Raw genomic sequence first — 72,089 nt, forward strand, 5'->3', positions numbered from 1 at the left:
CATAATCTTGTAGTTCTGACAACAATACTAAGATATATATATATATACTGGTTCCATGCTATTTCACAATGCATTTTTTTTTTTTTAATTGTTCTCAAGATTTAGCCAATGTTGGTAAAATGGCAATATGCAGTTTTTTTTCAGAAGTTATAGCTGAAAGTTTTTTGGATTCTTCCATTGTTAGAGAGACAGAGGTGGGATACGAAGAGACAATTTCTTTTTCAGCAGAAGAATCAATGCCATGGGTGGGAGTATTTCCATGTTCTAGGGATTTTGGTATTCGTATTTTGGTGATTTCTTTTTTTTCTCTTTCTTTTTTTTTCCCCTCATGCACTTCAGTTAAACAGCTCATGAACCCTGGCCATAAACGTTTCTAGAAAAGTATTACAGAAATCAGTCACTCCATGAAATTGGTTAGAGAGCTATCCCAATGTAAAACTTCTGAAGAACAGAACAAAATGAGACAATGCTGGATTATTCCCAGATAATGACAAAGAAGAGAATCGATCTGCTAAAAGCCTGACTCACCATGGGCCATATCAGGATTAACAAAACAACATAGAATAGCATACAACACCCAGTATTTCCACAATGTTAAAAACACTTCACCAAAACAACAGCGTTTTTTGGTGGTTGTGTTTTTTTGTTTTTGTTGTTGTTTTTTGTTTGTTTTTGTGGGCTTTTTTGCAACAGAATATTTGGCACACATATTTTTCTACCAAAGCACATAAATATACCCAAAGGATGCCCCTGTCAACAATCATTACTACTGGCACACTGTACACAAAAATTGTTAAATAAAGTAATGATAATAAGGTGAAAGAGAACAAAAAGAACAATTATTAAATTCCTATTTAAAAAGGTGAGAAAAAAAAACCGAAAATGCTCCATATCAAGTAACTAGTAAGGTATACACAATAAAAACAACTGAGAAAAGGTTACAGGAAAACAGATGATTTAAATGTACTAAAACTAAAAAGGCTCAATGAAATATGAAGGCAGAAACCAAATGCACCAAGAAAAACAACAACAGAACAGATCAGAAAGGAGAAAACTGCAGATACTAGAGATATCATTTATAGATCTAAAACAAAAACAAAAAAAAACTAAACCCTTCAGTGTTCAATTCAAAACTGGGGGATGCAGGGGAAGAAAATGGTCACCAAAGTTACAAGAAATAAAGATGACACACCTGCACTTGAACTGCAACAACCTGAACACAAAGAATCCCTTCTACTTGCTATCAAATCACAAATATGAAACACTAAGAACACTGTATGACACGTGCATGATACTTTCATGCTGAACTAGCCGAACGAGAGAATCGACACTGGTGAGATGAAATATTTTTCGTGCATAGCTTTGACAGACAGCTTCTTGGAGAAATCAATCAGTACGAGATCCAAACGCCAGTTAAAACTATGGCTTCATGATGGATAGCGGCTGCTGCTTACAACATAGGAATCTTTTGCTGTTTGTACTCAGTTCAGTGACAGGCATGTTTAAAGCTTCAGTGCAGTGATGAAAAGACCCAAGTAATACGGTATTTAAATACTGAATATTACCAAAATAACCTAGCACACAAACTTGCCTGTTTAAACAAGTTATACAGTTTTACAATGAAGTGGTGTAAAAGGAGGTGTTTAAACAATAGTTCCGTTTGTCCTGCTCTGATATTTGATATGTTTATAAGGAACTGAGATAAAATATAGATACAGAACATAATTTTTATTAAGTCTGAAATGAAACAAAATCACCAGTAAAAGGATCCATTAGGCTACCTCCTGACAGATTTCAAAATACAGAGCGGCTATAGAAAACATGTCTCCTTTCACCAGTTTTCATGCTACATTCAAGCATTAAAATGAGAAATGAACGACAAATGTGATTACAAGAGTTACAACAATCTCAGAGACAAAGTGCTCAACTCAATACAAAAAGTTGGTAGTAAGCACCCAGTTTGCATACAATGTACATAACAAATAGCTGAAATACACTCTGAACTTTCTCAAACACATGGGGTTAGTGTTAAAATCATTACAATGTGACCTCCAAAAAAGTTGTTTTTATTGAGTAGGTAACTGGATATCAAAACAAAAACAAAAAAAGATAACAAACTCGTAAACAAAACAAAAAAGCCTGTACACAGCAAGCTTGCTGCAGTATGATCCAGAAACTGATAAACATTAGACCTACAAATCCCTAAAGTCCAGTACTTTCCCACCCCAAAAAAGCATGCACACATACACATGCACACACACATGCATGAACACAGGTTAAAACTGGATCTATGTGCTATCAGTAAATTCAAACTCAATCCATCACATGAAAGACTGTCTTGAACATTTTACAGAGGATTTAAAGGAACACCACCTCTTCACATCATCTTGCTGTGACAATATATGTGAATAAATAGATCAACATACCACTTTCAAAACAAAACAAAAAATGTTTAAAAGGAACAATGAACCCCGCCTCATAACACTTTCCAACAACAAAAGGCTGATTGCCTGAACCCCAAGTTTTCCTCTCTGCAACAAAACTCATTCTCTTTTGTGGACTAAACCAGACCATCAGCTATATTTAACATCAAACATCCTTTGGCCCCAACCGCTTTTCTTTTCATTCCTTCCAAACAAAATACACAACACATAACATATACGGCTGATGAACAAAACAATCAAAACATGTATTCTCTTTTAAGTAGATCTGTGCTCTTTTTTGTTTTGTTTTTTCAATGATGCACATACACTTTACACAAACAGTGCATACTGTGGTCAAGTATGTTCTTTGGTCTTGCACCAGATCCTAACAAGTCCAGAAGATTTTTTTTTTTTTTTTAGGGGGAGCTGGGGTGAAATCCTTTCGTATTCATGAAATAATACATCTGTCACAAGCATGCAGTTCAGCAAAGAGATACACACACCCTCAGAATAAGGTAAAAGATCAGAAGCATACGCTGCCTCCATGTCAAACAATAAAACTGGAAAAGAAGAAAGAAGTGCAACACTCCATACAAACTTTGCATCAGATGATGTACTGCCTTAAATAAAAAAATAAAAATATCATGCTTAACCATTGACACTTACTTCCTCATAGATTCTCTTCTATTTTCATTTTATATTCCTGGTAGTGGTAAGTTCACTCTAAAATGAAAAGGATTGGTTTTTATTTGTTTGTTTGTTTCTTTTTGTTATTGTTGTTTTTCAAGACTAAATATCTCTTAACTGAAAAGAATAAAAATGTGGGTGTAAACCAGACTTCAAGCTCTGCTCACAAGCACTCAAATTTCAGAAAACAGAGAATTTACATTCAATAGCACTGATTACCTGTCCATGTTTCACTCACAACTTAAATATTAATATGTCAGCCTTGTACATTTACAATTATAACCATCAGAACTGTGTTACCAATAAATGACTCTTTACAACTTGAAAATGATCAAATACATTGGCTGTATTCTCTGGAAGAAAGAAAGTATACCTGACAAAGGTACCTTAAAGTAGCTTATGGGGTGGATTGCTCACAACAATCCAGTATCAGTTTTAACGCTCAATTATTTGTTCACATAAAATTATATGTTTACCATCCACAGAACAGTTATGTACATGCACATAAAACAAGTACTTGTCTCATTTTCAACTTTTTTCTTTTTTGGGGAAGGGGTAAAGTAGGTATGGACAAGAGAAAGGGTGTGAAACTATATTAATGCAGTGAAACTGAAAGACACAAAATGAGACTGGAAACAAAATGAAAATGAAGCAAAATCACTACCAGGTACATTGATAAATACCAACTGAAATTTAAAAACCCAACACCATGTATTGACAGTGAGGCATGCTCTCTCTCTCTCTCTCACGCGCGCGCGCACACACACACACACACACACACACACACACACCCTGTAAGTATGTTAAAATGTTAAAATTAAAATAAAAAAGATCAAGTTCAAAATATTGACAGATTCTGTTGCCTTGATGGACAACCACAGTTTGTTTTGTCCAAACCTATTCTTCTCCAATGTCCAAACATTTTTTTCAAACTTAAGATCGACTGATATAAAAAGACAGAATTATGGGAAATAAACTGAAGAAGCCTGTACATTTGCATATACATACATTTTCCTTTTGATTAAACTGTATCTGTATTCTCTAAAACATACAGCAAAAGACGGAACTCCAGATTCAAGTTTCTCATTTTCTTCAAGATGGCAAACATATAAATTGATATTAAACAGGTAAACCACATCAAACCTGTACAGCTGTGTAGCAAAAAAAAAAAAAACTCTAATGCACCAAACAAACAAAACACAAACAAAGGGTAACATGCAAGCATGCCACTTGAAAGAAATGTGGCGGTTGTTTGACCCATGAATACATGGGATGCACCGGTCAGGCCTCAACCAGCTCAAATGCTTACGCTATACGATAATGACTGTGGCCTCCCCAACTGGATACCATCTGTTTGTTAAAGATGTTGCTTTGCTTATGCATTTTGTGTGTGAGCCTAAACTCTAAACAACACAACCATTCAAACTGGGTCTGAATATATATTATATAATATACAAGTATACTTTAAACAGACCAACCCCCTCACTTCTGTCCCATCAATCCCCCCCCCCCACCTCCCACAACCTCCTCCCCCACTTTCTGTTTTAATGAGATAGTAGGTACTGTTAACATAACCATACAAACCATGATTCTGACATAGCACACCAAACTGGAACATTGAAAAGCTGTGGCTGGGGGACTGCGGATTAAGGGAAAGAGGTGTAGAGAAGAAAAAAAAAGGTTAATAATAATATGCATGTTTAAGCTTACACACTACTATGGCAATCCTGGTCTCTGGTCTCTTCTTATCACACTTAGTATGGAAGCATAATTATTTGCGTGACTTATCATTTTCTCTTTTCTTTCTACTACAAAAAATAAATACAGCTCTTAGTGTGGATGCATATTCATCACCATTACTTTTTTCTTTTCTTTTTTCTGTTCCATGATTAATTACTTCTTTCATTTTCTTTTAACAAGCATGCAATAACTTGTAAATAGTGTTAACTGTATCCTTATTCCATGTTCTACCTAATTTCAACCCTACCCTCTAGTAAATTCTCGATAAACATATCTTTATTATTTCTAATAATATTACAGGTTCTTGAATTAAAAAAAATGTATATAAAAAAATCATACATGTACATGTGATAAAAAGTGATATATATAAGAACACTATGCTACATGGTTTGACCTTGGATGTTCAAAAGTTCACACACAAAAAAGCAGAAAAAAGTACATTTTCATTATGCTTGTGACTGGGTGAAAAACACTCGTGAAATCAATGTCACCTTCATCACAGAGAATTCTAGACTTTTCTGTCACTTTTAGCCCAAACAGGGCTGCAGACGCTGATTGAATGGTGCATGCATGTACTTGCTGTAAAGCTTTTTCTATTCAAATAAATCAGTGACCTCATCAATATAACCAAACAAAAAAAAATTTTATTTTTCTTTTACTAATGTTTCTTTCTCTTCTCTTTACCTCCTGACACTTCTCCCTGCCCCTCCCCATCAACCACTTCCATCCCAAGTCACTTCTCCCCCCCCCCCCACCCCCACCCCCTATACCCCCACCCATGCCCCTCAAATTATCCTTACTTAAGAAGTAAATCAAATAATTCCATGACCATTTCATTTTCTTTCAAAATTTCACAATATATTCAATAAGCTATGAACTAATTTACATCCATAAATGAAAGCTTAAAGACAGTTCACAAATATGACCATAAAAATGTTTTCAACAAAAGAGGAAGATCTGAACTTTAGGATTTCTAATAGGAACTATATCATCTACATGTGATGATAATTATGTCAGTGCTAGCCCAAATTGGGTTGCAGATACTGATCACAAATGTTCTGAAGAGAAATTAAATTAATTCAGTCATATCTACTAGTGGGTGGCTCAGTGGAACTTTTCTAAGATGAATTAGTTGTATCTTCTTGGTGGCTCAAAAGATATATACGTATATTCTAAAGATCATTAATTCAGTCATCCATTCTGGGTGGCTTATCACAAATGCATGAAAACACAAACGCTGAAACAGTGAAACAGCGGGTAAAACTGAAAACACGCACGCACGCATGCATGCATGCAGGCACACACACACACGCAAACACACAATCATCAATAATTATTTCATACAAAGAAAAACGCACAACTAGCCCACTGCATGTCATTCTTGTGCAAACTTAATTCTGGAGATACTTCATCCCAGGCAGTATCAAAACAATTTTCGACAGAGAAGCAGGACACAAACAAAACATAAAACTTGTTTCTGCATAACATAGCATTTCACTGCGTGATCGTTTACTTACTGAGCATTTTACGCAAGCTTGATGTAAGTTTCTTGCTTTTTTGAAACCGCATTGGTTTCAAAGATTATTGATCAGTTTTCCTATCACTGTAACAGTCTATAATATCAATCACTTGCTGAAAGGTTTTATATTTATTCGGGGTGGCTGGGTAGGTATTCTCCACCCGCCAAATTAAAATCTTATCTGACAGAGATAAATATGTGTAAATATTTTCGCTTTACCATTCCACTTACGCTCACATGCATGTGGACAAATACAACATATTTATTAAATAAATAATAACAATACTGAAGATCAAAACAGAAAGAGACATGTTAAAATGCTTTAATTTGGCTTTTCTTCCACTTCTGCCACTGAGTTTAGCCATCCCACACAAGGAAATATTTACCTCTTTAAGACCCTGCATGTATGTAGATCACATATGTATACAAATTCCAATATATATTTTTCTGCTTCAAACCCACATTAATCATTTAATGTCTTGTCTCAGCATCTATGACATGTTCACACATTCAAAATAAAATAAACAATATATCATTTTTTAAAGGAATTTCCCGAATTTTTGTTTTTATTCATGAGTATTTCATTTTTAAAGAAAACAACAAATAAAGTTAACTTCTTTTGCAATTTCTAAATCAATTATAAACGGTAAAAAAAAGTACAGGGAAAAACTGTCTCATCGTTTACCGCTGACCTTGGACCCCGATCATCAGTGAAATCAATTAACAGAAATCAATCAACACAGTCATGATCATACAAGATTACATCTACATGAGAGTGATTTGGTAGGTCTCAGACAAATCAAGTTTCCAGGCCAAGCAACAAGTAGTTCTTAGATACATACATTTCCAAAAGCTTTAACTGCAGTATTAACATAAGTCACTGAAAGCTTAGCACAGTTACAGAATCTATTTTGGATACACCTGATGAAGATATACATTTCCTTCTGCAAACTTCTCAACCAGAATCATGCTTAATCACGCAGTTGCCTCCCTTGGCAATTGTGACCTTGCACATAACAAATTGCGTACATTTCTAATGATGCAATTCAGAAATAAGTTTGACAGACGATAGTATTGAGTTTTCATGCGTTCAAAAACACGCTGAGAAATGGACATCATGGTTTAGTGCTGTGAGCTAAATCATACAAATACTTCAGAAATATGAAATGAATGAAGGAATGCAGGAGAAGTGGTTTTGGTGCTGTGCGTGAGTATGTATGTGCATGTGTGTGTGTGTGTGACAAACTGACCCAGGTACAAGCGCTTAGTGTGGGGTGGGTCAGGAATGAGTCAAAGGCAAAGTACAGTGCCAAACTGTCCAATGTGAGGAAGAGGGGTAGCCACCAATGACTCTGAAGCATTATTGCTTCTTGATATGTCTGAGGCCTGCCTTTGTGTACCAACAATATGTTGCTCTTAAATTAAAAAAAAAAAAGAAAAGAAAAAAAAGAAGTGATGTCCAGATTATCAACAGATACAGCCATGCTACATAAGACAAATGCAGCATCCAAATCTTTTCCAAAAACCAACACTTTTTTTTCCCCAACCAAACTTATAGTCATCAGGATAGCTGAACATCAATAACAACACAGACTCACTTTATAAAGTTTATATATTGTATACTCTCAAGTGAGCCAAGAAAGGGTTTTTCATCTGACAGGTGTCATCTGCAAGTTTTTCCCCAGGCACACACTTTCACAAAGCTTTGGACAGCACACCACGTTCAACTGCTGGCAGATGACACAATCACTTGCACCACAAAACCCTTGGGGATGTGTGCATCCTCGATGCGCAGTTTGTCGTTGAGCATCTTCCCACTGAAGAACCAGCGCTGGCGCTCTGGCTCTACCCCTTCCTTCTCCTGCAGTAGTCTTTTCACTTTGTGTACGGTGTCTGTGGTTCGAACCATCACTTTCAGGTCCTTGGACATGTGGGAGAGGCGAAGTTTGAGGGGCACTTCCACACCTGGAGAGACGCTGGCATCCGCATCACCCCCAGCTTCATTTTCGCTGCTGGCTTCAATGAGGTTGATGGGGGCACTGAGCACATACACAGGGAGCTGGTAGCGGTTCCCAAGCTCATCATAGCAGTCCATGAGAGTGCCTGTGGGGAACAGGTCCAGAGCATAAATGAGAAATTCAGCGGTAACATAATGACAGCGGTGGTATTGTGTATGAAAGAGAGAGCGAGAGGGAGAGAGAGAGAAAGAGAGAAAGTGTGTGTGTGTGCATAAAAGCAAGTTTATAGAAATTCTGGAAATATTGTAAAACTAAGGTTCTTCAACTTTGTGTAAAATATGCCATTTCAATGATGTGGACGTCTATACATGTACATTTATCTATCTATTATATGAAATATATATATACATATAATGATAATGATAATAGTAATAATAATGGATACTTATATAGCACACTATCCAGAAATCTGCTCTAGGTGCTTTACAAAAACACTTTTGTTTACATAACACATTGCATCAATGTTACATACACACCAAAATGTGACTAAAAAAAATACACAAACACACACACACATACACACAATGCATACATACATTTTTACACACATATATACACAGCATATATATATATATATATATATATATATATATATATATATATATGTGTGTGTGTGTGTGTGTGTGTGTGTGTAGCCGAGCGCTAAGCTGGCTTCACTGTTTACCACACAAGCTATAGCAGACGCCTTTTCCGCAACTAACATGACAGTCTTCAATGACTCACTCATAAGGCGCAACACAATTTCAAATTTTGAATGTGCGCCCCTACTAAACTGCTCCAACCATTTATTAAATTAAATGCACTAGTTGGGTCACGGTTAAGTATGTGTAATTAAATCTGTATATATCATTCATTGCCAGAATATATCTGATGTGCCTACACACACACTTTAATCAGTTAGAAGCACAGTTGACTTTGGTTTAATCATTCGTCAGTCAAAAGATTTCAACTGACGTTAAGCTTACGTGATTTTGTCTTCTCATCACATATAATGCTACAGTCTACAGTTCTGTATGTGACTGCTGTTGGAAACTAAAACCACTCTATTATAGTGTTTGGATGAGAACAGATCAGGCATTTAGAAATTACAAAGCCGATTTTCATTGTCGACACTTAACGACATTCACTCCACACCTAGCATTGCTTGACGGCTTTTTGACACACCATAGTTAATATCTCTTTCATCAGATCAGTAAAATACAAGTATTATATACTGACAGAATTGTCGCAATTCCATCTTTAAATCTATACCATTTGTGTTTGCCTACATTAAATTGATTTAATGCTGTTTGTAATTTTCAACGATGGACTTGTTAAAACTGACCCTTTTCACGTGACCAAAATTAAGATTATAAATTCAACTTGAACAATCAACACTTCATTTTATACTCATTAGAAAGTAGGCATTGAGCTCTTTCTTTTGTGACCTATCCGACGTAAATTGATAGCATTTAGAAATCTATCACTGAACACCTTGTAACAAACACAACTGTAATCAAATTTAGCCCAATCTGAGCCAATTTGCTTCGCAGCACACACGGGTGTCATTGCAGTTCACTTAAATTGCATGAATAGCCACACCAGGTGATGACTGGTCACTTTCCACCTGGCCAGTCACTGGCTAGAGCCTGCTCTCTCTCTCTCTCTCTCTCTCTACTGTGTTGCATACAGAGTGTGTGTTGCCACAACAGCGAGCATCATCGCCATATCGCTGTAAGTACTGTGTGTAAAATGTACTGATGACTCGTAAATTGTATTCTTTGACACAGTACTTGTGTTCATATGAGTATGTTGATACTGCCTTTGTTTAGTTTACTTGGTTCAGTTATTCACTTATTGCTTTGACATGTACTCACAGCTTGGCTATGATTGATCTAATTGCCATGTCGTCATATGCTCGTAGCAGTATTCCATTTCATTCTTTTCAACGTCACAGTCAGTGATGTCTCTGGACACTGATAGTCTGATAGTGAATGACGTGTTCTTTTTGATTCTTCATTTGCTGTCACTGATGAAGGTTAAGTTATTTATCCCACTTCGGCAGAAGAGATTTAAATGTAGAGCACAAGTTTAGCTATGTTGATATTTGGCTTTGATGCAACAAATTACTCGTGTTAGTTCATTCACCATTTAATGGTTAAGCAATGACAGTTCTTCCAATCTTTGTGTTGTGCACTGACTTGCTATTTGATCTCTCAGCCTGCCAGTATTTAATATCAAAGCCACTGATTCTATCTTTTCTACATACTGGTATCAGTTGTACTGCTACAGTGTGCTTAGTCAGGACTCTAAGATGTGCGTAGTATTTTGTTGTGGTGATTAAAAGATAGTGTTGATTTAATATCAGTTATTGATTAAAACCATCTGATATGTATCACAGTCAGAGTGAGTCTGTTAACTGTAATTTAGTGATTATGCTCTCTCCTATACGACTTACTCCAGCATAGTGCTACATAATAACTGATTCATTTGAGTCACTTTGACACAGTATGATCTTTACCTTAATCTATACTGTAAGAGTACTTTCAATGAATCAGCTTTGCTTTAACCACTTTATCTACACTGTTTATATGTATCAGAAATGTCATTTGATGTCACTGTTTGGTCTTCACACATATGCATTGTCTTATGTCATGTTGTTGCTTATTCCAAACTCAGTGGTAATCTTTCCATGCTTATTCCAAACTCAGTGGTAATCTTTCCATGCAACATGTACACATGTGCTTACTATCCACTTGCATTCCTGATGTTTTGTTGTTTGTGTCTTCCAGGCACTGTCTTCTTTATTCTTTATTCTCTTCTTTATTCTTCTTCTCTCCTTCTTTACTTAATATTGTAATAAAACGATAGAAAAACCCTTTTGTGACTGGCCTGCTATATGCCCCTGGCCTGCGCATGGATCTTTTCTATCCTTTATTACAGTAAATCATCAGTAATTCTTCTGTATTGTCCCCCTTTATATAATAAGCCAATCGGGTACACGGCTACATATATATATATATATATATATATATATATATAAAGAGAGAGAGAGAGTGTGTGTGTGTAGGTGTGTCTGTTTCACCACAACCATTCTCATCAATTGTTTAAAAAAAATTCCTGGTGCTGTAGTCTACAGCTGCTTACCATGGGGCAATGATATGCTGGCACCATCCACAATGGCTTGAGCTAAAGCATGGTCACCAGTTTCTAAAGCGTACGCTGCTGCCTTGAGTGCGTCCCAAATCTCTTTACGGCCCTCAAAGGCTGGAGCCGTGTCCCAGAATTCATCTCTTTTGCTGCGTAGTTGTCCTTCTGTCAGAGGGTGCTCACTCTTCCACTTTGGCTTCTCTGCTTTGAGTGGCTGATTTCTACCAATGGAAACTGCAATGACATTAAATCACATTCAGATTGTCCATTTCCTTTCTGAAAAAATGAAGTTGGATTTAAATATAACTGTGGATGCATGTAACATTACAGGTGCATCTTAATCACATTATGATTATGTGGAAGATGGTTCACTAGCTATGCATAAATGTAAATGTGCTTGTTATGTATGTCTGCATCTGTGTCTGTATGTGTCTTTGTGTGTGAGTGTTTACTTGTGTAGTGTGATGTGTGTGTAAACAATTGTGAGGTTATAAAACATGTGACAATGGAGGGGAGTGCAGGACTTGCAATTTCAATTCAATATCAATACAGTAGATTCACTCTTTATTATCATGTCTATGGGGTTTTTTGTTCTTCTTTTTTTCTTTTTTTTATGAAAAAATAAGTTAAATGATATTTATTTCACTTTTCTTTCTTTTAAGACTCATTTTAAGCAGGCAGTTAAAATAAAATCAAATTCTCCACAATGACACAGAGACAAGAAGAGTCTGAAACTAAATGCTGTTTTCAGAATGGCAACATTGTAATACTAAATACTAATACAGTAATAGGCAAACCGCTTGTACACAATGCAGAACGTGTGGTTGGCTCGACTAAGCACACAGAGCATGCACTAAGAGCCCCGGTATTCAAGTAGTTCAAGTGTGTACATAGGGAAGTGTTGGGTAGTGCATGTGTCATGTCTGAGTGTGCTTGTGTGTGTGTGTGTGTGTGAGTGTGTGTGAAACAAGTAACAAGGCTTTTTGAAAAACAAATGGCTAAACTGTGTCAAAATGATCCTATTCCAACAGGTAAATGATCCTATTCCAACAGGTAAAGAACAAGTAACTCATGTCCTCACTCACTCTCTCACCTAAAACACAATCTACATGTCTACTATGCAGAATGAACATCAAACACATTCAAACAAACACAGTGTGGACTTTCGGTGAACAAGGAAATGAGAGGGGATGTTGTACTGGATGCACTATACATTTTTTTTCCATTCTGATTCTCTCTTAATTACTTTCTGTCTCTCAGTCTTCTTCAGTTCCTCTCTTATTATAACATGAATACACAGACAAAAAAGAAAAAAAAGTTAAATGCTTCCAGTAAACAAATGATTAAATGAAATATTTAACCCCAACTTTTCACCTCTCTCTCTCTCTCTCTATCTCTCTCTCTCTCTCTCTCTCACTCTGTTGGTCTGTCTGAGTCTCTCATGCGTACCATTATATCTCAGACATTAATACTAAAAAAGTTGTATTAACCGTAAAGGTATAGCCTCTGGTTGATGATTCAACAAGAATTACAGTAATTAAGAAAGACTTGACAGTCAATCTAATGCATGAATTATTTGATAAAACTATTAAATAAAAGAAAAAAGAAAGTATAATCTACCACAATCATTTCAATTCTTGTAAGTTTCAGACATAGTCTTCTTTGATTAAATACAAAAACTTTTATTACACAGACTTTGTGTGCTTTTTTGCAATATCTTTAAATTCTGGATTCCATTAAAAAGCCATAAACTCCTCTCCAAAACTTTACACCCATGGATCAGACTTGCAAATCTCTTAGAATATTTGTATACCTGCTATTAACAATTACCGAGAACTGGCAGTTTGTGACTGCAATAATCTGAACTGAAAGAAAGATATTTGTCATCTGTTATATGTATATCTGGGGCAGTCAATGGTCAAATATTTCTGTCTTCAAATATTCTTTGTCAATATTTTTCATAAAGTTAAGATTTACCTTCAAAATAAGTCTTTAACCTGTTCCATGCCTGTAAGACATCTGCTGGCAACCTACAAAAAGCTTCCCCAGTGCCGGTAACTTGGACCTGGAGTCCACTGACATCCTGCATCTATTCAAATTTTCCTTCATAACATTATCATTGGAGTCTGATTCAATAAACATAAGCATACTGTGAGCAGTTAATTTGATGTGTCTGGATTATAAAAATACTTTTTTCAAATGACTTAATGAGTATATTACTATAAATCATATGTCAGGTGGAAGACTCCTTTCTTTTCAACTATGATTTGCAAACTGGACCACATGTTAATTGTTATGAACATGGATATTGGGGTTAGCATCATATGCAGAAAAAAGCACTCGAAACTTTGTAAAGCAAAGAAAGTGGTCCCAGTCGGCAAATTTACAGGCTGTGCAAATGATTATGGATAGGTGTTTGGCATGTTCGATGAAGATAAATCTCCTGTCTGATAATTTGTTTGACCACAAAGGAAATTACAACAGTGATGAAACTAGTTGACAGAACATTCAATGCTTGCTCAGTCCATCTATCCATTCAGACTGTATTTTTGAGCAGATGACAATGACTGACAGAGAGAACGGCAGTATACGTGCATAGTTTGGGAAGGAGGGGAGAGAGGGGGAATCAGACTATAGGTTGTATGCTAGTCAGAGGGTGTGGAAGGGGTTGTGGCTGTGAACATCAAAAAACCATTGCTGTCACTGATCAGATTACTGCCGCACTTTGGACTACAGCCAGTAATCCATGATTTTCATTAAACCCAGGTTTAAAACTATAACAAAAGTGCAAAAGAAAGGATATACCTGGTTTTATTTTATTTTATTTATTTACTGACTTGTTTACAAAGAAAGCTAATTGACATGCACAGTAGCATGGACTAAGTTGAGTGTTTTGAAACAGCTTCATCCTCTGTAGGGGAGTGGAAGAGGTGGGGGGGTGGGGGGCGGTGGGGTTCTTTGGTGTCTCAAAGCTTGTCTGTTCTGTTTCTTAGTATATAATTGACCTTTCATTTTGACTGAGCCAATATTTGTCACTGTTGGGACAGTTATTCACTTACATGTCTGCAAGAATTGTGATTGTCATCATCAGTTACAAAGACCTTTCTTTTCAATACATCTTGCAGAAGTTGTTACTGAAGATATAATGATTGTGCACACCTACTAAATTCATCAACTATAACTGTCATTCCTTTGGACTATGTTGACTAAATTTTGTTCTCTGTGTCTGTGTTTACATACTCAATCTGTTCTGTTGGCACACAATGACAGTGACTTCTTGTGTGAGTATTTAGTTCTGACATTAATACTGACAGGAAAACACTTTGTGTGTCACTCTGTGTATGGATGTGTGAGTGTAAGTGTGTGTGTGTGTATGTGTGTGTGTGTGTGTGTGCACTGTATGTCTCAGCGAGAGATTCAGACTAAATCACTGTCAAGAGAACCCAGTGTGTGTGTGTGTGTGTGTGTGTGTGTGTGAAAAAGAAAAGAACCCAAAAGTATATGTGTGTGCAAGGAAGAGAGAGATCGATTGCGTGTGTGTGTGTGTATGAGAGAAATGAACCCAGACGTATATGTGTGTGAAAATGAGTGTGTGTTTGTGTTTGTCACTTTGTGTGTCTGTGTGTGTGTGACTGAATAAACATACAATTTACAACCCTTGTAACAAAGTAAATTTGACAAGTATCCTGCTGTGTCACACAATGTCCGGGTACCTTATCTGAACACTTGGTTGGTTAAGGTTGCAGCTGGTTTCATTTGGACTGGATCTGTTACTGTTATGTAAAAGAGTAGGCCTCCACAGCAAGACATCCTGCTTAGGTCACATGTTAGGGTGAAAAAGATATCATGATCATCAGATTTTACCTGAAGTAACAAGTTATCAAATAATCAAAATAAAACTTGTCAAAGCAAAATTCCACACTCATCATGATTATAGGTCTTAAATAGCTTGGGCGTTGGCTGGTACTTGGGCGTAAGAAGCAACAGATACGACAGTAAAGATTTTTGTTAACTGAAACCATTAGGGGGTTGTTTGTCTTCAGAAACGTAGAAAGTCACATCCCCAGCTCCATTATGCATTCCCTCCCTACCCTTTCAAAAATTTTAACAGTCTGCTTTCATGCTCAATGTTTTTTTAAAGACACGGAAGCTAAGAACGACGAAAGGTCGCCGAGTGGAAGACTTGTCAACAAAGCAACAAACGGTCATGGACGAAGCAGGTGCCTGTTCGCAACATCACGGACGTCATAACAAAGCCATTGTGGCTTTCACATGGTACCTGTGATGTCGGAAGATTCCCCGGACGGAGGTTCTTGATCCCTGTGACTCCCGATACACCCACCCATGCTGTTTTGTTGATGGGTGGGAGCGATGGACAGTTTTGTAGTGGGATTCCCTTTTTTTCTCCCCCACAACAATACCGCAGCTGGTGACGTCACAGAAGAAGCTCCATCAACAAAGACATGGCTATACTTAAATGGTTTGCAGATATTTCCAACACATTGGATTGTAATGTTGTTTTCAGCGTGTATTCAGGATAAACTGGACTAAAAAGACAAAAAAATAATGAAAGATAAACATTGCCGGTCCAGTGTTTTTAATTCCTCCCACACACGAAAAGAAATAACGTTTTAAGAATAAACCGTTTGAGAATCGTATTTGTTTGTGTGTGCACGTGCGTGCAAATAACTAGAACTGTTGCAATTAAGCAAATTATAGGCGAATATTTTAAAATAAAGTGATGGAAGACACATAAAACAGGTCTGACGGCACTGACCTTGTGGATTTTGAACAGACATTTAGGATGCTGAAGTGCAACATACCCAGGTATAATTGCACTTTAGCATCCTAAATTCAGCTCCAGAATTTAGGATGCTTTAGTGCGATTCATTCCGTCACACTTCAGCATCCTAAATTCAGCTCCAGGAATTTACATTGATGTGTGTGTGTGTGTGTGATGAGGCCTGAGTAAATGCATTGCTGGTCAGGCATCTGCTTAGCAGATGTGTAGCATATATGGATTTGTCTGAATGCAGTGATGCCTTATTGAGTAACTGAACTGAGCTGTGTGTCTGGGTGTGTGTGTGTGTGCTACAAGTATGTGTGTTCAAATGAATTGGCAAAATGCCAAAAGGGTGTAACTCATTACCCGCACAAATCATTAAGAAATATGCTGTCTGCATGTTTTGCTTTTCTGTTCAAAAGAACCGGCAAAATTTAATGCTATAAGGATGCAACTCAGTATCTCATGAGTAAGTGCATATTTTCTCATTAATCCCTGAACTGTTGTTGACGCAAGTGGGGGGGAAGGTGGACGCATCTTTTGAATAAACACTGAAAAGTTTTACCTCAGCCTGGTTCAAAGGTATGAGGTCAGGAAAACAGTTCAAGCAGTACTTGTGTAGAGTCCATTTCACAAAAGGATGGATAGTACAATAACCTGGTTTACACAAGCAAAATTTACATTTCCATACTGATTCATACAAGATTTCCTTCGTTCCCTGGAACCCATGTCAAGCAGACTCCACTGTATATTTCTCTGGAACCTCTGACAAACTTCACTTAATTGTAACACACTGATGCAGAACCAAACATTCTGAAAATACCATTCTGACCAACCTTTGGCTCAGGTCAAAGTTTTCACATGTATTTTGGCTTCCCAAACAACATATTTCTCATCATTTTTGTTTGTTTGTTGTTGTTTTAATATCATTTAGACTGACAGATGGTGAGGCTCAACATCTATTAGAAATGACTGGCCATTAAGACCTTCACTTCCTTCAAGCTCACAGTTTATCAGAACTGGTGAAGTAGTGCACCAAGTTTCATTTCAGTACTATCGCATACTATACTGCGAACAGCTTCAAATGAGTCAAAACACTCTGTACCAAATCACGTGACAACATAGTCTACTGCTGCAAAGCTCAAGTGTATTTGATTAACATAATTTTTTGAGTGTTATTGTCTGTGAAGAATGCAATCCATTCAGTAAAAATTACTATGAAAATATGTTAACATTACATATTCATGATGGTTTGCTTTTGTGTGTATGGTGCAGTATGTCCTGTGGTTGAATGTGTTTGTGTTTGAAAGGTAAAACTTTATGTGTGAAACATGCAGTTAGTCAGTTTCTTCCACATTGATTCAGCACTGCATGGGAAACGCACACACACACACACACACACACATGTATATAATTATGTGTGTGTGTGTGTGTGTGTGTATAATTAATGAAATTTGGTAAATCGATTTGTTAAATATGTTCTTTTTAAATTCATATCTTCTTTTTTTTCTTTCTTTTTTTCCTCCTCAAATTAGAATTTCTTTGTGTTGCTCAGTTAATATTTATTCAAATGGTTGCGAAAATGTCAGTACAACAAACAGTTAATCTGACAATAAATGGTTTCAGTCAGTGTGTGTGTATAAATGTATATATTTACACACACATACACACATCCAAAGTGCTCAAAATTGTTCATAAGCTTTCATGTGACAATCAGATTCATGGCACTAATATGAAGCAACACGGGTGTTCAGTGCTGGCACTTTAGTTGGCCCAGCGAAAGTTCATGAACCCAGGAAGTAGGGCATGGATATAAATAAACGCGGCTGACAAACAGGCCGCGCCAGCGGCACTCGCTGTACGCTTGTTCGGCGGTAAATCTGCTTTGTTTTTTCGCGCATCATCTCCTCGGATGGATCGGAAATAACGACTAAAGAAGTGGTTTTCTAAAAAGAACACAAAATAAGCTTTCCATTGACTCCAAACACAATATGTTTTCTTACATAGCGGTTGTTGTGGCAACGGCTGAAACATAAATGAAGAAAGAGAAGAGAAGGATAAGCAGAAACATGATCGCAAAAATCGTTAAGTTTAAATCCCTCTCTAAGAAAACAGGCGTTTAGAACAGTAACATCGTAAATACACACAGAACATATAGCATGCCTGCATGCAGATCAGCTTACCTTTTGAGTTGTGCGATTTTTCTTGGCAGCACAACAAACGTTTAAATGAACACACTGTAGCATGGTGAGAGTGAGCAGCAGGGGGATGGAGAGCGGGGTGAGTGTCTGTCGGCTTATGGCACTGCCGTGCCCTTCATTCCACGAGAAAGACGAAGATTTTTAAGGTAAAAAAAAAAATTTTAAAAAAAATGAAACGATGATGTTGATAAAATAATGAAATTGTGTAAATCAAATCAAACTGCACTCCAATAATACAAGCAGGAATAGCAATAATTCAACTTTCTGTAATCGCTGTAGGAAATGTGTGGATGCTGTGAAAACGTGGGAAAAGTGGGGCGGGGACTGCGGGGCCGAGTGAAACAAAGAAGGCAGTGTCCCAGTTTGGCGCGCAGGGCCAGAAATACCGCGGCGAATGTGCCGGTCAGTACAGAGTGCGGTGGGAAAGTCTGGCATTAAAAAATTTTTGACCTAAGACGCTAGACGCTGCTCGGCCAACTAAAGAGCCGGATTTTGTGCTCGGCTGAGCAGCCGTGGCAAGTACAGCATGTTTTTCTCAAAGCTTATAACTGAGATACAATTCAGGTGAGAACAAGGGGGTGGGTGTGGGTAAGAGAGGGGGGTTAACTGAAGCAACCAAAGAAAGACCAGTCAATATCAACTGTGAAACAATGAATCTCAAAAACTGTTTCAATGTGTCCGTAAATTTAAGTAACTGTTAAAGAGGGTCTGTTGAAAGCAACCAAAGATACCTACAGACTTGTACATGTTGTCAAATAATAATTGTTTTAATCCATCCATGCTCTATTGTGCCAACCATTCTTTGTCAGACAACTAACTTCAAAACAAACAAGAATTCATTTTATATGATGCAATGAAATGTCACGCTTACAGTACATTTTACAATCATAGCAATACAAACTTATTAGCATGACAAAAGAACAAATTCATATGTATCGCTAAAGGAGATGTGTAAACTTTGCCAATGCATATTTTATCATTATACAATTTGATATTTATGTATGTGAATATGAACACATGCATGTGCATGCACATTTGTGTGTGCATTATGTATTTGTGCATCCATGTATGCATGTGTGGAAGGACAAGAAAAGAGAGGCGGGGGAGGGGGGAGAAATTGTTGGATATGTATGTAGCATTTTATTACTTCAAAACTGTTAGGTATGTACGCATGTATTTTATTACTGCAGAGTCAGTAAATACATACACATGAGCACACACACAACTGCCCACATGGGTACAACAGCACACTCACATGAATGCACGCACATACAAATATACATTCACAAGGATAAGTCATGGTTACCTGTATTCTCATTCGCATTTACAAAACTCTTAACAACATCTCATCAAAACTCACAAGAACATCTCCAAGAAGATTCAATCAAAACAAATAGTGTATATTTTCCTCATTCATTATCACATGCTCCTGTGGCTCTCACACTTCATCATTCAACAATGCCAAAACACCTATCATTTTGAACGATCAGAGACATTTCATCAAACCCTTCATTCACTGAGCAAAGAAGGTTATGGGGAAAAAATGCAAGAACAATAAGATTAGAAGAACAAGAAAAGAACAGACACAACATAAATGTTTTGTTTGGTGTTTTTTTTGTTGTTGTTGTTGCTTTGTGTGTGTGTGTGTGTGTGTGTGTGTGTTTTGTGTTGTTGTTTTTTTTTTGTTGTTGTTTATTCTGCAGGGTTTTGTTTGTTTATTTATTGTTTTGTTTTGTTTTAAAGAACACGTCTTGAGGTTGTCAGTAGGGAATATGAAGCCTAACTTGAATTTCAGCAGCACAATGTCCTAGACATTCTTCTAAAATGGAACAGCTCTCTGTTGTCACTGTGTCAAAGCCCAGAATGTAGGCCTGTCACAGCCTTAGTCCTATGACAGTGAAGCTGCAAAGGTGTCTGTGATATATACCTTGTTTTGAATCATCTCCCACATAACTCAAAGGGTTGTCCCTGCAGAAAAAAGCCACTTTGATACTAAAACAAATATGCTTGCAGACAGACAAGAAAAAACATGAAAAAACATTAATGGTTGAACTGCACTGGTGACAAGTTCCCCCTGGGGAAAGCAGCTCAAATTTTACACAGAGGAATCTGTTGCGACAAAAAGTAATACAACACAACACAATACATATATAGAAAAACAAATATCACAAGACAGAATAAAACAAGTATTTAATTCCCCAAACTGTAACATTTATTGATTTAAACAGGTATTGAACTTCCTTTTTTTATATAATGAAATAATTAAAAAAAACAAAAAAACATTAACACAAAAGTGAAATTTACTGAATTGACCAAGCATTTTAGCCATAAATATAATTTTGTGATCAGCTAATGATATGGCCAGTGGTTAAAAAAAAAAGAAGATACCTCAAGAAACTCTGATCCTGCTTGTTTCTGATTTCTGCTTCATTTCATTTTGACCATGCCTTCTGAAAGGATGCTGTAGATTTTACCACTGCCACCCCCCCCCCCCCCCCCTCCAACAGGTAAAGGCAAACCCAGGCAGGCAAAACAAAAAATATATATACCAGACTTTCAGCATCGACAGATATAAATGTGTTTGTCATGAGACAGTTCTTGGCTCTGACTTTACTGATGGGCATGATGATATTTTTTCAAGAAAACTGATTTGACTGAAAAGACTGGACAATCACATCAAAGTAGTTATCACTTGAGTAGTCACACAGAATTGTGCACGTCTCTATTTGTGTATATGTCTCTATTTTTTTTTTATTGTGGTTGTTCTAGTATAATTTGTGAGTACAGTTATTACCCATTCACTCAGAAAATATCATATTACTGTGCAAATGACCAGACTAATGTTTGTAATGAACAAACTGAAAATCTGACAAAAACAAAACACCGATTTCAAAACAATTACATGTCACTGGAAAAATACAACATCATACGCTTTGTAATCTTTATTCATTTACCTTTCAGAAAATATATACTTTTATGGGTCTCTAAACAATAACAAAGCTCACAGATTTTTTTGTGAAAATATGTACCCTTTTTTTTGGAGGGGGGCAGGGGGTGGTTGGGGGAAACCCTGGCAAATAGATTTCACTTAAATCTCCCTGGCAGCAAAAGGGCTGAGGAAGTAGATGTGAGGGACATGAGCTTCAAGTAGAAAAACAAAAAAATGAAACTGAGCTCCTGAAGTGCAGTGTTGGCCTAGAGGTAACACGTTTGCCTAGGAAGCGAGAGAATCTGAGCACACTGGTTCGAACCACACCGGCAGTCGCCAGTATTTTCTCCACCACCAACAGACCTTGAGTGGTGGTCTGGACGCTAGTCATTCAGATGGGACAATAAACCAAGTGTCCCATGTGCAGCATGCATTTAGCGCATGTAAAAGAACCCATGGCAACAAAAGGGTTGTCCCTGGCAAAATTCTGTAGAAAAATTCACTTCAATAGGAAAACAAATAAAATTGCAGGTAGAAAAAAAAAGGGTCACTGTAGCGACGTTCTCTCCCTGGGGACAGCAGCCCAAATTTCACACAGAGAAATCTGTTGTGACAAAGAGAGTTTATACAAACACAAATCTCTTTTTAATGATCACTTGGAGTTAGGAAGACTTCTAATGTGTGTCACAACTTCACATACCAAAATCAAGTTCATAAGCACTCCATTTCTTAACACTGGTTTTTCATATATACATGTGTATGCATGCAAGCACGCACACACACACACACACACACACATGGAGGTACACATCCACATACACCCACCCACCCACCCCCCATGCACAACAGAAGAACCACCAAATAGGAAGTATGTGGATCACATGAGATCTGTGTATAGCTGTCGGCTGCTGTGACCGTTCAGGGCAGAATGCTGGAACTGGAAAGACCCAATCTTCTCCTTCACCACAAAGTACATGGGGATATAACCCACTCTGCCACTGCTCCACACCTGGACACACACACACACACACACACATATATATATATAATAAATGTATTTATATATTGCTATATCTTATATGTAAATTAACCAAAGCACTTTCACACCCAACTTCATACACACACATAACTCTGAAACAAAGCCATGAAACACAAAACATAAAAATGTATGCACACACACACACACACACACACACACACACACACACACACACCACATCAGTGATAACCCAACAATACAAAAAAATATGTCATTTTTCTGTGCAAACCTCCATGATAACTAGCACTAACTATAAAAACATCATGTTTGCTTATGCTTGCACATATGTGTGGGAGGGTGCTTGCATAGTATTGTGCAAATCTGTGTGTAAATGTGTCTGTGTTCATTTCTGATGTATACATCGATGTATGCATGGAAAGTTCATGCACACATGCACAGCTGTATATGTAGATTTACACAGATTACAATATTCACTCCCCTGATTTCTCACAACTATCTTCGTTATGAACATGATCATGTGCACCTGCACATCTGTATATGCAGATTTATACACAAGTTTAGATTAGTATTCATATTCTTCTTCGCCATGAGTGCAACGGGTTTCCTTCCCCTGCCCAGCTGTGCTGCCAGAGCTGGTATCCAAATGGGAAGAATCCTCATTATCACCACTGTCATTGTTCATCACCTATTTAAGCACCCTCTGGGATGCTTGTTTGGCTATGAGACAATGACCTTCAGTCGAATGCTTCGCTAAAATTCAATGCAGCAACAAACAGTGATGATGTGGCATATTAAAAAAACATTTCAGTATGACTTTTAAGTAAGAAACTTAATATAGCTGAATGAGAATACTTCATTCTAGCTAAGCGCTTTACCAAAAAAACGGAGTATGACTGCCAACATGGATGGGGTAAAAAAAAAAAAAAAGTAAAATTGGATTGAAAAAGGTATTAAAAAAAGTTGCTGACTTTATTGGAGAGAATGGACAATTTTTAACTTTTACAGAATTCAGACAAAAATATGATTTAACAAATGATTTTGTGACCTTTACTGGAATAAAAATGTCAGTTAAAAATTTCATACGAAAGTGTAACAAACCTATAAATGTTAATACCATAGCAGAGGAAAATGCTGCATTGCAAACACTACATTCTGTTAAAAAAAGGAACACAACTGTATCACAACATCATGTGTGATAGTGGACCAGAGCCCAAATGTTGTAAGAAGTGGGAAGAAAAATTACTACAAGAAATCAAATGGAAAGAATGCTTCCTTAAAACAAAACAAATTAAAGATATCAATTTAAAATGGCTTCAGATTAGAATAATCCATAGAATTTTAGCAACAAATGTAATCCTTAAAGAAATGGGAATAATGAATGACATTAACTGTAATTTTTGTGAAAATGAAAAGACAGTATTGATCATATCTTTTGGAAATGCCAAGTTACACAGTCTTTTTGGAAACATGTTCAGACTATGTTTAATGAAACTTGTGAATTAACATCAAATTTGAGATTAACTGAAAACCTGGTTTTGTTTGGATGTGGTGGGAACATCAAAACTGATGTGGTATTTGATTTTATTATTCTGGTAGCTAAATCCTACATTTATAAGTGTAAACTGGATAACAGTCAGCCTCACTTGAATATATTTAGAATACTACTTACCTATAGATACAAAATAGAAAAGCACATAGCAAGTATAAATTTTAGACTAAATGAATTCTCTGCCAACTGGTGCTATTACAAAAACCTGCTCACTGAAAACCCCTGACTCCATTTCCTTTTTCTTTTTGGATACTTTTATTTAGCAAAAAGAAGCAGTGCCCAACAAATGATATGTATTTGCACTATTGTTTCATGATAACTTGACATAATTAATTAGATAAAAGAAGAATTCTGTCTACTAATATTAGAAAACACTCACCATGTTAACTTGGTAACAATGGGGCAGTTGTAGTTCTATGATGTCTCCTGTGAAACTATGTTATTTGACTGTCAAATGTGTGCAGCTAGCTGGGAATCAGGGTGTCACATTATAAGTGGATTTTTTATGGGTTTTTTTTTGTTTTGTTTTTTTTTTTAATAATTTTCTTTTCTTTTTCTTGTGTGTGTGTGTGAAAATACCCTTGCTAATTATTACCATTCTTATGTAATATGCAACTTGTCACAGGAAAACTGTCATGGTGATGATGTTGAAGAGAAAATATAACCTTCATTGCAAGGGGGAAAAAAAGAAAAAAAAGTTATGCACGTAAAAGCTGACTCATGTATATGAGTGAATGTGGGAGTCACAGCACATGAACAAAGAAGCAGCAGCTTCATGCACTTTCATGAGTATACTTGTAAACAGTCAAATAATATGGATGGATCTACAGTGCGGGTATACAAGTAAATAAGGCAGAATGAGTTAATTCTTCCTTCATCTTGACTATGAACATGCCTTACGTAAGTGTAGCTTTTACTCATTTGCTAGCAATAAGAGACCACTGACCACAGTCAGCAGGGCACCCTTCTCAAAGCTGGGCTGGAAGGAGATGTGTCGAGGAATCTCACAGCTATGACCCTTCACAAAGCCACTGCAACAGAATAGCCGTGTTACTTTATTATCCCAGTACAACAATTTCTTTTGTTTGTGCTTTTAATATATTAAAAAGATTATGTACAGATATGTAATTTCTTAAGTTTGTGAACAGAAGAGTTATATTACTTTGTTATTGAGGTGCAACAATTTCTTTACCTTGTGCTTTACATCTATAAGACAGATTTATATACACATAGGCAATTTCTTACATTTCTGCTTTATATATATATGAAATATGTCTATACACAAAAACACAATTTTCTTAAGTATGCACTTTAAATCTGTAAAACAGATTTAAATACACATATGCACCAACCCAAACACACACACACACACACACACACACACACACACACACACACACACACAGGCTGACAAAGACAAAAACAAATGCACAGAAGCACATGTACAGATACAAAACAAAAAGACAAACAATACCTGGGGATAACCTGTATCATGGGATGGACTGACGTCTTGAAGATGGCTACGTAAGGGGACACTTTGCCATCCCCTCCTGAAACAGTCCCAAAGAATAATGGATTATCAAAAAACCACATTTTTTAAAATGTAAAATACAACTGCTTTACAACAAGAAGCTGTATCCAAACTGTTACAACATTTCAAAAATGTCTTACACACACACACCCACAATCCCCCCCACCCCACCCTCCTCCCCACACGCTTCGCCACAATCTATAAATGCAAACAGCAGAATTTCCACAATGAAGCAACCTGGAATCATCACTGTACCATTTGACCTTACAGGCCTAAAAAAAAAAGGCCATAGGGAATTACCTTTAAACATAACTGCCAGACGCTCGCTAGTGCAGTTCCACGCCATCTGGTGCACAAATCCCCCAACCCTGTAACATCCACAAAAAACAAAAACAAAAACCTCAATTTAATCATATACTTGAATTACTGAAGACGAAACAAAATTAAAGACTGCAAGAATCTGTTAACAAATGGACCAAAGGGGATTCACTCACTATAACAGACAAAATCATATTCAGGTGCCTCTGGATTTAACTGACATGCGGATTTGCCAGGAAATTATTATTTCTGGCTTGTTTGTCTCTTTGATTATTTACTGGAAATCAATGTGAAAAGACAAACAAATCAAAGTGAAAAGAAGAGTCCAAAACGCCATTGGCCCATTCAAAGACCTGCTAACCACAGTGAAGGAACGCAAGCTCCGCTGGTATGGACACGTCACACGATCAGACGGCCTAGCCAAGACCATCCTGCAGGGTACCGTACAAGGAAGGAGGAAGAGAGGCAGACAGAGAAAGCGGTGGGAGGACAACATCAAAGAGTGGACGGGCCTGCCATTTGCCACAACTCAAAGGGCCGCTGAGGACCGAGGCAGGTGGCGCGAGCTGACCAGGCAGTCATCCATGGTGCCCCAACGACCCACCCACGGGTCAAGGGATAGATGAGATGAGAGAGAATGTGCTTCCAACTGCAGGGTGACAATGACTGAGGAAAACATTCTGTCAGAATAGGTTTCTTTGAATTCTTAAGGAAAATACACCAGAGATTTAAGGAAAATGAACACCTTGAAAAAAACCCACTAAAAGCATTCTGATATGAGCACAAGAATATTCCAATCAATCGGAAAAAAAATGCCCTTGCAAGCTAATTTCACACTCTTCCTTTATAAGCAATTACACACGTGTTCAGCGCTTTACTTTTAGTTCAACGCAGTCACGAACTTGACCCCGCATTCAACTCGGGAAGGAAAGGCACCGATTAAAAATAACACGCAGCAGCCGGGATGGTTAGAACTGTGGCCTGGAAGAGATAGCAGCACAAAGTGCCATGGGTGCTCTTCCATGTCGCGCCTCTAGCTGTTACCAGCTGTAGGGAGGGAGAAAGACCAGCAGAGTGGTGTGTGCTGTGCCGAGTGATCGCAGCGGCCACAGAGAGAAAACAACACATCTTCTTTAACATCTGATAACACACTGCTTGTCACCACAATCATTTTATTAACAGTACGGTTTTAAAGAATACAGTCTTAGCTTCAAAACGATAGGAAATTCGAATATGATACCCTGATTATTTTTCTCAGGATACCTGTTCGAAAAAGTAGGCATGCTTATCACCATTTTGTTAAAACATGCATTCTGACACATTTTGAACACACTAAATCTAATTTCACAGAGTTAACACAACACGCAAAATGCATTCCGAGCACAGTATAATACAATGGCATGCTGCTCACTAACCTGTGTTGACCATTGGAAAGTCTGGGAGAAGTTGTAGCGTGTCAAAGGATTCAACTATTGTAGCTTGTGCAAGTACTCCACTGACACACACTGATTCAGTCAATCACACACATGGAAGCGAATAACAGTCACGACACATATCTGGATGGCAGCTTTAGTATTTTGAAGAAAAAAAATCAGTGTCTGCTGACTGGTTTGTGAAAGTGGTGGTCATCACCATTCAGTCATTGGCAGTAATCACTAAACTGATTATTCTGTCAGAAGAAAGGACAGACACATTATCAAAAAGTCTTAATCAATTGTCCACTTCATAAATTGCCTAACAGTTAACGTGGTCAAGTGTGGAGCTGCAAGCAGGTTACTACTTTTCACTCTTTACCCCCAGCAAGCTGGATGGGCTAGCTTGCCCTGACGGAGAGAAAGTCAGAGACAAAGTGAGATGAAGATAAGAAAATAGACACAGAGGGGGGAGGGATTGTAATAATAATAATAATAGTGGTATTTATATAGCGCTGAATCTTGTGCATAGACAAATCTAAGCGCTTTTCGCACCAGTCATTCTCACGCACGCATAACTCTAAAACTGGAGAAACTGAAGACAAGGAAGAGGCAGGGAAGGGAGGCTATTTTGGGATTTAAGGCCAGACTTGAAAGAGCTGAGTGTGGAGACTTGACGAAGTGAAAGAGGAAGTTCATTCCAATTGCAAGGTCCAGAGACAGAGAAAGAACGGCGGCCAACAGTGGAGTGTTTGAATCTGGGTGTGAGTAAATGGAGTGGATCCAAAGCTGATCGTAGTGAGCGAGATGGAGTGTAGAGGAGAAGGCAGCCACAGAGATAGGAAGGGGCTGATTTGTGAATACATTTGTAGCATAGAGTGCTGATCTTGTACTTTATTCAGTGTGAGACAGGGAGCCAGTGGAGATGTTGCAAAAGAGGAGTGATGTGCTCAGATCTTTTCTTTCTGAGGACGAGTCGGGCAGCAGAGTTTTGTATGCACTGAAGGGACTGAATGGATGAAGCAGGCAAACCAGACAACAGAGAGTTACAGTAGTCAAGGTGAGAGAGAATGAGAGAAACGACAAGTCTAGATGTTGCGTCAATGGACAGATATTTCCGGATGGAACTGATGCGCCGCAGTTGACAGTAGCAGGATTGACATGTCTGATTGATAAATTTTAATTTGTTGTGACGGAGAGTGAGATAGAGAGATGAGGATAAGAGAATAGAAAGAGAGGGGTGTGTGTGGGGGGGGCGTGGGGGTGGGGGGGGGGGCGAAGAGAGAGTGAGTGAGGCAAAGAGAGATGAGGATAAGAGGATAGAAAGAGAGGGGGGGGTGCAGAGAGAGAGTGAATGAGGCAAAGAGGAGAGAGAGAGAGAGAGACACAGAGAGAGAGAGAGAGAGAGAGAGAGAGAGAGAGAGAGAGAATGATTTCTTTAATTCAGATAAAGAGGGAGAGAGAACGATTTATTTAATAATCCAAAGAGAGAGAGAGAGAGAATGATTTCTTTAATTCAGACAAAGAGAGAGAGAGAGAGTAAAATGAATAAATGCAAGACGAGAGATGCAGTGCGAAGAATGAGTGATGAGGGAGGGAGAGAGAGCAGGATATAAGTGGACAGCACGTGTTGAAAAAACAGAAAGAAGAATGAAAGAAATAAGAAAGACTGACAAACAGAAAGGACGACAGATTCTGGTCCTCTAGTGAGAGAGAGACAGAGAATGAATGAATGAATACTGAATGAAAAAGTACAAAAAAAGAGAAAAAAAGATATAAGAGAGAGGTGGTGAACTAAGAAAAACAAAGAGTAAGCAAGAGAAAGAGAGGGAAGAAATATGGAAGGAAAGAAAGAAAATGAGAGAGAAGAGGAGGTGAAGGAAACCCTACTCACGAATTTCTGCTGTGAAAAATACACCACTGCCAGTCACAGCTGCCAGCAAACAGTTCTCACAAATAAATGCTGCGATATCAAAAGACCGGTTCCTATGGAGAAAGGTACTACCACCACCAGAAAGAGAAATGTCTGAACTATCCGACAGTACAAACTTTAATGCCACAGAATCTCATGTATGCTCACAAGCCCGCCCAAAATACAAGACAAAGAAGGGTCAGAGGAGTGTTAGGCGGGCACAGCGGCCGAACGAGTTTACAGGTCTGGCACTATCAGTGCTGTCCACAGGAGCTCGCTGTCGGCTAAGTGTGCGGTTCTGTTTAGAACTTGAACAGCTGTGATTAATCCAAATGATCACACAAAACCTCACAGTATCCAGAAAATTATTTTCAAGAATAATAATAAAATAAAATAAAAAAACAATGGCAACCAGTAAGAATGAAAAGAGTGAAAAGTGAGGGATAGAAGAAGACTGGGCATGGAAGTAACTGGAAAATGGACCTTCACAGCAGCAGCATCCTTGGTCATAATGGAAATGAAAACAGAAAACATGAGTGCCGTAAAGGGTGGTAACAGGTTGAGCAGGGCATTCCATTTCACTCACTTGCCCTTGCAAGCAACTAAATCCAAAGATCACATAATACCTGACAGTGTCCAATACAGAAAACATGACCATCATCAGTGCTGGTAAGATACATGAAATTTTTTTTTGTAATACTGATGGAATGGGGTTAAAATATTAGAGCCTAATCTGTTTTGGCTGCATGTATACATTCATATGTGTATGGGGCAGGGGGAGGAGATGGCAGGTGTGGAGGAAGAAGGGTGTGCTTGTGGTTGTGTGTGTGTGTGTGTGTGTGTGTGTGTGTGTGTGTGCATGTTTCACTCACTTGACCCTGCCCCCATCCTGAGCGGTCAGAACGACCTCGGACAAGTCTGCCACCACACTGGCAACACCCGCTCCCTTGTACTCTGCCACGGCTGGCCATGAAGGACTGAGGCTCCCTTCCACGACTCCCTTGTATGACGTGCCGAACTTGACCACGTGCAGCACCGCGTCCCCTTCCATGGCAAACAGCAACACCAGTCCGTCATAGCTCCAGCAGGCTGACTGCACAAAGCAACAAGGGACAAAACCTTCATGACTCATGCGTCATTCCTGTGTGAACAACAAGACCCAAAACGCAGAGTGGCAGGATCGGTGTGGGAGTGTAGGTTGTTACTAGTGCTCACATATATTGTTCCAAGATCATATTTTGCTCACCATCAGAAACGAGTGTTTGCAGAGCTGAAAGCTGTGTGCCAGAAACATAACAATTCCATGTTAAGCAGCCCACAGGAGCCAAAATCAACCCAGTATAAGGCAGTCATATCCTACAAAGGAAATCTGAATCGATTACGATCATGCCATAATTTTAGCCCGATTTCCCAATTGAGCCACATAATTTTGCGACCTGGTTGAAGACATAATTGGACAAAAAGCAGAAACGCCAAAGAATCGATAGACAGATAGAAAATGCGAAAAAAAAACTTAGCCATATGAAGTGCACAGGAATAGGAGTCGAGATGGCTGCCGGAAAAAGAGGGCGCTAGCCAGCGGGACAAAGGGGAGGTTACCTACTTCCGGAGGTTATCGGCCGTAGTTACTTTAGCTTTATCCGCATAGGCAGATAGTAGTTTGCACAGGACAGGAATGTCAGACCCCTGCCAGAGTCTGCACTAGTGGGTCACAGTTAAGTATGTGCAATTAAATTTCTTTTTTCTGGTGACATACAATGGAAATTACACATACCATGTTTTTTTGCTGGATACTGTGCAACTGGGCCAGAAACATGCCTCAAATATATCATACATGAAAGCTTTATTTTAATACTGATGGAAAGGGGTTAGAATATTAGTCTGTTTTGGCTGCATCATTTATGCATTCATATATGTATGGGGCAGGGGGAGGAGGTGGCAGGTGTGGAATAAGAAGGGTGTCCTTGTAGTTATGTGTGTGTGTGTGTGTGTGTGTGTGTGTGTGTGTGTGTGTGTGCGCGCGCGCGCACGCATGCATGTGTATGTGTATGTATTGTGTGTGTGAATGTGAACAAATGAGTATATGTGTGTCTGTCTGTCTGTCTGTCTGTCTGTCTGTCTGTCTGTGGTGTGTGTGTGCACGTGAGTGAGAATGTGTGTGCGTTAGTGTGAACATGCACTCAGAAAACGGACACATACATGTGTGCATGTGAGCGTGCAGATGTGTCTGACAAAGAGACAGACAGACAGTATGGTGGAGACTCACAGTGCAACGATCAGACAGGTTAGACCACACTTCACAGTTCCAGTTGGTCGTGTCCCACACTCTGCAACATCACATTCCTTCATGGTAACACATTCACCCAGCAATATCAGTATCTATAACTATCACTGTCTGTCCTGTTTACAAGTGTCTTCATCGCACTGTCCCATGCTGTAGTGTATTGTAGGCCTGACTAAGCATGTTGGGTTACGCTGCTGGTCAGGCATCTGCTTGGCAGATGTGGTGTAGCGTATATGGATTTGTCCGAACGCAGTGACGCCTCCTTGAGCTACTGAAACTGAAACTGAGTGAACTGTACTGTGAGTCAGTTCCTTCAAACATGTCCAAAGCAGCATGATAGAGTCTACAAAGGTTAGTTCTGTAGCAGGAAACTGAAGGCTGTCCTTGGGCTTGGATTATGTGCTGATATGTCCTTTCCAACACAGGTGAACATATTCTGCATGTCTGTTTATCTATAGTCTGTTCATCTATGATGACGATATTAAACAATCCTCTTATACATTCACTTCTACATGCAGACTTTAACTTGAATGTGCAACTCAATCACTGACTTCTACATGTGGGTTCTTATATATATATATATATATATATATATATATATACATATACACATACAGTTAACCAAGCAGCAATACTGTTTTGGGAGGCCTAAAGTAAACTTTTACAAAAAAAAAAAAAAAAATGCAACAACCGTACCAAAATATGGTGGCTAAATCCCTTACACTCAGCAAAAACTCCTCATCTGAGCTGAAGCGCTACTGTCATGAAGTATGACTCTTTGCCGAAAGCTCACCTGAAGATGGATGATGGAGTAGCAGCCATCACCTTGCTCCCATCAGGGGACCAGGCCAGCAGGGACACACCTCCCCCACCCACATAGCGCAGTGGGGTGCAGCTCTCACTGGCCACGTTCCAGGCCTGAAGGAACCAAACAAAATGGGGACCTCAGTTTATAACATGAAAAATTATCATTCCCCACCCCCACACACACCCCACCCCTCCAAAAAAAAGAAAAGAAAAAGAAGTACTGATAATAACTAGATCATTCTAGCTGCCTTCTCTGATCAATATTTTTTTCTGGCCACCCAACACACCCAAATGTAACAGCAGACAGGTTAATTAACGCACACACACACACAATCCACACACACACAAATCCCATCCCCACTGCTGCTGGCCAGATCTTACAGAACATTCTCAACTTCAACAAACTATCACAGAGAGATATTCCTCCATGCTCTACCCACATCTTATCAGCATAAATCAAACATACAAAATACTGTACTTTTTTTTCTTCTAAACCCATACCATGACAGCAGTATCCACAGGAGAGGCTGACAAAAGGATTTTACCAGCTGGATCCCAAGCCAGCTGAGTGACTGGGCAGTGACCACTGTGTTGCAACACCTGTACAGAGCTGGTAGACGGCCTGCCCAGCAAACAGGAGTCATGAGAGGACAGAGAGGAGAAACATAAATAAAGGAAATTTTCTATCTAAAATTACGTTTAAATAACATACTTACCGTGACCCAACTAGTGCAGACTCCGGCAGGGGTCTGACATTCCTGTACTGTGCAAACTACTATCCGCCTATGCGGAGAAAACGAAACTACAGCCGATAACCTCCCGGAAGTAGGTAACCTCCCCTTTGTCCCACTGGCTAGCGCCCTCTTTTTCTGGCAGCCATCATGACTCCTGTTCCTGTACTCTTCATACGGCTAAGTTTTTTTTCGTATTTTCTGCCTGTCTGTCGATTCTCTGGCGTTCTTGTTTATGTTTATAGCACAGTTGATTGAGGGTATGTCTGGGCATGGAAAATCAATCCACAGCACTGAATTTCAAACTTTTGAAATTTACTGAATATTTCCACACAAGTGAACTTCTTTGCAGTGAAGAAGGTTAAAATCAAAAGCACCTTTCCTTAAAATCAATGTATATATTTTTTTAAATCTTAAGAGAACCACAAAAAAAAAGGACAAAAATAAATGTGTAGTCCTAGTGTCATACAAATCCAAGGAGTCAAAAACAAACACACAGAGAAATATAACCAGCTGCCTTGGCAAAGCAGTTAGCGTTTCAAACTGACCTGGAGGACACAAGTTCAACCCCAATCACAAATATTTTGTTGTTTTTTTTCAGCCTGTGGCCAGCTCTTACCCAGAGCTGAGTATGCTGTGCGCTCACAAAGCAAGACTGGGACCACACAGTAAAGCCCGGATGGGTCATCCACTTCATGGATACATCACACGCACTTATCATATCTTATCTTTGGGAGTGCAGCATGGGAGTTATGCCACTAAGTTAGTTTGGATGATTAAGGCAGCAACTTTTTTTTTTTAATTGAAAATAAAACATGAATATGCACACACACATACACACACATTCACACACACACACACACATGCATACGCACACACTCACTCACTCATTAACACACATTCACTCACACACACACAAACACACACACAAGCATACACATACACACAAGCATACGCACACATTCACTCACTCATACACACTCATTCACTCACACACACATACACAAGCGTACACACACACACAAACACACACACACACAAAGACTGAAGAGTAATGCTGTACTGAGAAGTAGGAACCGTGACATACCTTGCCGCCAGGGAGGTGGGCTCAATGTGCCAGATCAGGACAGCTGACTGACTGGCAACAGCCAGCACAGAGGCAGACAGAGGCCTGTAACACCAATGCCCAATGGTATGTACACGTGTGGCGGTCACTGCTTGACAAGCTGGCAGTTGCCATTCCATGACACACATAACAGGACAGATATCATCTCAAGTCACACACACACACACACACACACACACACACACACACACACAGTCAGTTCACTGTCAGAGCCTTATAATGGATTATGCTTACAACTGTTATTTTCTGCCAAGACAACTGCCATCTGTAACTCTCTCTCTCACACACACACACACATGCATACAATGATACACGCACATACCCACACAAAAAAATCAACACTTCTGTTGTTGTTTTTTTCTGCTTAATCCTTTACTCCTGATAGATGGCGTAAAGTCTCAAAAATGACATTTTCAAAATAAAATAATATCAAACACAACTAAACCACATAAATTCATGACCCTGCCTCCACCCCCCCCTCCCTGCCCTGCCCCACCTCAACCCTCCCCCCTCCAAAAAAAAATTCACATAATTTTGTTAGCTTGTTAGCTTTCCCATTTTGAAAAATGTTCCCTCTTTTCAAACATATTCCCTTAACTGCTTTTAACACAACACACAGTGTATACAGTGGCACCCATGCATACTTTCTCTCTCACACACACACAGACAGACACATGTGTAAATGCACACACCACCCATCTCTCTCTCTTCAGTGTGCACTTACTGCCATGCCAAATGGGCCACACATTTCTGGAGTTTATGTTTCAACACCGGTACAAGTGGACTGCCAGAGTAGTGCACATGCACCGAATTGTCTTGCAAGGCCAAGGCAAACTTTGCTGTATGGGGATGCCAGGCAAAGGCTCGCACAGGACTGTCACTCCTGAATCAGAGCAGAGTATTCTTCTTTACCTCAAAGTATCGCAAAAAGAAATTCACTGAAATTTAAATGGTATGAAACACACACGCGTACATCCACAGAAACAACAGCAAACAAACTGCTGATTGAATGTTTAAATGGTGTAAAACATGGACACACACATATATGTACTACATACACACACACACATAAGAACACAAATTGTTGCACAAACACAATACACATTGCAGCTTGCTTTATTCCCATATTCCATAACTCGTGAGTTAAAATGGATGGCTGTTTGTGAGACCCATTGCTACATCCGTGAAAATTGTTAATTCAATTATTTTTGACTGAATTCATGTGTGTACATGTGCACTGCCATAGTCTTAATTAATGAATACAAAACTCAAAGTGTCCATCCAGTTCAACACTGTGATACAGATCAACCACAAAAAAAATGAATAAAAGAATCTTAATAAAAAAGAAAAAAAAAGAAGTTCGTATTTTGAGTATTGAAGTGCGAGCACACAATGCTTTTCTCCATGCAAGCCTAAAAAGAAAGGAAAGGTGCAAAACAAAAAATTTGAGAACAACAAAAAGGAATAAGAAAGAAAAAAAAATCAATACAACTTCAGACAGCATATGCATAATAAATCATGTAGACATAAATAAATATTTACTGCACTGAAAAGCTAAAGGACAAAGAGAGAGACAGAATAAAAGGGAGAGAGGAGGAGAACATGAGGCAGACATCAATTCATACACAAAAACATACAAATTTTATGATGCTTTAAAAAAATCAATTCAAATAAATAAGACATACATATGGCAAAAGAAAAAAAAAACATTGAAGAGAAAGAGAGAAAAGACATATCAAGAAAGAGGCAGACTGAGAGAGAGACAGAAATCACACAAAGACATAGACGTATGCAGGGGGAAAAAATCAAAGCTTCAAAGAAATTCACACACAGAGACAGCTGAAGATGCAGAGAATAATCAAAGCATCAAAGAAATTAAAACAATTATCACATCACACAGAAATGAGTGATAGATAAAAAAAATTTAAAAAATTGTGGGATTGGGTGTGGAGATCTGAGATAATCCACATACCATTCAGCCACTTCTGCAAATTTCACAACCAGTTCTTCATTTGATAGCTGCACACGCAAACACAAAAAACAATAATAATATCAACTAAAAAAATTGTAGTAGTAGTAGTAGTCGTCATAGTAGTACATAAAAAACATACAAGCATAGCGTTTTCAAGCAGGATATGGATTAATAGAAAACAGCCAATGGAACCGAGTGCTTAAATCGTGCAAAGGTTTACTTGAATAGGAATGTTTTTAGATTTGTTTTGAAGGGTGTGTGGGACTGTGATGGACTGAAAATGGCAGCAAATTCAAGTGTGTAGCTGAAGATGTAACTAAAAGCTCTCCTGCCATGTGTCTCTTTGTTGAATTTTTGTCCACATGAGGTCTACATCCATTTTTGACTCACTTGTGTAAACAAAGTGAGTCTATGTTTTAACCCGGTGTTCGGTTGTCTGTGTGTGTGTGTGTGTGTGTGTGTCCGTGTGTCTGTGTGTCCGTGGTAAACTTTAACACTGACATTTTCTCTGCAAATACTTTGTCAGTTGACACCAAATTTGGCATAAAAATAGGAAAAATTCAGTTCTTTCCAGTCATCTTGTTTAAAACAATATTGCACCTCTGGGATGGGCACAAAAAATAAAAAATGAAGCCTAATTATATGCAAACTGCATTTACTGTTATATTTATATTTTTTGTATTCTCTAAACTTGGCACTTTGACCTCTTATTCTGACACAACAATAAGAGGAGTCATTATTATCATTTTTTGTTCAAACAGGAACTTCTTTTGCTAAGCATGGAATTTTTATTTATTTTGCAAACGTTTTGGTGCAGAGAGTAAAAAATGGAAATTACTTTGTAATTAATGCTAGGGGACTTAATTTATCACAAGCGAGTCTTGAAGGCCTTGCCTCTCTTGTTTTTCTTTGACTGAAGTGATTGTAAATAAGTTTCTTCACCTGCAGTGCACTTCCTCTGCAACGATGCAGCTAAATATGAAAGCAAAGAAAAGGAGTCAAACTATCACAATTAACAACTAACATACTGTCACTAGCACTTGACAAGTCCGAGTTTCTGCATTTGTGTCTTAAGCGTTCATTATTATCATTATACATTTCTACTTCTCTCACCGATCACCCTACATAGCACAACCACCATATATCAAACAAAAATCAAGTACAGGAACAACATGGCGATGATGACTAGAATGATAGTAACTACGATGATTAATGAAATGCATCAATAAGAATTCAGTTCACTGCAAAAACAGAGAGACCACTTCTGACGACTCACAGACATATGAGGGAAGAGAGCACCACTGAAGGAGTTGAAGGCCCTGACCACACTCAGCAAGCCTGAAGCTGTTGTTGACACCATGTGGCTCACTGCACACACATAGCAATACATGATCCTATGAATGCAGTGAATGCACACATAGTGCCAAGCTCCACAATAAACTCACCAGATTCACAATAAAAAAAAAATTAAGGCATATCCCTCAAAACTGTTGTCCAAAAATGAATCAGTATATATTGAACAAAGTAGTGCATCTGTTTCTGATCAGTCATAACACTCTTTGCTTCCCAATGTACCATATCATATATACCACACCATGTTTCTCTCAATCTGTGAAATCTGTCAGCAATCTATAAATGGCAAAATGAACAACAAAAAAATGGAAGTCTCATTCAACTGTGCTTGTTATTATAAAACACTTCACAAGACAACACAGCAAAGTATATTTCAAGGAGCTAAAGGCACAATGTCACATGGCATACAACATTGTAAGGCAGAAAAATAAGTGTGTAGATTTTGATGATTTTTATTTTTGTTCAATTTTCCAAGGCAGTACTATAAAGAAAATCATTCTGTGATCTTAGAATTGAGCTACAACATGTTGCTAGATGTTATTTCAGCCAGAAAGCAGGTGGGTGGGCAGATGAAAATGAATTTGTCTGAACAGTTTTGACATTGCCGTAATTCTGGAACAAACTGCGAGCAGTCACAACAAAACATAATGAACATGGGACAGTTGGCATCACTGTATATTTCTAAATGATGATCTACATTAGTAAACACTTTAACAGATATATTTTCTCCTAGTTCAGTAATCGTAACTTGTTCACCTTCATCTTTGCCATTGACGATTTCTTCAAACGCTTCACAGAGTCCTTGTTCCAACCTGTTACAAAATGTAAAGATAAAAATTAGGCTCATCCATAATTATCTTGCAAAATGTTAGAAGAGGAAGGTGGCAGAATGGCTCAGATGCTCATCTGCCAGTACAGTATCCCTGAGGGTCAGGGTTCAATTCCCAGTCTTGGCCTTTCTCCCAAGTTTGACTGGAAAATCAAACTGAGCATCTAATTATTAGGATGAGATGATAAAGTGAGGTCCCAAGTGCAGCAAGCAGTTGGTGCACTGAAAAAGAACCCATGGCAACAAAAGTGTTGTCGTCTAGCAAAATTCTACAGAAGAAATCCACTCTGATAGGTACACAAATATATGCATGCACTCAAGGCTTGAATAGCGCATTGAGTTATGCCGTTAGTCAGGCATTCACCGAGCAGATGTGGTGAAGCATACATGAATTTTTCCGAATGCAATGACACCTTCTTCAGAAACTGAAACCTGAAACTTGCAAAATGTACATCAATCAGGCATCAGATTATTAAAAGCAGAATTAATCTGCAAAAAGTAATACTATAATACTTTTTATTAATAGCAAGAACAATAACACACACAGAGACACACACGCACGCGCACACGCACGCACACACAAACAATGCCATGACACATAATCACATACTCATACAGTTTGGTGTTTACCATGCCAGGCGAGCCCTTTGCCACACTGTTCTCTGTGCTGGGATGAATGCCGACTTGATGTTTTCACGATGGGACAAAGCCCTAGTTTGATCCCCACTCACAGTTACTTCTGGGTACTTCTCAACCTGTCAGGAACAAAGACAACTCACTGGAAACTTAAGTCATCACATTGTCAAAAGAAACTTCTGACTTCCAATTTATCTGGCTCTAAAATCTCTGAAAGCTTGTCAACCCGGGTAATCTAAAAACATCTGAATTCCTTCTTGCAAAAGACTGACAACATTAAAGACTTCTTTCGACAAAGTATAACACAAATCCCTCAGCTAATAACCTAAACCCTAACAGAGTGGCTGTGTTTTTTGCTGGACAAATCTGCAAAGTGATGAGTACTTTTTTTTTCTTCTTTTTTTTCTTTTTTTGCTGTTTTTCTGGCATGGTTGTGTAGATGTAGATTGAAAATACATGTAAATATATATACATGTACTGAAAAAATACAAAGGCAAGGAGAGAAGAATTCAAAGACCAGTTTTGACTAAAGGCAGTTTAACGAATTATAACAAGACAGTTCTATGATTATTGTAGTATAATGAGTATTGATCATCAAAAGATATCAACTATTCAATTTTTCAAGAATAATCACAATCTATATGGTTCAGACTTGTTAGTGAATATCTATCAAAACCTGGGCATTACCATGATAACCACTGCTTGCAAATACACACTAAGCGTGCAAGTGAGGAATTAGATTATGATTTAGTGTAAAATTGGAAGCTCTGATCTGCACAATACATACCGAGTGTCAGTGTAGTCATAAAAAATCTGTAAAAGGTCTACACTAGTATAAAATGTTGTTGTTGTTTTTAAAGCAGTATAATATTAATATGATTTTAAATTATACAAGAAAAATGACATATGAAATCTACTAATCTGAATATTAAAGCACACACACACCAACATAAGTGTAGACCTGGTAACATTCAGAAGCACTATGAAAGTATTAGTCCATATATGACATTTGTTACAGACAATGTGCCCTACATGGATTAGTAACTATCCAGTCATGTACAATATACTCACAGGTGCAAATGAAGCATCTGACTCAACAAACTTCATTTCTCCCTCTTTCTCCATAACCGTTATACAGTTTGTAGGAGGCAATGGCTGACACATGTCGAGCACTGGTAACAGACTCGACATTATGGACCCTGTCAGAACATTACAATTTGATGTCAACATTTAAACGGAATACTCCGAATAGGGAAGTACATAATGAGAACATAATGACAATGCAACAAGAACTCTGAAACAGTGACTGAATATGTGCTCACTTCATCATTTACTAGGTCAAGCACAATGACACTCAAATAACACTTGTGTTGATACGTTGTTATTTCTTCCTTACTTTCCTGTTTCCAAAATAACAGATCGCTGGAAAATCTCTGTAGAAAAAATTATGTCATGAAGAACAAAATAATCTTGCTGATTCATCTTTGGAGGCCTTTTCATTGTTCTGTTGGTAGTACTTACTGTTGTTGCAACAACCCTGGAATAACATTCAATCAGACACCCCAAGGTACAATCAGTTTCCCCAGCCTTTGAAACTATCATTGAAATTCAGTTCTAATAATGAGGGGTGTTTAGAGTTACAATTTCAGCACAGTTTCTTACCCCCCCCCCCCCCCCCCCCCCCCCCCGCCTGCCACCCTCCCACTCCCTCTTAAACAAAGGATATTTGCTAAGTTATTCTATAAGGACCTGTGGATGAGGGAGCATGATCATGATGATCAGGTTTTAACACTCTGTAATACAGGTTTTACAACATTAGGAATGTAGATAAGTAACTTTGTATGTTACTTTAAATGTTTTGCCTGTTTTTGTTTGTTTCTTTGTTGCATTTTTGGTGTTTTTGTTGTTGTTGTTTTCGTTGTTGTGGTTTTTACTGTCGTTGTTGTTGTTGTTCAACATGTACCACTATATTCACTAATAATTCAGACACATGTAATAACAATGCAATTAAAAAACAAACAAACTAGGGCTGCATAAGCTCCCAGCCAACTTAAAAAACAACAAACAAACAAAAAACAAAGAATATATCTTTCTAACATGCATAACGTTCTCATGTGCCTTGACATATTCGCCAAAAAGATCAGTTTGGTTCTTAATTTTCGATTTGTACCAATCTTTCCACAATGTGGATGCGGGACACCATTAGCGTTGTTGCCGAACCTTATTTATTTCATTGGCTTTGATTTCTTTCTCTACACCCACCCCCACGCTCCAGTGTGCATTTCTGACGCTGATTATAAAAAAGATATATCGTTAATTTTGATCTGCTATGTTACTTTTTTTTCGTATAAATTATAAGTTCACTGTTCAGTGTTTGAAACTTTTAATGATAAATAAAAGAATATTTCTTTTAATTGTAACTGTCTCCATAATCATAACAGAATTATGGATAAACATGCAAGGAAACCGTTTCAATAAATACTGATTACCTTGTCACTAATTTGTATCTGTCCTGAATGAAATAGTCAAGCCAGCGACCTGTCGACAGATTCAAATGCAATCCTTTTTCGAAAGTACGTGTTCTTCGCAGTAGTCTCCCCTAATCACTACCATCCGCTACCAAAATCCAAAAGAGTTATATCACCCAAGGGAGCTAATGTACCTTCATCCGATCACAGTTTCAGTTTCAGTTTCAGTAGCTCAAGGAGGCGTCACTGCGTTCGGACAAAACCATATACGCTACACCACATCTGCCAAGCAGATGCCTGACCAGCAGCGTAACCCAACGCGCTTAGTCAGGCCTTGAGCCGATCACAGAAAAGAGTAGTGGTTTGCTTTCGAAATAATGTCATTTTAGCGTCCTATTTTAACGAAAACTTTCGCGTGTTTTTCAATGGAATAGTGTATGGTGTGTGTGTGTGTGTGTGTGTGTGTGTGTGTCTGTGTCTGTGTCAGTGCGTGCTCAGTTTCATTTAATGTCTATCCACATTAAGTGATATTAGACATGAAAAAAGGGAGGTGGGAGAAAAAAGGAAGGGGAAGGGAAAGGGATGAAAACAATACAATTCACAACATTGACTTAAGAACAATGGCTGGCCGGGGTGGGGGTTACAGCATGACTGCTGTAAATTTTGTTGCGCCGCTGAATTTCATTGTTGATGATATTTCTGTCGGTGTGTGCGATGAAATTATATTACTGAGTCGTAAAAAATGGCGATGATAAAGAATCGTTTAAACTGAAAGAAAAGTATTATCAGATTTGTCGTTGTATGTTGAAACACCCCCACTTGCCGTGCCCATTTTGCCGGACAACGTGAACACGAACGCTGACTACTGGTCACTCTGATTGGACGGACGCGTGTGTGTGTGTGTGTGTGTGGAGCAATGTCTGTGTCTGTGTGTCTGTGTGTCTCTCTCTCTTTCTCTGTGCTCTGTTTGTTTGACTGATTTGGTGCTATTGTTGTGTTTATGTGTTGCCAGTTTTGGGTGTGTCTGCCGCCTATGTTTTCTAATGTTTTCATTATTTAGGTTTGTTTGCTTTTAATTAACGTTCTCCTCCAAAACTGAGGATCCAATCTTTCAAAAATGCATTCAAATAAATATTCGCTGATGGGAACAGCAAGACATTTGAATTATACTTGAAGAAAATCAGGGGAATTTTCTTGGGTTCATTTCTCTCCGTACTTTTTATTCACATATATTGGAAACGCAAAGAAGCAATGTCTCTTTTGTGTGTCTTTGGCTCATTATGAATCACTATTTTTTCGTTACTGAAATGTATTGACCCCATCAGTCCAAAACCCCACCACCACCCCTATCAACAAAAAAAAAGATCAGTAGATAGAAACACGTTGCAAACCTATAATCATGGGTGGAGGGACTCGGAGGTCGGGTGTCTTGTGGGTGGCATGGGGGTCGGGGTGTGGGGGGTGTACAACTTGAGGGAAATGTTTTCCTGGCCCGGCCGGCAAAGCGATATGTTACACGGTTTTTTTCTGTTGGAGGGATCGAAATGTGTTAGGTTGAAATCTAAGGGCAGTATAACGTATGCTCCACATTGTACTATCCAACTGACGCCATGCATACGTCAGTTGCCAGTGTTGTCACGTGATGTGTTCGGGCACAGAGCCACATTTATTAGTTTCCCAAGGAGGCGTCACTGTGTTCGGACAAATCCATATGCGCTACACCACATCGATCTGCCAGGCAGATGCTTGACAACAGCATAACCCAACACGCTGGTCAGGCCTTGATGGATCCTGTCAGAGGACAACACTTGTTCAAAAACGGTTGTCTGGCATTGGTATGTTTTCCCAGTGCGCCAAATGCGTCCTGCACACCTCGGCCGGTTTATCGTTCTTATCCGAATGACTAGACGCTGCATGAGTATGATTTTCCACTGAGTCAAACTTTGGAGAAAGGGCGAAGACTGGGAATGGAACACAGACCCCTCACGTTGATTAGCGTCTTAACAATTCTCAGTGCCACCTTTCTCGTACATTTTCAGCAACACGTGCAGTGTGGTGTGTGTGACAGAACCGTGACTGTGCAGCGAAGAAAAATAGAGTCACTGACAGAAAAGGACGGAATTAAGGCTCTGTGCTGGAATGCATCCCGGCCACCAACAATCTCTCTCTCTCTCTCTCTCTCTCTCTCTCTCTCCGTCACTAATTTCGTTGAGATATTATAGCAGACCAAGTAATTTTCGGTTAGTATTACTTCGGCTGTCTTCTACAAATGATAACGTATTTTCGAATCTTGCTATATTTATCTATAAGTCATTATGACGACGGAGTTTCATGATTGGTTAAAGAGAACAGAGCTTCAGTTGAGCATATACGTTGTAATATTATATTCTTATGCAAATCTACTCTTACAAAATATGTAATCACCCCTTCAAATGGGGCCATGGCCTTATTGAATAAACTTTCGTTTCGTTTCTCTCTGTCGCTCGCTCGTTCGCTTACTCGCCGGCTCGCCCACTCGATCGCAAGTTGTGTATTTTATTTTCAGGGGCCATAAATAGGAGGCACTGTTACTGCGTTGGGACCAATCCATAAAAAAAAACATATACACAACACCACACTCTGATAGGCAGATGCTTGACCAGCAACATAACCCAACGCGCTGACTGCTTAGGAATTGAGTCCAGTGCTTGCCGTATTTGTGTACCTATCAGAGTGGAATTATATATATCTACATAATTTTGCCAGAGGACAACACTCTCGTTGCTATGGGTTCTTTTTTCAGTGCGCCAAATGGAGTGCGAGCTGCAAACGGAACCTCGATCGGTTTATCCGAGTCGACTCATCCAAATAACTAGACGCTCAGTTTGATTTTCCATTCAAACCTGCAAGAGAGAAAGGGCGAGAGCGTAATGTTCGTCCCGCTGAACGGGTCTTGACTGGCTGGGTCAAGTGTCGTTTTGAAAAAAAAACAACAAACAACTTTTCTTTCCGCTTTTAGTTTTCTTTTCAGTTTTTGTTGTTGTTGTTGTTGTTTTGTTGTTGTTTTTTTACCGTCCGACCATCGCACTACGACCACAACAGTATCGCGAGATCAAACTGATTATTGTGGATTATCAAATGGGAGAAGAAGCGGGATTCGGCGAACCCATGCCCTCAACGGACTCTGTATATTGACAGCTGAGCGTCATAACCATTCTGCCACCTTCCTCCCCCGGGCGTCAAATTTAGCTTACCATTCCTTGCTCGCGCGCGCGTTACTCTTCGCACGTGACTCCGAGAGACTGAGGAGACCAACAGGCGACAATTTCACCACTGCAGCATTCATTTTCAGTCAGAGTACCACTGACTGCAGTGTCTGTCCTGTGGGAACATCTTAATTGTCAGGTAATTTGGAACCCATTTTCAGTCCACACACCATAATATATCGTTATGATTATCCCTGTAATCATGAAAGTGGTAAAGGAGGAAATTTGATATATATTATTTAATGTTTCATTCGTTGTTAAAAGGTGGATTTTTTCCTCAGGTTTGGGGGGTGGATGGTGTACAAATTTGGATTTTTTATTTGTTTGTTGTTGTTGTTTTTGTTGTTGGTTTTTGTTGTTGTTTTTTTTGTGCTTTTTTGTTGTTGTTTTTGTTTGTTTGTTGTTGTTGGGGTTTTTTTTTGTGTGTGTGTGTTGTTGTTGTTGTTTTTTGTTTTGTTTTTTTTTGTGTTTTTTTTTTTGGGGGGGCGTTGTATTTGTTGAAAACATGAGATGATATCATCATGGACAAGTTCCATATCAAATAACAGCTAGTGTATTGATATTTGTATATTTCTGTCTTAGAAAATGTTCTAGTTCTTACAAAGAGGATCGAGAATAATAATTACAAAGAAAGTCTTCTTTTTCGTCTTTCTCGTTGTCATGGAAATGGCACCTGTCGTTGCAATACCCGTTTTCCTTACTATGCTGGTTGTCAATAAAATTCTGTAGCAATTTTTTTTTTTTTAAACCATTTTAACTTTATTTCCTTTATTTTGTTGATTCTTAAGTACTATTTCCCAGTCAGTCTGCAGGGGTGTTTTTTTGTTTTTTTTTTCTGCTACCAATTTACGAATGGTTGGATGTCAGATTTTTTAATACCGTTAAGTAAAACGTTATATGTTCTAGACCATTTTTTGATTATATGTTCTGGACCATTTTTTGAGTAGTTGTTTTCATTTTCATTTCCAAAACATTCTTTGCCGGCAAAGAATGGTTTGCAAATGAAAATTAGAAAAAAAACCCCAAAAAAAAAAAAAACACTGCTCGAAAATGTATCTGCTGATTAATATTTATTTCAACAACCAACAACTTTACTTACTTCTTATTATAGCTGCATTGTGAAAATCGGAGAAAAGATCGATAATAAATTTCGAGCCGAATTGACAAGTGATTACGTTTTGTTGTTGGGTTGTTGTTTTTTTCATGGTGTATCCCCAGTGGTAGAGCACTTTTGTGCACTCGTTTATGAAAAATATCCTTCCTAAATGTCAATCAAAGATATAACAACAACTTTGTGGTAAAATCATACCATCTCAAATGTTTTCCTTGCCTGCAAAAGGCTCCTGAGCAGATCGATGATGTCGAAGTTAACTAAGCGTGCGTCTTCATTCAGCTGTAGCTGTCATTTTTGCATCTGCTCAAAGATGTCTAAACCCGTCATGTCACGCAGTAGTTTGCACATTATTTGAAGAATCATCAAAAAAGAGCTTTCGTCTTGATTACTATTAAGATTACTATGTTTTCTGTTACTAGTTTTGATAATTCAACATAAAAAAATGAGCGAAAATCGTTTTTACGCGCTACATTCGCATTGTGCGATTTTTTCAAGCCGATTTCATAACTACTGAAATGCAGGGCTCAGATAAGTCTTACTATTTGAAAACAATTCTGTGGCTCAAAGGGTCCAGGCAAGCTAAGCAGAAGAGAGACTCGAAAACCACTGAGTTGAGGCGAGCTGTGTCAAAGCGGTCGGCTAATTGACTAAAGGATTTACACCCATCAATATAGCCATAAGTTCTGCTGTGAATATGGAGACAATTTTTTACCAATATGATAGCACTTCTCTACTTTTAATGATGGAACCGTATATGCTGCATATGCCTGACTGTTATAAAGTACTAAACCATCTGTATATACTTACAGGTGATTTGGATGTCTTTCTTGACTGTGAGCATGGCCTTCAGCTTAAAATATTTAAATTTGGGCAGAAGATATCCGGCGGTGGTTGCGTTGTTTGTCTCCGATTGTCGTGTTTTACGTCATAACCGAAGGGCGGTTTGATTTGGGTTTACTCCTGGAGTTTGAAAAAGCCAGAGAACCATGCAAGATTTCTCTGTCCGCAGAGCCAATCAATTTTCTGACAAGAAAGGAGGAATTTTGTTTAATGTCCCGTCGTTGAAGACATTTTGTTAAAATATTTATGAATGCATTTAAGTATTATCGGTTAGAAGAGGTGTGAGATGTGAATGAATGGAGGGTTGGAGTAAACTGGGCAAATGAGGGTGAAATGAGGCTGAAATATGAAAAAAAAACCAAACCATTTCTAAATACAATTACAGGAAATTACTCAAAGGACTTCGTAAAAGAGAGGTCGTTAAACTGACAAGCGAAACAACTGATAATGAATGCAAAAAGTCAAAAACATCAACGTTCTCAGTCACTTGTGAAGACACACTTTCGTGTACATAAGGCTTCATCAAGCTACAGTAAAAAATTATATGCTTAATTTTCAGGTTACTAAAGCATATGCACTTGACATTAGAACAATACTTGGTCCGTAATTAATCTGACAAGAAATTAGTCAGCCTCTTTGCATAATTCAGCGCGCGCTGTGTGTGTGTGTGTGTGTGTGTGTGTGTGTGTGTGTGTGTGTGTGTGTGTGTGTGAAAAATCGAAGAACCATCAGTCGGATCAGAGAAAGCTGAGCGGAGAACACGCTGTAAGATCCAGCCGGCCAGAGAAGAGGATGCAGCGTATCACAATGTGGACACCCTGCCTGCTGCTGCTGCTCGTGACTCTAATGCCTGGTCAGTCGAATCAGAATCGAAATAACGTTATGATCTCAGTTAGAGAAATTTAGTGTGACGAAGTCTGTGACACATGTATGCATCATCATTGTTATTGTAATTGATCTACAAGCAGGGTGTGCTTGACCTTGTGAAAGGCCTTGGAGAAGTCGAGGACAATTGTATCCACTTGGTTTCCTTTTTCCAGCTCAGTTGTGGTTTCGTCAATGTATCCGAGCAGCTGTGTTTCACAAGATTGTCCTCTTCGGAAGCTGTGTTGTTCTGGGCAGAGGATATCATTGCTCTCCAGGTACATGATGTGGCTGGTGACAATGTGCTCCATCATTTTGCAGACGACACATGTGAGGGAGATTGGTCGATAGTTCTCTGTCTTGCAACGTTCTCCCATCTTGAAGACAGGTGTGATGTAAGCCTGCTTCCAGTCGTGTGGCAGTGTTCCAGTGTAGAAGGAACTGCGGAAGAGCAGGGTGAAGGCTGGAGCAATCTCCTCAGTAACTGTCTTTAGGAACTTGGTTGTGATGCCATCAGGTCCACAGGCTTTGTTGGGGTTCAGTCTGAGAAGCAGCTTTCTTACTCCTTCCTCTGTGATGTTGATGTCGCTGCATGTGGGGTAGTGGGGTAGGTCAGGTGCTAAGGGGCATTGTTGAGTGACCACTTTCACACTTGGGTCCGTGTGTGCGCATGTCAGTGTGGGTGCTTCAGTTTCAGTTTCAGTAGCTCAAGGAGGCGCCACTGCGTTCGGACAAATCCATATACGCTACACCACATTTGCCAAGCAGATGCCTGACCAGCAGCGTAACCCAACGCGCTTAGTCAGGCCTTGAGAAAAAAAAAAGCGGGAGGGGGTGAATAAGTAATAGATAAATACATAAAAAAATAACTACTACCACTACTAATAATAATTATGTATAAGGCGCAAAAGCTTGATGAAGTCAACTATAAGCGTACATAAATAAATAAATAAATAAATAATAATTTTAATATAAAAAAGTAGTAGTAGTAGTAATAGATAAATAAATAAGACAACAATGATGATAAATAAGCAAATTAATGTAAAACATGGAGACACACATTCACACATACACCCACATATGCATAACAGATATGCACCAAACATGCAGTTTCACAGATATGAAAGCACAGTCAAATACACATAAACGTACATGAGCCCCAACACACACACATTATCCTGCACCTCCTCTACCCCCCTCCTCCACACACTCATTTCTAGGCAACGTATCGCAGCTTCCACGGCACACACACACACACACAGATGAACACTTACTTGTACAAGCACACACACATACGCCCATATCCCCCACCCCCAATCCCACACACATATATATACCCACCCGCACGTTCCAATATTCCGTTGCTCCCACAGTGTAGGCATGCATACACACACATAATAATAATAATAATAATAATAATGGTACTTATGTAGCGCTGAATCTTATGCATAGACAAATCTGAGCGCTTTCGCACCAGTCATTCTCACGCACACATAACTCTAAAACTGGGGAAACTAAAGACAAGGAAGAGGCAGGGAAGGGAGGCTATTTTGGGAAGAGGTGGGATTTAAGGCCAGACTTGAAAGAGCTGAGTGTGGAGACTTGACGAAGCGAAAGAGGAAGTTCATTCCAATTGCAAGGTCCAGAGACAGAGAAAGAACGGCGGCCAACAGTCGAGAGTTCGAATCTGGGTATGCGTAAGTGGAGTGGATCCGAAGCTGATCGTAGTGAGCGAGATGGAGTGTAGAGGTGAAGGCAGCCACAGAGATAGGAAGGGGCTGATTTGTGAATACGTTTGTAGCATAGAGTGCTGATCTTATACTTTATTCGGTGTGAGACCGGGAGCCAGTGGAGATGTTGCAAAAGAGGAGTGATGTGCTCAGATCTTTTCTTTCTGAGGACGAGTCGGGCAGCAGAATTTTGTATGCGCTGAAGGGACTGAATGGATGAAGCAGGCAAACCAGACAATAGAGAGTTACAGTAGTCAAGGCGAGAGAGAATGAGAGAAACTTCAAGTCTAGATGTTGCGTCAATGGACAGATACTTCCGGATGGAACTGATACGCCGCAGTTGACAGTAGCAGGATTCACATGTCTGATTGATAATTTTTTGCATAGACAGTGTGTTGTCACGGACAACGCCGAGGTTCCTGACTGAACTGGACAGAGGGATGGATGTACTGCCAAGTTTGATTGTATTAGTTGTAATGGAAGAGAGTTTTTGTTTAGTTCCTATGATCATTGCTTCAGTTTTGTCCGCGTTCAATTGTAACTTATTTAGAGTCATCCAATTTTGAATATACAGGAAGCAGTTAGATGTTTCTTGCAAGAGCGACAACAGTTTTTCCGGTGTATCACTGAGTTTCTGGAGTTGAGTGTCATCAGCATAAGAATGATGACTGACATTATGGCACACATACCTCATCCTCTACCCCCCCCCCCCCCCCCCCCGGGCCCCCACCCCTTCACACATACACATACGCACGTGCACAGAACTCTCCTGACACTTGTGTACACTTACACCCTCGCGCATGCACAAACGCACTCAAACACACAGACCCACACATCCACACAAACACACACGCACAGAGGCTGCCACTGATTGGCCGCAAGAGGGATGGGAAAAGATCTCTGATGCCAAGAACGTGGCGTCTAGTGTGTTGCTCAGTCTATTGTATTTGGAAAAGCCCACAGAGACTCTGTTCCGTTTTGAAGAAATGTGCGCAATGTTGGTTTGGAAATGATGCCGATATTTGTTTGATTTGCAAAGCATCGTGCTCTACCTTTCATGCTAGACTTACGGCCGCTCCCTCTCTCTGCTTTTATTTCTTTGAGGCGATCGATGGTGTGATGGCCTTGTACCTGTTCTTTTTGATATTCTTTGACTTTTCTGAGGATTTCCGATTTTCCTAGATGTAGGCCGCTCGTTGTTGTTGCGTTACCAGCAAGTCTGTCAGCTCGCTCATTTCCCTTAACACCTGCATGTCCCAGGCAGTATGACCATGTGAGTTTTTTAAATCTGAAAGTTGCGCATTGCCTTATGCCACTCTGGGCTTCCCATTCCGTTTTCAATTTTCTGTATGAGGTTCATTGAGTCGGTTAGAATCATGGCATGTTGGTTTCCGGGCATATGGATGGACGATAGCCACTGGAGGCATGTGTCACAGCTTCAACTTCCATCGTTAGGCTGGAGGTTGTGACTTTGTAGGCAGCATTCTCTTCCCTAATTGTTTTTCCATTTTGTTTTGCAGTGAATCCCCAACCGGATTGGTCTTTGGTGACTGAGCCATCTGTGTATATGATGATGTCCTCTTCTTTACTGTTTTCTTCTATGAGTAGCTTCACTTCTGCATCAGTTTTGCCCTCTGGCCATTCCCGACAATGTCTTCCTAGAGTGGGTGAAATGGCTGTGTTGAATGGATGGTTGAGGTTTTCGGGGTTTTTCTCCCTTTCTTTTGTTTCTTTCAGGTCTTGTAGTCGGCATACTAGCTGGATTGTGTCTTCTGTTTACCCCATCCATGATCTTCCTCGTCCTAGACGGCTGCCTTTTGGTTCTTTGACTGCGTCATGCAGTGGGTTTTGAGGGTTTTCTAATGCTTTGAAGTAGGTCTTAACCTGTTCTAACTTGTTTCTGGCCTGCACTGAAGGAAGGTCAAGCAGGTATCGCATGGTTTCCGTGGGCGTGTCTTTTGTTGTTCCAAGGATCAGCCTCATAGCTTCATTTTGAACTCTTTCTAATTTTAGGAGGTTGCTTTGAGATAGTGTTGTTAGCCCAAGTCCGTAGTCGATCACACTGAGGACGAGTGATTGGTATAGCAGTACCTTTGGTTGCCATTGCTTTTAAGACTGAAAGGCCCTTTTTGCATTTGAGAACAGTATTTTCCATATGTTTTCTGAAGGTCAGCATCCTGTCGAAGTGTATTCCTAGGTAGCGTAGGCATTCGGTTTTCTCGATCTGAATCCCGTCGAATGACACAGGTGGTGGTGATTTGCTCGCGGTTCTGTTGTTGAGGGTTCACAGCAACGTTTGGGCTTTCGCAGGATTGATGGAAGATCCTGTTTTTGCACCATTGAGCAATATTGTTTAGTTGTTTCTGGACGGCTTTAGTTGTTTCCTGAGCATCTTTCGAAGTTTTGAACACTAGGCCATCATCCGCAAGAGTAAGCATCCGAACTATTCCGTTGTTGTTTAAGTCTGCAAGGCCCTTCGTATAGACATTGTAGAGGACAGGAGAGAGCGGAGACCCTTGTGGCAGTCCCATGGATAGTTTAGAAGGTGCAGACATCCAATCTCTCTAGGCGCAGGACGACGGTTCTTTCCTGAAGCGCTGCTGCTATCCATCTTGTCAGTGCCAGACTTACTCCATTCCTTAGTAGCAGCTCCACGAGGTGCGCAAACTGGACTTTATTGTAAGCATCTTCAAGATCGATTGCTACTGCTAGTGTTTCTTCTTTTCTTTGAAATCCTTCATACACCTCATATGCAAAAGCAGCTGCATTTTCCCATGTGGACTTGCCTGTTCTGTAACCACCTTGATTTGAAGGGAGAATGTGCCTGTGCTCAAGATCCCTTGCAAGTTTCCTGGCTATCATGCGTTCCATGAGCTTTCCAGCAATGTTTTGCATGGTTAGGATCCGGTAGCCGCTTACCTGACGATGGTCCTTTCCTGGTTTCGGTATGGGTTTTAAGAAGCTGTGTGTCCAGTCCTCCGGCACATGTCCATTGTGGAAACTGTGTGGGTGCGCATGATAGAGGTTCTCTTGAAGTGGCCCATTTTCTTTTGTGTTTTTGTTTCAATCTTTTGTCTTCTACTTATCTTTCCCTGCACTATGTTTTGATATATTTACTCATTTTGATATACTTGCTCGTTATCATTGTCATTGTTATTATTCATTATCTATTTATCTGGATTTTTCTTTGTTTAGTTTTTTTTAGATTCGTTTTATTTCACTTTATTTTACTTTATCTTACTTTATTTTTGCTCAAGGCCTGAGCGTGTTGGGTTACGCTGCTGGTCAGGCATCTGCTTTGCAGATGTGGTGTAGCGAATAATCATGAATTTGTCCGAACACATTGATAGCTCCTTGAGAAACTATGTTCTGTGATGCTGTTCTATATTAAAGCATTTTGCCCCCTCGCCCCCCTCCCCCCCCCCCCCCGCCCCCCGGCCCTCCTCCCCAACACATACACCTCCCACCCACCACCACTCCCCCACCCGAAAAAAAGCAGGTCGATTTCTTCACGTAGAAATCTTTTCTTTCTTTTTTTTATGCGTATGACACGACATTATCAGAAATGCATGTTCAACGAAGACAGCGTGTACAGGAGTCATCAGCTCTTCGACATTGACGAACGTGGCGCTGAGGAAGCCATCAAAGCAGTCCAGCACCTACAGGTCTTGGTTGACACCTCAGAATGCAAACGATGGAGTCCGAAACACCTGTCAGCACACGTGGAGCTCTACATTCGAGAATTGGATCGTCGATTTGCAGGTGTGTGTGTGTGTGTGTGTGTGTGTGTGTGTGTGTGTGTGTGTGTGTGCGCGTGTGTGCGCGCGCGCGCGTGTACCACAGTGTGTGTGTGCCGGTGTGTGAGTGTGTGTGTTTTTTGTTTTTAGTTGTGTGGTTTTTTTACACTGCAGACATGGACATTTTTTTTTTCCCAACCCACCTCTTTTCATTTCTTTTGTTCTTTCTTTTTTTTCATTTCGTATTCAGATAATCTGTTGCTTAATTTAATATAATGCATTTATTGACACTTATTTGGCTAACGTTCGTATCATTCATGACATGTAATGGGATATCTTTGATCTTTTTGACATGGGAGGGGTTTCTCAGAACGGTAGTACCATTACCTCGCTGCAAAGTCACATACTATACTCTTTCTAGTTTTTCACAATGAGGGGCTTGGAAGAGAAAGGAGTAGAAAGTTAGTTGTTGTTGTTGTTTTCTTTTGTCACACAAGAACGTAGTCACCTGGTTGTAGATCACAGGGTTTTGTATGTCGCATCTGATTAGTGTAAGTTGTCATTTTCTGCTATAGGGTTTTGTATGTTGCATCTGATTAGTGTAAGTTGTCATTTTCTGCTTGCTCATAGCATGATTAGGACTGGGCTGTACGGGGACAGGAGAACAGGAGGTTGTTGAACAACATGAGAAGGGCTGGGAAGGCCAATGTTCATCTTTTTATTGATTGATTGATATGGATACTTATTCAGCGCCTTTCCTCGGTCGGAGACCAAGCTCTAAGCGCTTTACAAACACGGGGTCAACAACAGGCTGCCTTCCTGGGAAGAGCTGACTGACGGCTGCCACTGGGCGCTCATCATTCGTTTCGTGTGACATTCAGTCAGATTTCAGGCACGCACACATACACACTCAGACAGACATGTAACATTTTACGTGTATGACCGTGTTTTTTTGTGTTTTTCTTTACCCTGCCATGTAGGCAGTCATACTCCGTTTTCGGGGGTGGGGGGGGGTGTGCATGCTGGGTATGTTCTTGTTTCTATAATCCATCGAACGCTGACATGGATTGCAGGATCTTTAACGTGCGTGTTTTGCGGTGTGTGTTTTTTTTTTGTTTGTTTTATTCTGCGTGCGTATGCACACGAAGAGGGTTGTTCCGGCACTAGCAGGTCTGCACATATGTTGACCTGGGAGATCGGAAAAATCTCCACCCTTTACCCAGGGCTTCAAAAGGAGATTCTCTGGTTGTGGAATATCGGGGTTCCTCGATACTGACGTAAGAAAGTAGGAAGCTGGGCTTTGCTGTTGAAGTATTGTATGATTGGCGTTGATGCCTTCGTTAGCATGTATGTAACAAGACAAAGCAACATGACAATCCGTTGTCGACCTTACTGATTGACTCAAGGCGATCTCTCCTCTAGGAACTCTGGGATACTTAGTTTCAACGAATGATATCTTATTGCATGGAAACGTCTGTTACTATGAACACAACAATGATGCAACTGGAACATTGCTGATCATTAGAGTCGGCGACACGATTTTCAACTTCTTGGTCGGAAATCTTGTCACAAAGACCGTTTCTATGGGCATCGTTCAACATGTGATATCTACTTTTGTTTTATAGTGATGGCCTGGAGGTAACGCGTCCGCTTAGGAAGCGAGAGAATCTGAGCGCGCTGGTTCGAATCACGGCTGAACCGCCGATATTTTCTACCCGCTAGTCATTCGGATGAGACGATAAACCGAGGTCCCGTGTGCAGCATGCACTTAGCGCACGTAAAAGAACCCACGACAACAAAAGGGTTGCTCCTGGCAAAACTATATAGAAAAATCCACTTTGATAGGAAAAAAAAAACTGCACGCAGGAAAAAAGGGATGGCGCTGTAGTGTAGAGACGCGCTCTCCCTGGGGACAGCAACCCGAATTTCAGACAGAGAAATCTGTTGTGATAAAAGAAATACAAATACAAATAGTATCAGGACGGTAATTTCATGGAAGATACTGTAGTAGATTAAAAGTTCGCAGATACGAATGTAGCCTATCCCATAAGGCCATAAGGCCATGACTGCCAGCAGTGTGGTTCACATTCAGCACATCTTTTCAGTTCCAAACAAAATCGTTTCTTTCCCCTTTTGACGCCCAGAACAAACAATATAATTAGGATCAGTTTGTACAGTTGACAATTGTTATTCAAAAGAAATAAATCCCAAAGTAGGAAATACCGTGGAAGGTCGTGATGAAAACGGGAAAAGTTAGAAACTTTCAGAGATCTTAAGGCCTAAGATGATGATCAAACAATGAAATGTCGATCGATGGCTGATAGCAATGTGTTCATTCCATTTCCAGCACTCGACTTACGGTTCAATAATGATGGTATTTATATAGCACTGAATCTTGTGCAGAGATAAATCTAAGCGCTTTCACACCAGTCATTCACACGCATGCATAACTCTAAAACTGAAGAAACTGAAGACAAGCAAGAGGTAGGGGAGGGAGGCTATCTTGTGAAGAGGTGGGTTTTAAGGCCAGACTTGAAAGAGCTGAGTTCATTCCAAATACAAGGTCAAGAGACAGAGAAAGAACGGCGTCCAACAGTGGAGTGTTTGAATCTGGGTATGCGTAAACAGAGTGGATCCGAAGCCGATCGTAGAAAGCGAGATGGAATGTAGAGGTGAAGGCAGCCACAAAGATAGGAAGGGGCAGATTTGTGAATACAATTATAACATAGAGTGCTGATCTTATGCTTTATCCTGTGTGAGACAGGGAGCCAATGGAGATGTTGCAAAATAGGAGTGATGTGATCATATCTTTTCTTTCTGAGGACGAGTCGGGTAGCAGAGTTTTGTATGCGCTGAAGGGACTGAATGGATGAAGCAGGTAAACCAGACAATAGGGAGTTACAGTAGTCAAGGCGAGAGAGAATGAGGGAAACGACAAGTCTAGATGTTGCGTCGGTGGACAGATATTTCCGAATGGATCTGATGCGTCGCAATTGACAGTAGCAGGATTGACATGTCTGACTGAAAATTTTTTGCATGGACAGTATGTTGTCAAGGACAACGCCGAGGTTCCTGACTGAGCTGGAAAGACGGATGGATGTACTGCCAAGTTTGATTTTGTCAGCTGTGATGGAAGAGAGTTTTGTTTAGTTCCTGTGATAATTGCTTCGGTTTGTCTGCGTTCAATTGTAACTTATTTAGAGTCATCCAGTTTTGAATGTCCAGGAAGCATTCAGATGTTTCTTGCAAGAGCGAGGACAATTCAGGGGTATCACTCTTCTGAAGTTGAGTGTCATCAGCATAGGAATGATGACTAACATTGTGGTGGTTGATAATTTCAGCAAGAGGAGCAGTGTACAGTGTGAAGAGAACTGGGCCTAAAACAGATCCCTGTGGGACTCCGTGTTTGAGACTGGAAATTATCGACGTGACAGACTGGAATCCGGATCAGTGAGAAAAGATTTGAACCAGTTGAGAACAGCACCGTTGATGCCAAATGTAAAATGAAGACGGGAAAGAAGGATTGAATGGTCTATCGTGTCAAAGGCGGCTGACAAGTCGAGAAGAGTGAGAAGGGAAATTTTTCCTGAGTCGGACGCTAGCAGTAGATTGTTCAGGATGTGAAGGAGAGTGGTTTCGGTGATGTGGTCGGCACGATATGCAGACTGAAAAGGGTGAAGGAGATTGTTGAAACAAAGGTGGTTGTTGAGCTGGTTCGACAAACACTCCTTGCTAAATATGAGCAACTATTTGATTTAGATAGACATTTAAGTAAACTTTTACTGGCAGTAGGTACACCTACACCACACCACTTCCTTCAGCTGAGCGTGGCCTTTTGTTGCTGTTGTTGTTGTTTGGTTGTTGTTGTTGTTTTTTGTTGTTGTTGTTGATGTTATTGTAAAATCAGCAGGAATCATACGTGATTCTTGCCTTCCTTTACATTTGTTAACGCTTTTTTCCATTTTCTGTTTGACAGGGTTTCTATGACATTTCGTCTGTGGAGATCACAAATCGTATTGGCTGCTGTAGTAAGTTTGATGTTTACAACGCTATTTTGATCATACTTCATTGTTAACTTGTTTTATGGATTTCTCTATCTGATTTTATTTTTTCCATCCAAGAGCTCAATGATGAAGAATGTTTCGAGATGCAGCTCCTATTTAAATAAGCTGGTTGTTTAAAAGATATAATATTTTTTTTACATTATTGTTAAACGTTTTTCATAATTTATACATTGATTCTACAACCTGTTTTATTGCACATTTTGTAAGTACATATCAATGGACTCTTCATGTAATAGATATTTAATAATCTGCTAAATGGTATGATTTTACACCAGTCGGATGTCACCTCTGTTCACCTATACATGATCATTTCGAGATCGTTTGTACGCATTCAGAACCGTTTCATCGCAAAAGCACATGCAGACTTCTGTTCCATAATGCAATAAGGAACATGTTCCTTTTCAGACAATGATGCAACTCACCATTAATTCTATTTTTTTCAAACAAAACAGGCTATCTATAAATGGATTTATGAGGGATGGTGGAAAGGGGGATCGAGAGATAGATATATACAGTCCTATACTGACATATACATATAGAGAGAGACAGACAGAGACAGACAGACTAACAATGAGAGACAAACAGACAGACAGGACAAGAGAGAATATCATCTTACCCGCCTCGCTCAATGGTTGGTTTGTTTGTTGTTGTTTTTTAGATAAAAAGGAAGACAATGTGTTTGTTTTTACAGTGAATACAGCCGGGCTCATCAATATCCAAGTGTTCTTGAAGGACCTCTCGCAGGCCGGGCGAAAACAATACACGTGTCGCGCACCTCTTGGGTCTATTGGAATCAACATATCGAAGAATGTAAAGTGTGACAGGCCTTTGGTTGGGCGGTATGTCCGACTGATCATGTCCAGATTTCGTACGCCGATGAATGTGTGCGAGGTGAAAGTCTTTACAAGAGTCCCAGGTGAGTTCGTTTCAGCTGAACACAGACCAGTGCAGTCTTTTTGGTTTCATTTCAGCCAAACACAAAGAGATCAGGGCAGTCTTGTGAGTTTCATTTCAGCCAGCTGAACACAGACCAGTGCAGTCTTTTTGGTTTCATTTCAGCCAAACACAAAGAGATCAGGGCAGTCTTGTGAGTTTCATTTCAGCCAAACACAAACTGATCAGTGCAGACCTGTGAGTTTCATTTCAGCCAAACACAAACAGACTAATGCAGTATTGTTTCATTTCAGCCAAACACAAACAGATCAATGCAGTCCTTGAGTTTCATTTCAGCCAAACACAAAGAGACTAATGTAGTATTGTTTCATTTCAGCCAAACACAAAGAGACTAATGTAGTATTGTTTCATTTCAGTTAAACACAAAGAGACTAATGTAGTATTGTTTCATTTCAGCCAAACACAAAGAGACTAATGCAGTATTGTTTCATTTCAGCCAAACACAAACAGATTAATGCAGTATTGTTTCATTTCAGCCAAACACAAACAGATTAATGCAGTATTGTTTCATTTCAGCCAAACACAAAGAGACTAATGTAGTATTGTTTCATTTCAGCCAAACACAAACAGATCAATGCAGTCGTGTGAGTTTCATTCCAGCCAAATACAAACAGACAAGTGCAGCTGTGTGAGTTTCATTTCAAATAAATGCAAACAAACTAATGCAGTCTTGAGTTTCATTTCAGCAAACACAAACAGACCAGTGCAAACTTTGATTCTGCAGTGTAGACGAGACATGTAGGGCGAGTTTCATAATTTGTTTGTTTGTCAGTGTTTTCAAGAAAGCGGGAAATAGTGTATGTGGAAATTTTATCAGAAACAACCAAACACAATCAAAAATTCTTTCCGATGCGTAGCTCCACAAATTCAGATAACCTAGTCTGTCTCTGTGTGTGTCAGTGTCTGGGTGTCTGGGTATGGGTATGTGTGGAGAACGCGCCTGCGTGCTCCTCGGTGTTTGCCGCTGAATTTCAACCCGCATTCTTTATCCACAGCCGCCTTTGCAAGCAGACTGTACGTGCGCGCCAAAGGTCGCAAAGGGGAGGGAGCCGTGCTGCGGGAAATGACGTCAAGCAGGGTCATGGAATGCCTGGGTTGGTGCACCGCTGATCCGACTTGCCGCGCTGCCAACATCAAGGTTCCGACGTGGACCCCCAGTGAGGGATGGAGCCTCGTGTGTCAGCTTCTGGCGCTTGGCGGCTGGGGACAGCTTGACACCACCGTCCCCGACCCCGACTGGGATTTTCATGGCGTCGCAGATAGGCAGACTACAATCTGATTGTATCGTTTGCAGATAGGCAGACTACCATCTGATTGTATCGTTTGCAGATAGGCAGACTACAATCTGATTGTATCGTTTGCAGATAGGCAGACTACCATCTGATTGTCGTTTGCAGATAGGCAGACTACAATCTGATTGTATCGTTTGCAGATAGGCAGACTACTATCTGATTGTATCGTTTGCAGACAAGCAGACTACTATCTGATTGTATCATTTGCAGATAGGCAGACTACCATCTGATTATATCGTTTGCAGATAGGCAGACTACAATCTGATTGTATCGTTTGCAGATAGGCAGACTACAATCTGATTGTATCGTTTGCAGATAGGCATACTACAATCTGATTGTATCGTTTGCAGACAGGCAGACTACTATCTGATTGTATCGTTTGCAGATAGGCAGACTACAATCTGATTGTATCGTTTGCAGATAGGCAGACTACTATCTGATTGTATCGTTTACAGACAAGCAGACTACTATCTGATTGTATCGTTTGCAGATAGGCAGACTACAATCTGATTGTATCGTTTGCAGATAAGCAGACTACCATCTGATTGTATCGTTTGCAGATAGGCAGACTACCATCTCATTGTATCGTTTGCAGATAGGCAAACTACTATCTGATTGTATCGTTTGCAGATAGGCAGACTACTATCTCATTGTATCGTTTGCAGATAGGCAGACTACTATCTGATTGTATCGTTTGCAGATAGGCAGACTACTATCTGATTGTATCGTTTCCAGATAGGCAGACTACCATCTGATTGTCGTTTGCAGATAGGCATACTACAATCTGATTGTATCGTTTGCAGACAGGCAGACTACTATCTGATTGTATCGTTTGCAGATAGGCAGACTACCATCTGATTGTATCGTTTGCAGATAGGCAGACTACAATCTGATTGTATCGTTTGCAGATAAGCAGACTACCATCTGATTGTCTTTTGCAGATAGGCATACTACAATCTGATTGTATCGTTTGCAGACAGGCAGACTACTATCTGATTGTATCGTTTGCAGATAGGCAGACTACAATCTGATTGTATCGTTTGCAGATAGGCAGACTACTATCTGATTGTATCGTTTGCAGATAGGCAGACTACTATCTGATTGTATCGTTTGCAGATAAGCAGACTACCATCTGATTGTATCGTTTGCAGATAGGCAGACTACTATCTGATTGTATCGTTTGCAGATAGGCAGACTACTATCTGATTGTATCGTTTGCAGATAGGCAGACTACTATCTGATTGTATCGTTTGCAGACAAGCAGACTACTATCTGATTGTATCGTTTGCAGATAGGCAGACTACTATCTGATTGTATCGTTTGCAGATAGGCAGACTAGTATCTGATTGTATCGTTTCCAGATAGGCAGACTACCATCTGATTGTCGTTTGCAGATAGGCATACTACAATCTGATTGTATCGTTTGCAGACAGACTACTATCTGATTGTATCGTTTGCAGATAGGCAGACTACAATCTGATTGTATCGTTTGCAGATAGGCAGACTACTATCTGATTGTATCGTTTGCAGATAGGCAGACTACAATCTGATTGTATCGTTTGCAGATAGGCAGACTACAATCTGATTGTATCGTTTGCAGATAGGCAGACTACCATCTGATTGTATCGTTTGCAGATAGGCAGACTACTATCTGATTGTATCGTTTGCAGATAGGCAGACTACTATCTGATTGTATCGTTTGCAGACAAGCAGACTACTATCTGATTGTATCGTTTGCAGATAGGCAGACTACTATCTGATTGTATCGTTTCCAGATAGGCAGACTACCATCTGATTGTCGTTTGCAGATAGGCATACTACAATCTGATTGTATCGTTTGCAGACAGGCAGACTACTATCTGATTGTATCGTTTGCAGATAGGCAGACTACCATCTGATTGTATCGTTTGCAGATAGGCAGACTACAATCTGATTGTATCGTTTGCAGATAAGCAGACTACCATCTGATTGTATCGTTTGCAGATAGGCATACTACAATCTGATTGTATCGTTTGCAGACAGGCAGACTACTATCTGATTGTATCGTTTGCAGATAGGCAGACTACCATCTGATTGTATCGTTTGCAGATAGGCAGACTACCATCTGATTGTATCGTTTGCAGATAGGCAGACTACTATCTGATTGTATCGTTTGCAGACAAGCAGACTACTATCTGATTGTATCGTTTGCAGATAGGCAGACAACTATCTGATTGTATCGTTTCTGTCCTGACTGGGTCTTTTGCAGTATGGAAGACCTGTAAACGTCACGGATATTTTTCTAACTGCGCTAGCAGGTCTTTTATCCTATGGGTAGGTAGGTATAGCCGATACAGCAGCCCCTCCCCACCGTCTTTTGCACTTTAAGAGAGAATGGGAGATAGCTTGTTTTTCTAACAGCACTGTCCTCGTGACTGGGCCAGGAACATCTGTTGGTTACACTTTTCTGGCAGCACTACCGTTTAGCTGTTTTCCTATTTTCTAAACATTCCCCGTTTCTCTCCAAAACGACGGGGAAAAAAACTTACAATACTACAGATAATATTGTATTTGTATTTGTATGTGTTTATCATTTTATCACAGCAGATTTCTCTGTGTGAAATTCGGGCTGCTCTCCCCAGGGAGAGCGCGTCGCTACACTACAGCCCCACCCTTTTTTTTTTCTTTTTTTTTTTTTTTTTTTTTTTTTTTTTTGTATTTTTTCCTGCGTGCAGTTTTATTTGTTTTTCCTATCGAAGTGGATTTTTCTACAGAATTTTTCCAGGAACAACCCTTTTGTTGCCGTGGGTTCTTTTACGTGCGCTAAGTGCATGCTGCACACGGGACCTCGGTTTATCGTCTCATCCGAATGACTAGCGGGGAGAAAATATCGGCGGCTCAGCCGTGATTCGAACCAGCGCGCTCAGATTCTCTCGCTTCCTAGGCGGACGCGTTGCCTCTAGGCCATCACTCCACAGATAATATTGATTGGAATGTTTCTCATTTTTTGCAGACACTACACCTGCCACTGTTTGCACCTACCACCGTTTTCTGCAGGAGTTTGTTACATATTGGAGTTTGTCATCTCGTTTCTGGAAATGCTTTGTTGTTACTGGTTGTTTTTCTTATTGTTTTTGTTGTTGTTGCTGCAAGTTGCTTTGTTGATGTTGTTTTTTGTTTGTTTTTTGCTGAATCGTGGATTCTATGTCACACTGGTAACATATAATCCTTGGCGTTTTAGAAATTCGTAATCTGGTTTAGAAATTCGTAACTTTAGAATCACTGACAAGTTGAAGTCAATCCAAAGTAACGTCGCTGGCTTTTGTCTGGGAGTGTCTTAACCAAGCCGCGTGTGTTTAATTATGATGAAAATTATCTGTGATTCTTTCAACCGGTGTTTGCGACATTGTCTATCCAGACATGTATGCGTTTTCCACCTGATTCCATAATCGTGCCATGCATTTATTCATTATGAAAACTGTACTTGATTCACGGGGCTGGGGGCAGGTGGGGGGTAGAGGTAGGCGGGTGGGGTGGGGGTTAATAGAACATTTCTTCTGCTGTTTAAACGTTTTATAACATTCGTCTGTTTTTGTTTTGCAGTTGTAAATTCCACATCGTAAACGTTTCGGACTCATTTGATGATTTATGATATTATCATAGATTTACAGTTGTGTTCCCATTTCATAATAGTGTTCCTTGGTGCTTCTTGATAACTATTATCGCTTTGGGATAAATCAAAATGCGGTGTTTTATTACTTTTTTTTTTTTTTTTTTAGCTCAGCATGTTTTGAACTCTTTGACATTTTTTGCGCAAACTTTGTCATGTTCATGTGTGTGGCGGACTCGACTAGGTCTAAAAGATCGATTGTGTTGTGCCGGGTGAGTGAGCCTTTTTGGTGCACACATAATTTCCAGTAGGACTGATAAAGGTGTAGTATTGTACTGTATTGTATTGTATTGCATTGTATTGTGTTTTCTTGGCAACTACAAGTTCTATAGAAACCAAACGTGGTAGGATGGCAGCTATGATTAAGAACTATTATGTCATCCACCTTGTGATGATATGGTAATCAAGGTGAGAGGTCAAAGGTGAAGGTCATTATTTGGTGAACTAGAAAATGCTCCATAGAGACAGTGTCATTTTCTTGTGTGTGTGTGTGTGTGTGTGTGTGTGTGTGTGTGTGTGTGTGTGTTATCGTAAAGCGGGTAGTGCTACGCAGGTATACGCTATATGCATGTTCTTTACTACTAAAAATTATTATAGGCCTAGACTATATGTGTATATTCACCACAGCATTGTATGAGCAGCCTACGTATGCTTGTGCTGAATTAAGACGTGGGTGTCCAAATCACCTTGTAATGAACAGACAATGATTCAATGAGAAGAAGAAAAAAACAGGAAGTTTTCATATTCCCCAATGACCAAATGAGGACTTTGGTGGTTGTATGTTACTTGACCTGTCAGCATGGAATTGTTATGGGGGAGGGGTGTGTGTGAAAGAAGACAGTTTTGTGTTGTTTTATGCAGAACCTTTGAACGACAACATCCATAGTTTTATTTAAGAATGATACGTGTTGTGACCGGTGTTGATGTATTTCGAATTTTCTTTCACCAATATCTTTGTTAGTTGTTCTTGCACGCTGGAGAAATGGAACTTTCGTCTCCAAATAAAACTGCTTCGTCCATTTTGCGTGAAACTGTTCTTTCTTCTGCTGCATCGTTTATTCTCTCTCTCTCTCTCTCTCTCTCTCTCTCTCTCTCTCTCTCTCTCTCTCTCTCTCTCTCACGCACACACACACACACATACACAATGTGTATGCGGGGGTGGGGGGGAGGGGGGTGTCACTGCGTTCGAACAAGTCCATATACGCAACACCACACCATATATTTTCAACTTTCGTTTTCTGCGCGAGAAATATAGCTAACACCAATAAAACATCTGTGTCATCATCGATTTTAAGGAGGCATTTGACCGAATGTGGCATGATGCACTGTGGACAACCGTGAGGAAATACAATGTGGGCCAAAAGCTGATCAACACCATCGGATAGTGGGTACGCAAGAGCCAGGAGCCAATAGTGCAGTCCTCGTTTAAGGAACTGTTGGCAACTGATGGTTCCACGTGTCAGTTGGGGTCCGTCAAGGATTTCTACTATCTCCTAAACTCTTCGACACTCTTCCCGCAATGTATAATGACTGATGACCTGGATGGACATCCTGGCACTATCAACATCGGAGGGCGTACCATCACCAATTTCCGATTTGCTGATATTGCTGAGCTGGCAGGCAGTGAGAAAAAACTAGCGAAACTGGTGGATCGCTTGGACGAAACATCAATCAAGTACAGAATGAAGATCAGCGCCGAGAAGACGAAACTCATGACAAACAGCAAAGACCCAATCAAGACCAAGAACAGTGTCAGCAGTCAACAGCTGGAAACAGTGAGACAGTTTCAGTACCTTGGTGCCATCATCAGTGGATGGGTCCAAGGCCGAAATACTGAGCTGCGCTGCAACAGCACTGGGAAGACTGGAGCCCATATGGAGAGACGAGAACGCCCAGTCTCAGAACAAATCCGAAGTTACCACATGCACTGGTTCTATTGTCTTGTACACACGCGAGTCCTGGACTCTTACAGCAGAACTTCAGAGAAGGGTCCAAACAGTGGAAATGAGATGCCTCAGGAGACTCGTTGGCATCTCCTACAAAGACCACATAACAAATGAAGAAGTAAGTAAAACCACCAGACAGCACATTAATCGCATGAAGATTTCCTGACCACGAAGGAAAAAGGAAAATGAAATGGTATGGCCACATGACAAGATTCCATGGGCTCTTTAAGACCATACTTCAGAGAACAGTGAAGGGGGAAAGGAGATGAGGCAGACAGTGAAAGAAGTGGGCAGACAATGTCACTGAGTCGGCAGAGAGAGAGGAGCTTTTCCGAAACTCAGGCCCTACTCCCACTCCAGTGTAGCGCCCTCCACGGCCAAACCAGGCTTCGGGACCAGTGAGCAGTGACAGTGACTATCTCATCTCGAGAAATTTACAGTATGAAACATTCGAGATAAAAGTGCGATATATACCCCTCGCCAAAGAACTGACTTTTATTTGCCACCAACGGGCCATCAGCACATTGAGAGCTGTATGAGCAATGGTTTCTCCACTGCAATGAGAATTCATGCACAGTCTAGTCTTTTGCGGGGAACTGTAGCTCACAAACTAGGACGCAATATTGCATTGGCTCTAAGTGCTGCACCCTTTGGGGCTAGTTGGCCACTGGTGACCATCCCAATGGCTACTGTCCTAAAGCCCACGGCCGAGAGAGTGGGGTTGTAACTTGGGCAAGACACTCCACGATTATGATATCCTAGCCCATATAGTTAGGACAACAGTAGCCTCCTCTGCTGTTTTTGATGGTCAAAGTCGGACACGACTATCATACACTCATGTATTTGGGATCGTAAATCATGGAATCAAACCCTTAATCATAGAAAATTCTACATATATTCTGTCTATTCAAAGACAGCACACTACATGCATTCATTTGACTTTATTTCACAGATTATGTTTTTGTATCCATTAGGCACATATTTGGAAGTGCTGCATGTCTTGGTATTTATTTGCGTGTAAAACAACGGAACCGTTACATGTCATAGGATCAAAACAAACATTCTGTTTCACTCTCTCACTTTAGTCACTCTACTGCACAGACCCAGTCTCAAAACGGTTTTCCTTTTCCATTCCATTATCAGGTAATTATGGACTGAGAGAGAGAGATAATGACAATGATAATGACAATGATTATAATGGATACTTACACAGCACACTATCCAGAAATTTTTCAGGTGCTTTACAAAACACATTTTGTTACATAAAACATTACATCAGTGTTACGTATAAACACCAAAATGTGATTAGCAAACTACACACACACACACACACACACACACACACACACACACACACACACACACACACACACACACACACACACAAATAAAAGAAAAAAAACAAAACACACACACACACACAAATAAAATAAACACACACACACACACAAACACACTTTCACACACACACACACACACACACACACACACACACACACACACACACACACACTGCATACATACATTTAAACATATATTCAAGCATGCCCATGTACATACCAGCTGCCCTCCACACACACACACACATACACACACACACACACACACACACACACACACACACACACACACACACACACACACGCGTGTCCGCACATTCTCGGACAGGCGTTACACATTGTTTCGGACTTCAGTGCAATGTTCGTTTCGAGAACAGCACAGACTTGTTTTTTCCCCTCGTTGCAATACATGCACAGTCCGAAGCTTGGGGAGGAGGGCAATTATCCCTGTTTTTCTGATTTTCAAAAGAACCTATAAAATATTGAAGCTTTTACTTCTTTCTTTCTTTATTCTTTTTTATCTTGCAGGAAAGTTTGTATCGTAGCCTTTGAGACTGACGGCTTGTTTACACTTACACTCGGTTATTTTTCTGTGTTTATAAAAATTAATCATAAAAAAATCATCATGTTGGAAAGTTTGTATCGTAGCCTTTGAGACTGACGGCTTGTTTACACTTACACTCGGTTATTTTTCTGTGTTTATAAAAATTAATCATAAAAAAATCATCATGTTGACGAACGCGTAACCATGGAGCACTACGTGCTTTACAACGGTAGAATGGGTTTTTTCACATTAAAAAAAAAAAAAAAAAATCAATACATACCATAACGAGAGACAAAGTTTTCAGTTTCATGGCTCACTTGGTTCCTGCTCTGCTGTGCAACAAAACAGGAAACAAGCGCCGGAGATGGTTGGGCTGGATGGGTGGGTGGGGCCGGTGGGGCAGGGGAGGGTGAGGGGGGAGGGTGGAGGTGAGGGGCATCTGTCTTAGTGATATGAGTAGCAAAATGTTTAGTACAATAATGAACAACAGAATACAAGAATGGGTACAAGAAAATTATATTGCAGGATACCCACCAATCAGGCTCTAAGAAAGGATATTCAACAATAAATCATATGTATGCTCTTTTGACATTGGTGCAAAAGCAATTTTCTTATAATCGTAGACTTCATGTAGCCTATACTGATTTCAAGAAAGCCTTTGACTCCATAAACAGACATCTGCTGTGGCCAATATTGTTTTAAAAAAAAATAGGAGGTAAAATGTATAAGTGTATTCGGAGTATCTATGATACCGTAAAGTGCAGAGTTAGATGTGCTCAGGTGACAGATTATGTAGCCTGTACAGCTGGAGTAAAACAAGGCGATGCGTGCAGTCCAGTGTTTTTCACCCTTTTCATCAATGAACCGGCGATTGATGTTATTAATAACGGAAAACATGGTGCCACTTTTTCTTTTGATGCATTTGACTTATATATTTTGTTATTGACAGATGACGTCGTGCGTTTGTCAGAAACGGTTTTTGGTCTACAGACAGCTGAATAACGCACATTGACAGAAGGACGAGGGACAGAGAGAGACAGACAGAGAGCGACAGAAAAAACAATGAATGAACAATGAATGAATGAACAATGAACAAATGTTTTATTGAGGGGAAAAATGGGTAAGCTGAAAGCTTCTTTACACCATGCCCTCACTCACACACAAACACACACACACGCACAAAAGAAGAAAAAGAAAAAAATCGGTACGGACACTGTAGACAGTAACAACAACAACAACAACAACAACAACAACAAAAGTTAAACACAAAACATACAAAATAACATGGAATATAACTCAGTCACACACACACGCACACACATACGCGCGCGCGTACATACGCACCAGCTTACGCACGCATGCATACACGGGCTAATATACACTAATACTTCTGAGCTCTATCCCCTGTTCACACATTGTCAGAGAGCAAACGAAAACTGTTGTGTAGAAGCTCTCACAAAAAGCTCAAACAAAATATGGCATACAAGAATTGTTTATAATTGTTCCATTAGGTATTTTTGGTACTCTGTTTTGAATGATACTAAGGTAGATCTATTTTTTAGATAGTCGGGAATTTCATTCCATAGTTTACCACCAGAATACATGAGAAATGACATGAAAAGTTAGTTCTCGGACGAGGGATAGAAATGGTATTTTTTTCATGAAATTTCCTCTGGGGGTAGGATGATGCTAATTTCTTTTTAATTTTGTACATAAAACGCCTTTATTAAAGATACATTTGAGATGGAAAGGATGAATATTTAGTTCTTTGTAGTCATTAGTATGGACAGAAGATCTGAGGAGAATAATCTTGAGTGGTTTCAAGCAATTTTTGCTTGCTAAGTCCCAGCATGTTGAGGCATAGCCGATGTCAGGTTGAATGTATGCGTGAAAAAATAGTTTGCGGGTATGTTGATCAAGGAAATGTTAGGCTGACAAAAAAAAATTGATAGCTTTTTACATATAGCAGAAACATGATTAGACCCTGACAGGTTATTATCAATAGTAAGACCAAGCAATTTGTAACACCCAACTGACTGTCAAGTACCTATTGTCCGAGTAATTTGGATTTTTTGTTTGTTTGTTTTTTGTTGTTGTTTCTGGGTTTTTCTCCTTTTTTTTGGGGGGGGGGGGGGTTGTTTTTGTTTGTTTGTTTGTTTGTTGTTGGTTTTTTTGTGTTTTTGTTTGTTTGTTTGTTTGTTTGTTTTTGTTTGTTTGGTTGTTGTTGTTTTTTTGGTTGGTTGGTTTGTTTGGTGGTGTTGTTGTTTGTTTTTTTTGTTTTTTTTTGTTGTTGTTTTTTGGGGGTGGGCGGGGGTTTGGTGGTTTGTTTTTTGTTGTTGTTGTTGTTTTTTTGCTGCCCCATCATCTGTACCGTTTCGGTGGCATTACTCCCACGCCGCTCATTTAGATTCTCCCATTCACGCCACACCCGAGTTCGTCCGTCACAGTTTCAGCGTCGGCAGTCCGCAGGGAACTATCGATGTTAGATCGCCAGGAGGCCACACACCAGAGAAGACCCTGATATGCTGCTGAGTCACTTCGGTGGTGTTCAGTGGTGCCTGTTCTGATTTAACGTACTTAGGACACCACATACTAAGCCCCATACTAACGACAATAGTCGCGGGGTCAGACTGAGTGTCCCTCCCAGAGTGGAGACCGCCACCACGTCCCTCAAACAACAGCCCCCCAATGAATCTGCCGAACTCTGAAGACATTGACAGGACTCACCCCAAGCACAGAAATGAAGGGGCATCGAAACTGAGGTCACCATGAGAGCAGGGCATGAAAGGCCACAGACTTTGAGACTGTTTTCTTTATATTGATGATGATGGAGGAGGAGGAGGACGATGACGATGTTGCTATGGAGGTCCATTTTGGTTTGGGACTGCGTGACAAGGCTGTACTCTACGCTTCCTGTCATAATGATATCCCGGATTTAACCAGGCCCGAGAGATACAGACACTTGCAGCGTTAGTTAAGTAATTAGAGCAACACACCCAAAGACGCATCCTTGAAGTGGATGACACTCGACTATGTGGTCCCAGTCTCCCCATTTAAGCCCACAGCACACTCAACTCTGGGTAGGAGCCGGCCACGTGCGGAAAACCCCACCTCCGCTGGGATTTGAACCCGCGTCCTCCTAGCCGTCAGTCCGCGGCGCTAACCACTTCGCCACGGCGGCTGGTGAGTAATTTAGATTTGATGTTTTGGTGTTTCTTTCTAGTTGTCACAAGCATAAATTTTGATTTGTGTGGATGAATTGCCATGTGATTAATTTCTGTCCATTGTCAACATCACTCTGCAACTGAGTACATACAGCATCGACATTTGTGTCTTTTTTATGGAGGGTTGTGTCATCAGCGAAAAGTTCACAAGAAGATGAAACGTAAAGTGGAAGGTCATTTATATATATATATATATATATATATATATATATATATATATATATATATATATATATATATATATATATATATATGTATGTATATATTGAAAATAAAACAGGCCCCAACGCTGATCCCTGAGGAATTCTATAATTGATTGGCATAAGAGGCGATACTTTAGAATCTTGGAAGACAATTTGTTTCCTACTATTAAGAAAGGAAGATACAAGTTCGACAGATTCAGGGGATAATCCAAACATGACTAATTTTTCTTGGGATCAATAGTATCAAAAACTTTAGCAAAACAAATAAAAACAGAACCAGTAAACAAGTTGGTGTTTATGTTTAAATGCCATTCTTCTACGAGATTGTTAGTGCGGAGTGACAGGAATGATTTTTTTCTAAAGCCACTTTGGTTGAGATGAAATAAATCATATCTGCTTAAATGTGCTTGAAGATTAAGTTTAATATGTTTTTCGAGGGGTTTGGATAATGTGGGTGATATTGATATAGGTCTATAGTTTGCAGGGTCGGATGGATCACCAGCTTTAAAGACAAGGAATACTTTAGCATTTTTAAAAGCTTGAGGCCGGGTAGGAGGATTTATCAATACAGAGGTTACAGATGTAATGTGTTCAGAGATAATAGGTGATGAAATCTTTAATATTTTACTGTCTATGACATCCAAACCTCGGGATCTGGACTGTTTTAATGAACTTAATTCCTTGAACACGTCACGTGCGCTAATATATGTTGGATAAAGGTTAGATTGTATATGTCTGGTATCACAGAAACGTTTTAGTAACTGTAAGTCATTGGACTGTGTGTTGTCAACCGTGACAATTCTTTCGGCGATAGTAGTAAAATGTATGTTTAGGATTTTAGGTTAGTACCAAGTCACTGAAATATATAAGAGAGAGAGAGAGAGAGAGAGAGAGAGAGTTCGAACACACACACATACGTTTATATATATATATATATATATGTGTGTGTGTGTGTGTGTGTGTGTGTGTGTGTGTGTAAATGTGTACGAGTATGGAAGGGGGAAGGGAGAGAAAGAGAGAGACAGGGACAGTGATATGGCCGACATGTGGAAGGAGAAAGAGAGGGGGAGAGAAAGAGAGAGAAAGAGATTGTTATGATGAAATAGTAGACTGTTATGGAAAACAAATGAGTTGGGCTGAATTATGGATATGCAAGCTCTCGTGGTCTGTTTTGTTTTGGTTCCACGGTGTGCATAGCACGTCTCTGTGCCTGCCTGCCTGCCGGGGGGGGGGGGGGGGAGAGGTGTTGGGGGGGCGGCGTTGTTGGGAGGCGGATACCGTGTAGCTGTGCTCATCAAAAATGAATGCGTTGCACAACAAGAATAGCTGCTACCAGCAACTTAACCCACCGCGCATAGTCAGGGCTTGAGAGAAAATAGAACAAAAAAAACAAAAAAATTAAATCAAATTAAGTTTATTGATTTATATTGAATATGATAAATTCCTTGAAAAACTGAAACTGCTGAAAATAATAGCATGGAACTCGAGTCGGTGGTTCTACTGACCTACATTTGTTGTCGACGATTGTCCGTGTATATCTTATCATACATTGAACTCAGTCGGTGGTTCCTTACGGAAAACTGACGACTGGAACCTGACATAATGTCGTATGTTCCGTCTCTTGTTGATCTTACTGTGACATTTGGTAGTTTATACTCTTGAGCGCGAGTTCTGTTGTATTTCTTATACTGGAGGATTGTCGAAAGGCATTAATGAGTTGCAAGTCGTTGGTACGTTGGGGATTTAAAAGAAATAAGTGTAATCATATTGTTACTGGATCGGGTCTTTAACCTATACCCTAGACCTCAGGTCCGTTGTACTCTCTCCAACTGAAGGCTGTAATTTGGAGAGAGAAAAAAACCAAACAGTTGGTAGAATTTACTCTGATTTGGTATTAGTTGAAAGGTTTTCATTGCCCTGAAACCATCAAAGATGTCTTTGGGAGGGGCGGGGTGGGTGGAAGATGTGCTTGGACTCAACATTCAA

The 72,089-nt window shown here is 39.7% G+C and overlaps 3 protein-coding genes across 3 annotated transcripts; 1 reads left to right on the top strand and 2 right to left on the bottom strand.

The window, feature by feature from the left end:
* Nucleotides 1-633: 633 nt before the first annotated feature.
* LOC143300519 (ubiquitin domain-containing protein 1-like) lies at nucleotides 634-16,094 on the bottom strand. Its single transcript, XM_076614259.1, has 3 exons — nucleotides 15,796-16,094; nucleotides 11,514-11,750; nucleotides 634-8,472 (listed from the first exon to the last, which is right to left on the bottom strand). Exons 1-3 carry the CDS (start codon nucleotides 15,860-15,862, stop codon nucleotides 8,093-8,095), a joined length of 684 nt encoding a protein of 227 aa, XP_076470374.1. The 5' UTR covers nucleotides 15,863-16,094; the 3' UTR covers nucleotides 634-8,092.
* A 3,697-nt stretch (nucleotides 16,095-19,791) lies between these two features.
* Nucleotides 19,792-41,482, bottom strand: LOC143300535 (aladin-like). Its single transcript, XM_076614285.1, has 16 exons — nucleotides 41,379-41,482; nucleotides 39,961-40,088; nucleotides 38,884-39,008; nucleotides 38,181-38,236; nucleotides 37,348-37,439; nucleotides 36,072-36,118; nucleotides 34,824-34,982; nucleotides 34,061-34,144; nucleotides 32,744-32,864; nucleotides 32,229-32,353; nucleotides 31,418-31,478; nucleotides 30,024-30,244; nucleotides 25,810-25,877; nucleotides 25,453-25,528; nucleotides 24,925-25,009; nucleotides 19,792-22,438 (listed from the first exon to the last, which is right to left on the bottom strand). Exons 2-16 carry the CDS (start codon nucleotides 40,078-40,080, stop codon nucleotides 22,307-22,309), a joined length of 1,572 nt encoding a protein of 523 aa, XP_076470400.1. The 5' UTR covers nucleotides 40,081-40,088; nucleotides 41,379-41,482; the 3' UTR covers nucleotides 19,792-22,306.
* Nucleotides 41,483-64,372: 22,890 nt separating this feature from the next.
* LOC143277334 (uncharacterized) lies at nucleotides 64,373-64,906 on the top strand. The gene has a single exon (XM_076582124.1). It carries the CDS (start codon nucleotides 64,373-64,375, stop codon nucleotides 64,904-64,906), a length of 534 nt encoding a protein of 177 aa, XP_076438239.1.
* The last annotated feature ends 7,183 nt before the right edge of the window (nucleotides 64,907-72,089 follow it).

This window comes from Babylonia areolata, chromosome 2, assembly GCF_041734735.1.
Source record: "Babylonia areolata isolate BAREFJ2019XMU chromosome 2, ASM4173473v1, whole genome shotgun sequence".
In the NCBI taxonomy this organism is placed as follows: domain Eukaryota; kingdom Metazoa; phylum Mollusca; class Gastropoda; order Neogastropoda; family Buccinidae; genus Babylonia; species Babylonia areolata.

Bases quoted from the DNA above. Each gene is read 5' to 3' on its own strand.
- LOC143300519 (XM_076614259.1), bottom strand. From the start codon at position 15,862: ATGGGTGGGTGTATCGGGAGTCACAGGGATCAAGAACCTCCGTCCGGG. The intron at 11,751-15,795 runs GTACCATGTGAA...ATGTCATTGCAG, and splicing joins GGAATCTTCCGACATCACAG to TTTCCATTGGTAGAAATCAG. The intron at 8,473-11,513 runs GTAAGCAGCTGT...TGTTCCCCACAG, and splicing joins CAGCATATCATTGCCCCATG to GCACTCTCATGGACTGCTAT.
- LOC143300535 (XM_076614285.1), bottom strand. From the start codon at position 40,080: ATGTCGAGTCTGTTACCAGTGCTCGACATGTGTCAGCCATTGCCTCCT. The intron at 38,237-38,883 runs GTAAACACCAAA...ATTTTGTAACAG, and splicing joins CAAAGGGCTCGCCTGGCATG to GTTGGAACAAGGACTCTGTG. The intron at 37,440-38,180 runs GTGAACAAGTTA...ATGTGTGTGCAG, and splicing joins CGTCAATGGCAAAGATGAAG to TGAGCCACATGGTGTCAACA.
- LOC143277334 (XM_076582124.1), top strand. From the start codon at position 64,373: ATGACTGATGACCTGGATGGACATCCTGGCACTATCAACATCGGAGGG.